The sequence below is a fragment of the Xenia sp. Carnegie-2017 genome, unplaced genomic scaffold (genome assembly GCF_021976095.1).
Source record: "Xenia sp. Carnegie-2017 unplaced genomic scaffold, XeniaSp_v1 HiC_scaffold_23, whole genome shotgun sequence".
In the NCBI taxonomy this organism is placed as follows: Eukaryota; Metazoa; Cnidaria; class Anthozoa; order Malacalcyonacea; family Xeniidae; genus Xenia; species Xenia sp. Carnegie-2017.
The window spans coordinates 2648604-2720361 of record NW_025813486.1 but is presented as its reverse complement, the minus strand read 5'-3'; the positions used below and the strand labels follow the sequence as shown (position 1 = coordinate 2720361).

General features: G+C 34.0%; 4 protein-coding genes, 2 long non-coding RNA genes and 1 pseudogene across 6 annotated transcripts; 5 read left to right on the top strand and 2 right to left on the bottom strand.

Moving 5' to 3' along the window:
- The first annotated feature begins 16551 nt into the window (after positions 1-16551).
- LOC124448031 (sorting nexin-29-like) lies at positions 16552-18109 on the top strand. Its single transcript, XM_046999043.1, has 9 exons — positions 16552-16581; positions 16679-16758; positions 16880-16932; positions 17032-17109; positions 17196-17317; positions 17434-17518; positions 17686-17756; positions 17821-17885; positions 18008-18109. The coding sequence occupies exons 2-9, from the start codon at positions 16687-16689 to the stop codon at positions 18107-18109; spliced, it is 648 nt and encodes a 215-aa protein (XP_046854999.1). The 5' UTR covers positions 16552-16581; positions 16679-16686.
- Positions 18110-18496: 387 nt separating this feature from the next.
- Positions 18497-23301, top strand: LOC124448818 (sorting nexin-29-like). The gene is made up of 13 exons (XM_046999792.1): positions 18497-19152; positions 19239-19389; positions 19499-19538; positions 19845-19908; positions 19999-20127; positions 20200-20282; positions 20354-20417; positions 20484-20523; positions 20858-20974; positions 21138-21287; positions 21833-21907; positions 21996-22201; positions 22926-23301. The coding sequence occupies exons 1-13, from the start codon at positions 18719-18721 to the stop codon at positions 22999-23001; spliced, it is 1629 nt and encodes a 542-aa protein (XP_046855748.1). The 5' UTR covers positions 18497-18718; the 3' UTR covers positions 23002-23301.
- Positions 23302-27652: 4351 nt separating this feature from the next.
- Positions 27653-28752, top strand: LOC124448824 (annotated as a pseudogene).
- A 315-nt stretch (positions 28753-29067) lies between these two features.
- On the top strand, positions 29068-33146 carry LOC124448819 (protein ADP-ribosylarginine hydrolase-like). Its single transcript, XM_046999796.1, has 2 exons — positions 29068-29685; positions 32500-33146. Exons 1-2 carry the CDS (start codon positions 29160-29162, stop codon positions 32955-32957), a joined length of 984 nt encoding a protein of 327 aa, XP_046855752.1. The 5' UTR covers positions 29068-29159; the 3' UTR covers positions 32958-33146.
- A 377-nt stretch (positions 33147-33523) lies between these two features.
- Positions 33524-34349, bottom strand: LOC124448030 (kinesin light chain 4-like; the record flags this gene model as incomplete). The annotated part of the gene is made up of 2 exons (XM_046999042.1): positions 33524-33539; positions 33865-34349. Coding segments are annotated over 2 exons (501 nt in total), but the record flags the coding sequence as incomplete, so codon positions are not given.
- Positions 34350-37085: 2736 nt separating this feature from the next.
- On the bottom strand, positions 37086-42447 carry LOC124448826. Its single transcript, XR_006949268.1, has 3 exons — positions 42407-42447; positions 42246-42327; positions 37086-37387 (listed from the first exon to the last, which is right to left on the bottom strand). It is a non-coding gene; the product is annotated as an uncharacterized LOC124448826 (long non-coding RNA).
- A 2463-nt stretch (positions 42448-44910) lies between these two features.
- LOC124448830 lies at positions 44911-58125 on the top strand. The gene is made up of 3 exons (XR_006949272.1): positions 44911-45035; positions 45426-45428; positions 58114-58125. It is a non-coding gene; the product is annotated as an uncharacterized LOC124448830 (long non-coding RNA).
- The last annotated feature ends 13633 nt before the right edge of the window (positions 58126-71758 follow it).

Here is a 71758-nt window from a genome sequence, read left to right as displayed (position 1 = left end):
ATTACCATGAATGTTTCATATCGCGTTTCAATATCAATTTATAAATGAAATAAAAATAGTCGTTGTTGGTTTTGCATGTTTATGCAAATCCATCATTTTCAAAGAACCATCTCAAATGCCTACATCTTTCTAACATTGCTTGCTTTTAATGACCATATCTTTGATCCATCTTTTATCGCTTTTACATTTCCAAATTTCTGTCTTCTAAAAGCTGTTTGATTGCCATTTCTGTTTAGCTTTATATTTTCCTACTATAGCCATTGAATCCATGTCCATGTCAAAATGCCGCTATTGTTGTAAATAGGAGTCATCATAATGTAAATTATCATGAAATTAGCAATCTTTAAGATAGTGATTTTATCTTTAGGTTATCTTGGGGCTATTACTGCAGCTTTATTTACAACGTATGCTATACAGAAGAAATACCTCCAAGAAGTTGAAATTAGGACTTTTAAGGTTTTACCCAAAGGAAGTTTGGGAATACATTAGAAAGGTTGGTCGTGATGTAGAAGAAAACAAGAGAATCTTGGGGCTACTTTAAAATAGTTGGAGTCTTATCTTGAACTACAGGAATTAACCAATGGAAAAAACAGTAGACATGGTTTCCCGTGACATGCTTTATACCTGAACATGATGCTTTTTTATTAATCTGTAAGTTATGCAGGTAGGGGTGGGTCCAGTGGTCATGATGCACAATGTTGTAGGATAACCTTGATGATGGCAAAAGATTCCTGGATTTCAATTGTGTTCTTGTTCTATGTTTCATAGTACAGAGATAGTGACAGTACAGGAATATTGGCTGCAGCTTGTTGGGGAGTGGTATGTAGTATGAAAGTGTACCTTCAAATTATAGGAACCTGGAATATGGTCGTAGGCTTATGGAGCTGGTAAAAACTACTGAATATATCAAAGAATATGAAAAACTAACAGGATAGTATTTATTTAACCAAATTTATGTTTATAAAATTTTGTCATCCCAATATACTTTATTAAGTTGTGAATATACAATAAAGATTCTACGGGTTATAACATAAAACAAATTACTTTAGAAATAAAGGCTAAAAGAGAAATGCTCAGATTCAGGGCATAGGCAGTTTTAGAGTTCTTTAGGATGATTCCTGGGCTGTAGAGTAAGTTTATTGACTAGATATCAGTGAAGCTATATATAGACAAGGACCATTACATCTTTAGGTTCATTTTACCTCACAAAATGCAAACGCAAACGTTTTGTTTTCAGTACCAAAATACCGTACTCAGGGGAGAGTCGACTTGGCAGTGAAGTTTTGCCCTACGGTCTATGTGTTACAAATGAGCAACATAATTGAAGTCACAATTTTTCTTTCGAATTTATACCAAAGTGTAACTGTAAAGCTTTGTCATATTTCCGAGTTTCATAATACATCACACATAGGTGTTTAAAGACTTAGCGACATCAACCTGATTAGTTCTAACGAATTTTTGCGATTTCAGAGCTTTTTTGTGAAGATCTATAGCTTTCGTAGTTTCCAGTTTTATTAAACACATTACCAAGATTGTTTAAAGATGTAGCGACATCAACATGATTTGGACCTAACGATTGTTTTCGAATTTCCAGAGCTTTTCGTGAAACTCTTTAGCTTTGTCGTAGTTTCCAGTTTTATAAAACACAAACCAAGATTGTTTAAAGACACAGCGACATCAACATGATTTGGACCTAACGATTGTTTTCATTTCCAGAGCTTTTTCGTAAAACTCTATAGCTTTGTCGTAGTTTCCAGTTTTATAATACACTACCAAGATTGTTTAAAGACAAGCGACATCAACATGATTTGGACCTAACGATTGTTTTCGAATTTCCAGAGCTTTTCGTAAAACTCTATAGCTTTGTCGTAGTTTCCAGTTATGTTAACATTACCAAGATTTGTTTAAAGACCAAGCAACATCAACATGATTTGGACCTAACGATTGTTTTGAATTTCCAGAGCTTTTCGTGAAACTCTATAGCTTTGTCGTAGTTTCCAGTTTATATCAAACACAATTCCAAGATTGTTTAAAGACAGCGACATCAACATGATTTGGACCTAACGATTGTTTTGAATTTCCAGAGCTTTTCGTTTAAAACTCTTTAGCTTTGTCGTAGTTTCCAGTTTTATAACACAAACCAAGATTGTTTAAAGACGTAGCGACATCAACATGATTTGGACCTAACGATTGTTTTCGAATTTCCAGAGCTTTTTCGTAAAACTCTATAGCTTTGTCGTAGTTTCCAGTTTTATAATAACACAAACCAAGATTGTTTAAAGACTTAGCGACATCAACATGATTTGGACCTAACGATTGTTTTTGAATTTCCAGAGCTTTTTCGTAAAACTCTATAGCTTTGTCGTAGTTTCCAGTTTCATAAAACACATTACCAAGATTGTTTAAAGACGCAGCGACATCAACATGATTTGGACCTAACGATTGTTTTGAATTTTCAGAGCTTTTCGTGAAACTCTATAGCTTTGTCGTAGTTTCCAGTTTCACAAAACACATACCAAGATTGTTTAAAGACGCAGCGACATCAACATGATTTGGACCTAACGATTGGAATTTCCAGAGCTTTTTCGTAAACTCTATAGCTTTGTCGTAGTTTCCAGTTTTATAACACCACACCAAGATTGTTTAAAGACTAGCGACATCAACATGATTTGGACCTAACGATTGTTTTCGAATTTCCAGATTTTTCGTAAAACTCTATAGCTTTGTCGTAGTTTCCAGTTTCATTAACACATTACCAAGATTGTTTAAAGACGTAGCGACATCAACATGATTTGGACCTAACGATTGTTTTGAATTTCCAGAGCTTTTCGTGAAACTCTATAGCTTTGTCGTAGTTTCCAGTTTCATACACATTACCAAGATTGTTTAAAGACGCAGCGACATCAACATGATTTGGACCTAACGATTGTTTTCGAATTTCCAGAGCTTTTCGTGAAACTCTATAGCTTTGTCGTAGTTTCCAGTTTCATGTAAACACCACCAAGATTGTTTAAAGACCAGCGACATCAACATGATTTGGACCTAACGATTGTTTTTGAATTTCCAGAGCTTTTTCGTAAAACTCTATAGCTTTGTCGTAGTTTCCAGTATCATTATACACATTGCCAAGATTGTTTAAAGACGAAGCGACTTCAACATGATTTGGACCTAACGATTGTTTTCGAATTTCCAGAGCTTTTTCGTAAAACTCTATAGCTTTGTCGTAGTTTCCAGTTTCATGTAACACAATGCCAAGATTGTTTAAAGACGTAGCGACATCAACATGATTTGGACCTAACGATTGTTTTTGAATTTCCAGAGCTTTTTCATGAAACTCTATAGCTTTGTCGTAGTTTCCAGTTTTTTTTAACACAATACCAAGATTGTTTAAAGACGTAGCGACATCAACATGATTTGGACCTAACGATTGTTTTTGAATTTCCAGAGCTTTTTCGTAAAACTCTATAGCTTTGTCGTAGTTTCCAGTTTTATAATACACATTACCAAGATTGTTTAAAGACCTAGCGACATCAACATGATTTGGACCTAACGATTGTTTTCGAATTTCCAGAGCTTTTCGTAAAACTCTATAGCTTTGTCGTAGTTTCCAGTTTCATTATACACATACCAAGATTGTTTAAAGACGCAGCGACATCAACATGATTTGGACCTAACGATTGTTTTGAATTTCCAGAGCTTTTCGTAAACTCTATAGCTTTGTCGTAGTTTCCAGTTTTATGATACACATTACCAAGATTGTTTAAAGACGCAGCGACATCAACATGATTTGGACCTAACGATTGTTTTGAATTTCCAGAGCTTTTCGTGAAACTCTATAGCTTTGTCGTAGTTTCCAGTTTCATAAACACATTACCAAGATTGTTTAAAGACGCAGCGACATCAACATGATTTGGACCTAACAATTGCTTTTTAATTTCCAGAGCTTTTTCATGGTAATTTCTAGCTTTGCAATAATTCCCAGTGTGATGGTTTAAAGCACCGAGAATCTCAAAATACCAAGCTTTGTCATAACTAGATGCTTCTGATTTAAATTTATCCAATAGTTCAAGAGCAAAATCGTATTTTGCAAAATGTCTTAAACTGTCAACAAAATATTGGAAAACTAGTAAAGTATTCATGTTGATTTTTGTCTTGTTGGTCTTTAATAATTGAACAATTTTTTCAAGATGTGGCATTAATTTGATTTCGTCGTCTCTCTCGTTAAACATGTAAAGTGCTTTAGATATTTGATCAACGTTAGTTTCCATTTCATGTTCTTCATTTGAATGTTCAGATTGAAAAACAATAATTGCTTTGTGAACAATGCGATGTAGACTAATGTCATTATTTTCTGAATGCAAGAACAATGAGCAGTCCTTTAAACAAAGACATATATCTTCCTTTGAGTGTTTTGGATCTATTTTTTGAACATAAAAAACAATAATGTCTCGTGGTATAGGATCAAACGATATAACGGAAAAAAAGTTAATAACAATTGCCAATATTGAGGACTCGTCAGCATTTTGTCTGACTGCTAAAAGTGAAGCTTGTAATATACTTCTAGAATATACCGAGTTACATTTAACAAAAGTGGCGTCCATGTCTTCTTGTTCATCTGTAGATATTTTCTTTAAATATTGTCTCCAAGTAAATGAGCAGTTTGCTTTCTTTACACTACTGACATAATAACCAGCAGCAGCCAAAGCCAGCGGTTGACGATCTAATGCGTACGATACTTCATTCAACAATTGAACATCATCATTTTCAATAGTGTAATGCTTCAACAGTTGAAAACATTCCCCATCATTCATTCCACTTCTGATAGAAATATGTTTGTTAAACTCATCGTCTTGTGGTACGGCATCTGTGTTCTGGATAGTTACTATGATTTGTCCATTTATCCACATGGGATCACCAACTTGGGGGAGTAATGAAGAAATTTTACTGAGCTGTACAACGTTGTCTACAATAATCAACCAATTTTGCCAGAATTTTAATCGTGTGGATACTAACGATCGCAAATTCTTCACTTTGTCTGCGATGGAACAATTTTCATCTTCAAATTTTTAATCATATACTTGTCACAGTTTAAACGGTATCCAAGTTCACAGTAAGTTTTTAAAAGAGATTCCTTATTTTTTCCATGGAGAGTCATTACAAACGAAGTTCTATTTTTCCAATCACACGATATTTTTTTACAAACCTGTCTTGCAAGTTGTGATTTACCGCTGCCAGGATTACCAGTGATGTAAAAGTATGTCAGTTGATCATTGTTATCATTCCTTAATTTTTCAAGATCCTTTGTAGTTTTATCTCGTAATTCAGTGCGTTCAACAAAAAAATGATTAGGTTTTGAAGGAAGAACTTGGAACGAATTAAAACAGTTTCGATGATTTTTTATTTCATTGATTTCATCGAGCGAAAATTTCAAATCTTGAAATGATTTTTCAATGATGTTGACTATATCATCAAAATCATCATCTGAGCATTCCCCTTCATACCAATGTGCGTACTTGTTTCTTTCACAACGAAGTGCATGAACAGCATCCTTTGTTTTTTTATCAAGATGCTTTCCAATTGAATTTGAAAAAATTATTGCATCAAATAATATCGTACAGTCCCACTTACTGGTGTCTCCATCTTGATATTTTTGTAGAGTTTTTTGGTCTAATTTTCTTCCTGATTCAAAAGTGTAAAATTTGTTGCCACTTTTGGGTGTATTATCCCATTCTCCATGAGATGATTTGTAATGAAAGTTCCATTGTTTGATGAAAAACGAAGCAAGTTCCTTTTGAACAACATTGATTATTTGCCTAATGTAAAATAAGTTTCTTTTTTCTCTTGATTCTATCTGCAAAAAATTGATGTATCAACAATATTGAAAACAAGTACTTTACTGGACAGTTTACGTGACTTTCCAAAAGACAGACATAGGAATTTAGATTTCTATAATCTTAGATCGTCATTTTTTGACGTCTTATATCTTTAGACTGTTTCTAAGAATATGGTATAATGTTCTAGCTGGTAGCCTTTTCTTGAATATACTATGTAACGCTTATGATAATGCCAATCATAGTCTATAATGCATTTATTTAAACATAACTTAGTAAATGTATTTGTTTGCAACATGCTGTAACACATTATCGTTTTTTTTTGGCTATGAGGATTGAATGGTAATCGTAGAAACTTTTCATCAATTTTTAGAAGACCATAAACTACTAAATTAATAATCTTAGCTATCTTTGATAAATTTTACTTGAAACGAAAGTTTTTAATTTATGTTGATAAAATAGTATTTTTTGGGAATCATTTACGTAAAATCAGTTGTTGAATATTACTTTTCGGTTATGCTAAACTTTTTAAGAGGAGTATTTTAAACACTCTTAAAAACTTTAGCATTTTAATCACAATTTTATTGCATGTACAACTGTAATTTTTAACATAAAAAGAATCAAAAGTCGCACCTGCATGTCAAAGAGCTACGTCATATATCGTTTCTGAGCTTTTAGAAAGGCCTTTCTGTTTTCAAAATGCTATATATAGAGAGAGAAGAATGGTTGTGAGTCACCCCAATGATATGCTCAAACTGAATACGCGAAAATGTTTGAGCGCTATTCGATTTACTCGTTGATTGCGTACCATTTACTTTACATTTCTCTATGGTCTCTACCGCTTTACGATTAACGTTTGGGCCATGAAAAATGTGAAGTTATTAAAATGATTTTGTAAAAAAATTCAAAAGATTTCAACGTCATTCGGTCCCGTAAAGGATGATGTACTGAAGCATGTGTAGATAGATCAACTACTGAAGCATGTGTAGATAGATCAACTACTGAAGCATGTGTAGATAGAAAAACTACTGAAGCATGTGTAGATAGAACAACTACTGAAGCATGTGTAGATAAAAACTACTAAGCATGTGTAGATAGAAAAACTACTGAAGCATGTGTAGATAGATCAACTACTGAAGCATGTAGATAAAAACTACTGAAGCATGTGTAGATAGATCAACTACTGAAGCATGTGTAGATAGAAAAACTACTGAAGCATGTGTAGATAGATCAACTACTGAAGTATGTAGATAGAAAACTACTGAAGCATGTGTAGATAGAACTACTGAAGCATGTGTAGATAGAAAACTACTGAAGCATGTAGATAGATCAACTACTGAAGCATGTGTAGATAGAAAAACTACTGAAGCATGTGTAGATAGAAAACTACTGAAGCATGTGTAGATAGAAAACTACTGAAGCATGTGTAGATAGATCAACTACTGAAGCATGTGTAGATAGAAAACTACTGAAGCATGTGTAGATAGAAAACTACTGAAGCATGTGTAGATAGAAAACTACTGAAGCATGTGTAGATAGATCAACTACTATAGAAATGAGAAGTGTAATTGTTATTAATTTACACCGTTTTGCAGGTGTTGTGACTGCCTAGTGTGTTTCTTTGGCTACTGCAGCTTAGCGGACACCTTGGACACTGACCCAACCCTACCATATAATCATATGCCAAAACGAGCTCTCCCATACAAGCGCTTCGCGTGTCCGCTAAACTGCAGTCTAGCCAAAAAAAGACTGGCGGTCAGCTTAAGCGAAAAAGCTTTGGTGTTGTTCTGACAAGCTTTTTTCACTTGAACGAGTTCCCCCACTAGTTTTTGCCAGTTATATAGCAATGTAAATGTTAAACATTGTCTCAAAGCGTCTTGTGTCATGCTTTGCCGATGCTGTATTTGTTTGCTGTACTTGATGCCCTTGTTGCCTTGATGATTTCGCTTAGCTGAGCAAAGCAATTAAAACAATAAAATTCTTTTTTAGATTCAAACTAAACAATGTCCTGTTTTTATACTGATTTTGTAAGAATTAGACATGAAATTAGCAGGAAACGCAGTAAAATGGTCGAAAAGCAAAAATGACAATAACTCATTCATAGAGATAGACAGGGAATTTGTTAAAAAACTCAGAGATAACTTTTATGTCGATGATCTAGTGTCCGGTGAACAATCCAAGAAGAAAGTAATGAGGTCGTATGAGTCAGCAAGTGAGCAATTGGCTGCGGGAGGATTTAGGCTTAGGAAGTGGCTAAGTAACAATGAGAATGGTTTGAAAGAAATAGAAAATAGAGAAAGAAGAATTTTAGAGGAAAGAAGGGCAGAATTTAATAATTCGAAAGTGGTTGATGAGCAAACTTATGCTAAAGCATCAGTTGGGGAAAATGGTATCAGTGGAAGTTTTGAGAAAGTATTGGGATTGGGATGGGAGTGTAAGTAGGATCGCTTTGTATTTAGCCTCTGGAAATTGGCTGAAAGAGCAAAGGCATTCATTCCAAGTAAACGAAATATACTAAGTATACTTGCAGGATTATTCGATCCTTTAATTATTATAAGTCCAGTTATAGTTTGTGCTATGTTATTGTTTCAGGAGCTGTGTATTGAGAAAGCTGAATACGATAATGAGCTGGAAGGTGACAAGAAAAAACGTTGGGAGAGATGGATAGAAGATTTAGAGAGAGTCAGGGATTTAGTTGTGGCGAGATGTGTGTATGGTAATTTACTTGGTAAGGTAAAGTGTTACTTGCATGGGTACGCAGATGCAAGCCAAAAGGCATACTGTGCGGTCGTATATTTTAAGACAGAGCTAAACGGTGCCTACAACGTAGAGTTGCTTACGTCGAAAACAAGGATAGCGCCAATAAAATTGCAGACATCCCGGACTAGAAGTGATGTCAGCTGGAATATTAGCACAGTTGATGGACACAGTGAAGTTGGCCTTAGAAGGTTACGTTCAATTTGATGGTACATACTATTGGTTGGACAGTATGACTGCATTGTGCTGGATCGGTAATAGGGGAGAATGGAAACAGTTTGTGCGCCATAGAGTTAACGAGATTTTAAGATTGAGCAGGAAGGATGACTGGAAACATTGTCCGGGTGTAGACAACCCAGCGGATTAGGTTTAAGGGGAATTACGACATCACAATTAAAGGAAAGTGAACTTTAGTGGAAGGGACTGAAGTGGCTGTCAGGTCCCCATTGTGATTGGCCAATGCCAAAAGAGGTTAAAACTACAGAGGAAAGTCTTGCGGAAGTCGAGAAGACAGTATTGGCTAACACACAGGTAGTAGATAAAGATTGTGTGATAAAATTTGGCAAATTTAGTTATATAAAGAGACTAATAAGTGTCATAGCTATCATTGGGCGATTTGTAGACAATTTGAAGGCAAGATTTAAACTCAGGACAAAGAGGACTAAGACATTGGAAGTGTCAGATTTAGATCTAGAAGCTAGAGAATCAATTTTATTGCCTAAAGATCATCACTTAACCGAATTAATTATTAAAGATTGCCACAGGAAGGTTCATCATAGTGGGGTAAGGGCGACCTTTGTTCAGCTACAAGGCAAATATTGGGAAACAAAATAGACAGATCGTGAAGAGGGTGTTGGGAATTGCAGGATTTGTAGAAGACCTCAAGGAGAGGCTTATAAAACACCAGTGCAAGCAGATTTAGCAGATTTAATACTTCAGTATTCACCACCCTTTTTTAAAGTAGGAGTAGATTTTGCTGGTCCATTGTTTGCAAAAGAAGGTGGACAGATGGTAAAAGTAAACATCGCACTATTTTCCTGCTGTGTTACAAGAACAATTTGTCTTGATTTAGTTGATAGTTTAAGTGCACTTTGTTTTTTGAATTGTATGCGAAGATTTACTGCTAGAATGTGAGCACCCTCGCTAATTGTTTGGGACAACGCCAAAACATTTAAAGCAAGTGAGAAAGCGTTGAAGGGGATTTATGAAATTAAGGAAGCAAAATCATATTTGGAAGGAAATTGGTTGATATGGGATTTTAATTTGGCGAGGACACCCTGGTGGGGTGGATTTTTTGAAAGAATGGTAGCATTAGTGAAAGGCTGTCTGAAGAAGGTGTTGGGTAGCGCTAAATTGAACGAGGAAGAATTGTTAACAACATTAGTTGAGGTACAAGGTACGTTAAGTTCTAGACCATTGACTTATTTTGTATATGAAGATGAAGTGAATGTAGATGTACTAACTCCTGCACATCTTATGTTTGGAAGAAGATTAACATCTATTCCAGACAAAAGAATTATTCATACTATTAATTACGAAGATTCAGGAGTGGTCAACCTTAGGTTTTAAGTTTTTAGCGAAATTGAGAAAGCATTTTTGGTACAGGTGGAGGAAGGAATACTTAACAAGTATAAGTGAGTGTCATAAGGTTGGCAAAGTAAAGGGTAGTTTGTGTCCGAAAGTAGGTGATGTAGTTCTTGTGTTTGAGGAAAGTTTGAAAAGAGGATTTTGGAATATAGCAAGAATGGAGAGATTGATCAAGGGAAAAGATTATATAGTCTGAGGAGCGCAAGTCAAAGTTGTTAGCAAGGGAAAGCCACTGCACATAAACAGGCCTCTTCAGAAACTGTATCCACTAGAGACGAATGCAAATAAAAGTAAAGAAAAGTCAGCGTCCTACATGTAGAAAATACAATCATGCTACTCTTCCTCCCAATACTTTTGAGCAGGTTTTACTGTTTTTCTTACCATGCAGCTTATGGTTATTAGTTTAAAAGTTGGTATATCAATTTAGATATGATTTCTCATGCATGTTTATCCATACTTCATCTAGATGTTTCTTCAGCTAATTTATTAGGTCCGTAATGTGGATATAAATTTCGCTTTACTTTTGTAAAATTACCTTTGTTGTAGAAGTAAGACTTCATATCTGACGACCTCGTCGTCCTAATTAAGCTTGCTTCAGTTCTTTACATGTCACATACCTAACAAAAGATGAGAGATTTATTAAAAGAACGCGACCACATACATATCAGTTTAAAAATGGTGATCATAATTCATACCTTATTGTTACATCAATCTTTTATCCATGTGAGTTTTGTTTCATAAACACATTTAAATAGTGAACGAAGGTGAAGAGTGAGTCAGGATCTCCTTCAACAAACAGTATTATAAAACATTAATAAAGCCTATTTAGAACATTCTAGTTATATAACTAAGTATACACCACTTACTACAGACAATTGTTATAGAAGTAAAAATACATCAATAAGAACCTCATGCAGAGTACATAATAACATTGAGATTACTCAAATTCCAAATGTTTACTGCTAAATCTTATAAAGTTTACAAGTTTTAACTCAGGAATAGAGAATCGTCTATCTAAAACAGGATGCCAATGATTAAGGCACGATTTTCGAAACTGTGATTGGATTTTTTTCCTTCATTAATGAAAAATTCCATACATGTATATTATTGCAAAAGTCAGTTCTTATTATAAAAATCCTTTGTTATTAAATAAACCATTGTAAATTACAAATACATGGCAAACATCAACTGCACGCAATTATATTTACTTATGATCAATAAAGACACTGTGGATACAACAGTAAAGGTTGCAATGAAAGTAAACCTTAAAACTGTTAAACATGATCAAAAGTATAATTCTAAAAGCTCACTGTGTTGCATGAATGAACATTTCACAAAAATAGATTCGGTTGCGTCTTTCTCTGTGTAAACATATTCTTCCTGTGTTCAACATTTGCTTATATTACAAATGTTCTTACTTTTAAAATGAAAGGTTTGCTTAATACAATTAACAGCATTTTTTTAGAGACACGGCGATTAGTCAAAAGTGGCGTCGGCAAAAAAAGAGGTGATGCTTGATTGGGCTTGCTATCCTCCTACATAAATTTTCACAGACTCCTATTTTCTCTATAGACAAGTATGCTATTTCACCTCTCCCATACCTTTGAACAGGATTTGCTTTCCTTTACCATGCAGCTTATTGTCAATAGTTAGAAAGTTGGTATATCAGTTTAGATATGATTTCTCATGCATGTTTAGTCATACTTAATTGAGATGCTGCTTTAGCTAATTTGTTATGTCGTTAGTGTAGTTCTAAAATATCGCTTATATTTTCTAAAATTACTTTCTTTCAAAAGTAAAACGAGCGTGTGAACAAAATTATGCTTGCTTTAGTTCTTTACACGTCACATACTCAACAAAAGATGAGAGATTTAATATAAATAACGCGACCACATTCATATCAGTTAAAATTGGTGATCATATTTCATTCCTTATTGTTACATCAATCTTTTATTTATATTAACATTAATTTCAATAGTAACATTAATTTTTTATCCATGTAAGTTTTGTTACGTAAACACATTGAAATAAGGAACGAAGATGAAGAGCGAGTCAGGATCTTCTTCAAGATTATAAAACATTAATGACATCTCTGTAGAACATTCAAGTTCTATAGTTAGGTGTACATCACTGACTAAAAACAGTGGTTATTGAAATAAAAATACATGAATAAGAGCCTCATGCAGAGTACATAATAACATTGAAATGAGTCAAATTCCAAAGGACTACTTTAAATAATATAAAGTTTAACAAGTTTTAACTCAGAAATAAAGGATCACCTTTCTAAAATAGGATTTGAACGTGAATGATTAAGACACAATTTTTGAAACTTTAAATCGATTTTTTCATTTCACTAATCAAAAATTCCATACGTGTATATTATTGCAAAAGTCAGTTTATATTATAAAAAGACCTTTGTTATTGAATAACCCATTGTAAATTATCAATACATTTACATTATCAACTGCACGCAATTGTAAATAATTATGATCAATAAAAAAACACTATACATATAACAGTAAAGGATGCAATAAAAGTAAACTTTATCACTGTTAAACTAACATATGATCAAAAATATTTTTTTGAAAGCTCTGTGTTGCATGAATCAACATTTCACAAAAAATAGATTCGGTCACGTTCTTTCTCTGTTCGTAAATACATTCTTCCTGTGTTTAACTTTTGCTTATTTTTCAAATTTTCTTACTTATAAAAAAAATGGCTTGTTGTATACAACTATGAACATAATGCTAGACACACAGAGATTAGTCAAAAGTGGCGTCAGCAAAGAAGGAAGGTGATGCAGATTGAGAAGCCAACGGGCCGCATCTGACCCGCGGGCCGTAGTTTGGACACCCCTGGTGTAGACAAAATTATGCTCGCTTTAGTTCTTTACATGTCACATACCTTACAAAGATAAGAGATTTAATATAAAGAACGCGACCACATACATATCAGTTAAAAACTGGTGATCATAATTCATACCTTATTGTTACATCAATCTTTTATCCATGTAAGTTTTGTTTCATAAAACACATTTAAATAGCGAACGAAGATGAAGAGTGAGTCAGGATCTCCTTCAACAAACACTGTTATAAAACATTAATAACGTCTATGTAGAACATTCTAGTTATATAACTAAGTATACATCAATGACTAAAAACAATTGTTATCGAAATAAAAATACACAAATAAGAACCTCATGCAGAGTAAATAATAACATTGAAATGAGTCAAATTCCAAAGGACTACTGTTAATAATATAAAGTTTAACAAGTTTAAACTCAGGAATAAAGGATGACCTGTCTAAAACAGGATTTGAATACCAATGATTAAGACACAATTTTTGAAATTTAAAATCGATTTTTTTACTTCACTAATCAAAAATTCCATACGTGTTTATTATTGCAAAAGTCAGTTCATATTATAAAAAGACCTTTGTTATTGAATAATCCATTGTAAATTATGAATACATTTTAATTATCAACTGCACGCAATTGTAAATATTTATGATCAATAAAAAACACCATACATATAACAGTAAAGGATGCAATGAAAGTAAACTTTATCACTGTTAAACTAACATATGATCAAAAGTATAGTTTTGAAAGCTCTGTGTTGCATGAATCAACATTTCACAAAAAATAGATTCGGTCGCGTTCTTTCTCTGTGTAAATACATTCTTCCTGTGTTTAACTTCTGCTTATTTTTCATTGTAGAACATTCAAGTTCTATAGTTAGGTGTACATCACTGACTAAAAATAATTGTTATTGAAATAAAAATACATAAGTAAGAGCCTCATGCAGAGTACATAATAACATTGAAATGAGTCAAATTCCAAAGGACTACTGCTAAATAATATAAAGTTTAACAAGTTTTAACTCAGGAATAAAGGAATCGTCTTTCTAAAGTAGGATTTGAATGTGAATGATTAAGACACAATTTTTGAAACTTTAAATCGATTTTTTCACTTCACTAATCAAAAATTCCATACATGTATATTATTGCAAAAGTCAGTTCATATTATAAAAAGACCTTTGTTATTGAATAACCCATTGTAAATTATCAATACATTTTAATTATCAACTGCACGCAATTGTAAATACTTATGATCAATAAAAAAACACTATACATATAATAGTAAAGGATGCAATGAAAGTAAACTTTAACACTGTTAAACTAACATATGGTCATAAGTATAGTTTTGAAAGCTCTGTGTTGCATGAGTTAACATTTCACAAAAAATAGATTCGGTCGCGTTCTTTCTCTGTGTGTAAATACATTCTTCCTGTGTTTAACTTCTGCTTATTTTTCAAATTTCCTTACTTATAAAAGAAATGGTTTGTTGTATACAACTATCAACATTTTGTTAGACACACAGAGTTTAGTCAAAAGTGGCGTCAGCAAAGAAGGGAGGTGATGCATGATTGGACGTGATATTCCCCTTACATAAATTTTAACAGATTCTCATTTTTCCAAAGACAAGTATGCTATTTTACCTTTCCCACCCATACCTTTCATCAGGTTTTGCTTTCCTTTACCATTCAGCTTATTGTCAATAGTTAGAAAGTTGGTATATCAATTTAGATATGATTTCTCATGCATGTTTAGTCATACTTTATCGAGATCCTTTAATAGCGAAATTGTTATGTAAAGTTAGTAATATAGTTTCAGAAACTCGCTTTACTTTCGACAAATTACCTACGTTTTAGAAACAAGACTTCATATATGACGACCGTGTGAACAAAATTATGCTTGCTTTACTTCTTTACATGTCACATACTTAACAAACGGATGAGAGATTTAATGAAAACAACGTGACCACATACATATTAGTTAAAAATGGTGATCATAGTTCATGCCTTATAGTAATATCAATCTTTTATCCATGCACGTTTTAATACATAAACACATTTAAATAACGAAGATGAAGAGTGAGTCAGGATCTCTTTCAACAAACGGTATTATAAAACATTAATGACATCTTTGTAGAGCATCTATGTAGAGACAGTTAATATCAACATTCCTCACGACTCTACTCTGACCTGGACGATTTACATCTACAAACACGTAATTACCGTCAATGACGTCATGTGGTATTTGGTTTAGCAGAATTTTGTTAGTTGTAATACAGCATTGACAATGATTTAACCATACAGCATTGACCATGAACTAACTATACAGCATTGACCATGAACTAACCATACAGCATTGACCATGAACTAACCATACAGCATTGACCTTGAACTAACCATACAGCTATCACCATGAACTAACCATACATTATTGACCATGAACTAACCATACAGCATTGACCATGAACTAACCATACAGCATTGACCTTGAACTAACCATACAGCATTCACGATGAACTAACCATACAGTATTGACCAAGAACTAACCATACAGCATTGACCATGAACTAACTACAGCGATGACCATGAACTAACCATACAGTATTGACCATGAACTAACCATACAGCATTGACCATGAACTAACCATACAGCATTGACCATGAACTAACCATACAGTATTGACCATGAACCAACCATACAGTATTGACCATGAACTAACCATACAGCATTGACCATGAACTAACCATACAGCATTGACCATGAACTAACCATACAGCATTGACCATGAACTAACCATACAGTATTGACCATGAACTAACCATACAGCATTGACCATGAACTAACCATACAGCATTGACCATGAACTAACCATACAGCATTGACCATGAACTAACCATACAGTATTGACCATGAACTAACCATACAGCATTCACCATGAACTAACAATACAGCATTCACCATGAACTAACTATAAAGCAATGTACTCATAGTTTAGTCTGATAAATTTTGTGATTTGTTAACATTTTATTTTTTACTTCTGTGATGTTCAATAAGTGAAATTGGACAAAAGAATTTTAAAAACTTTCGATTTTTACATTTTATCATACGTTTTTTAGAATTTGGAATCTTTGTTCCTGGTTTTTGATATAAGAATTCGATGAAACATTTTTTACTAGCGTTGATTTATCTCAGTAAATAACTTTAAGAAATTACTGCATGTGTCATGTTTTCATGCATTCGTTTGCTGAGGTAATTGGGCCCTGGGGTGTCATTTCGACGCTCAGTGTGTACTCTCTCATCCCCACCCGCCCCAATGTTCCCCCTCTCTTTGTGACGTCCTGCCATTTGCCTCAAATATTTCATTTACATCATTTCCGTTGCCCATATTGGTAAATTTCCTTCATTTGTCTTCTTTTGTAAACTGCTTCAATAATACTGTCGTGTATCGTGGATATTTTTTAAATGTAGAAAACACTTTGTATTTTCTTATAACTTTCTTGATGCTAGCATGGGTGGTGAGAGTTGATATTTGGTGATATCAAGCGATCATAAGGTACTCGTATATACATACTTTGTTAATATCTAATTATTTTTAATTATTTTTCTGATTGTCCGACAAATAAAACTATTTTTTTTACATGTTAGTTCAGTGGAGATTATGTTGAATTTGGCAAGTGTAGATATTACAAAGCAAGCAATTATTGATCGCTTGTTGGATGGAGTAAAGCAAGTTGTAAAATATTTGTACGTAGCTTAAAGTTCGAACTTGGAACTTGTAATTTCGTTTCGTCTTTTATTGTATTGATTTTACTCGAATGATTTGGTCGACTTGAACCTCGTCCTTTCTTTAGTGTCAGGTACGATTTGGTAGTACAACCGAATTGGCTTCTGAGAAGGATAGCAGGTAAACTTGATATTTCTTCGATTGTATTGTATTGTATTCATTTTATTTCATAGTATAATCCTTATTTATCATAATCTTTGTATTTACGATAAATTACAGAATCTCTTGTCTTTGTGAGCAATGGAACATTGTTCTTCAATTTGGCATTAAATCCACAAAAAAGATAAATTCTTTAAGGTATCTTCATCATCCCTCTCTCAATTCAGTCAATTTAAAAGCCATTCTTAAATAATTTGTTTTCATCATTTCTATGTTCATTAAAGGCAGGTGTTAATAAGATCTGAAGGTCAATCTGTGTTCTGGCTATTTATCAAGGAACATCTTAGCTCTAGTGAAATAAAGACATATAATTCTTTACATAATGTAATGACAGATGTTGGTAGAGGTTGGTCAAGTTGTTGGTTTTTAAATGATTCCAGGAATGTTTGTGGGTAAAACCTTTTTGTATGCCATGAATTTGTTCTGACATTTTTCTTTCTATTTTTGATATTTATTTGACAGCTGAAGCATGGCTTAGGTCTAGTTTAAACAAGCAATCACTGGAGAAATATCTTCATAGCTTCATTGGGCATAAACAATTGCTTTTGTAAGTTTGATTTAAGTAACATTTAAGAAAGAAAGATCAATCTTGGCTTGATAAGCTATATGATTATCATAGCCAATGTATAATGCGATATAGTAATGCAATTTTCTTTTAACGGTAAGCTGTTGATGTCAGAATAATTATACGATGTGTAATTGTTTTAATTTCAGTCAGTATTATGAGCAAGATGCATTATTATTGGATGATGAACGATCTAGTATGTTACCAATGATGGCAGCTGGTAAGAATAAACTTGTTTATATTTCTATAATGGATTTTTTATCATTCCTTGTTTCTTCTTTAAGGCTTAAGTTCAATTCTTTTTGCAATTGACATTGACAAAGCTGAGTTTAACTCTATTACTGTACAGGTATGCTGGAATGCTATTGATATTGTTTAAAAATGAATCTTTGCAAATAGAAATGGATAGTAAAAAAGTGGAAGCTATGAATGTACTTTTCTTTAACTACTTGAATTTAATTTAATTTTTAGATTCCGGGAAATATCAGCCAAGCAGTTTCTCGTCCAACATCAATATGGGCTGTACCATCACCAATGTATGCGACGTCAGGAGCTCCTGGTGAAGTTTGTTAAATACAACATTTTAAGAAAATAAAGATTTGATCAGAATTTCATTTTTCTCTCCTGATCAAAAATATCTCTTTTATCCCTAATTATCCCTACCATTCATCTCATATATCGCTAATCTTATCATTCCTTAACCACACATGTCATTTATTCCTTGTAATCCCCCAACCATACGTTCTCCTTAACCTTTATTATCCCATTATTACATGTCTTCATTTATCCCTTAACTATACCTGTTGTTTATTCATCCCTTATCATCCCTTAACCGCGCGTCCTCATTTATTCTTTATCATACTTGAACAATGCGTAGTCATTTATCCCCACGCGTCTTTATTAATTTGTAACTTTTATCTTTCTTTTGTGTTTCAGGAAAGAAAAGAAAAACGTAAAAAGAAAGCAAACATTGCTCAAATTGAAAATGTTGAATTCAAAGAGACGGAAGAAGGAACTTCTACTGTCAGTTCTCATGGTAGTTCTTCCACGACAACGACTGCTCACGATAGTGCCACGAGTTTTACCCGAGCGGCATACGACATATTACAACGTAATACTGATTCTCAGGTACATGCTCGTGGTAACCATGCTTTCACTAAAAGGCCTGACGATTTTCTTGAAATGCCAAAGAACTCTCAGTTGGCTTATTGTTCGAATTCTGAGAATTCAAGTCTTTCTTCCACAATGGCGAAAACCAACGTTGAGAACAAGGAGAATGAAACAGATGAACAAGTGGCTCGATTAACAAAGAAAAGCCAGGAAGTTCTGCATCTTAAAGACGAGTTTAAAACTGCGAATGATTTGAAAAAAAATCATTCTTTGACAACATCTTTGCAATCAGGGCATTACACTGACTCATCGCTCTTGTCGGAGGAAGAAGTGTGTGAGCCTCTTGTTGATATGAACAGCGGTGTATCTCTAATTCCCGTAGTTTGCCCCGATGACGATAAAGGAGTTAGGAGTCTAGCTATGTCAGATGAAAATGAGCGATTTACTGTTGCACCTGAGACGTCGCGACATTTAGTTCATTCAATAAATGATTCGCCCGTTTCAAGGTTAGAAGATACTTCATTATTTTATCGACAAGAATGTCTAACGAGTTCACCATTTTAACTGAGGTGGTAATTTATGTTGTTTTCAGTATTTACACTGATGAAGACGTCGAGAATGATGCAAGTTTAGCAATTGGAGCAACTGTTGCAGCGATATGTGCCACACGTGATGGTAGCATAGAAATTAATGATTACTCAGGATCGTCATTGGTCAGAACCATGGGTGATGGTTGTATGAATGTTAGTTAATTATGAAATGCTTTTATCTTTTTGAGGGAGGGTAGAAAGCCATGTGTAAATATCTTTGTTATATTTAGTTCGTTATATTTGGTATGTTTTCGTTCTTTAGCCATCAGAGGAATATCCATCAGGCAAAGAAATGACTTCAGGTTTGTGTGTTTTTTCTATTCATGTATTTAAATGGTTTTTATTTCTTATATCTTTTGGAAAAATGTTTTGGGAACGGGAGAGGCACTTTTGCCTCAGGTTCTCAAACTATAAATGGCCTATTAGCAGGTAGAGTTAGTTTTAAATATAGAAATATTTAGTGCAATTGGATTTTACTATTTGTATCGTAGTTGCTTTGCTTGTTTGTAGACATCCGTCAAATTTCATCATGTGAACTGAATATTTGTATGTGTGAATAATTATAATTTCATGAATATCAATAAATACGTGGTTTTTTGTTGTTGAAGAGGAATTAAAACAGGCGATTGTATCGATGATGTTAAGAAAAGATGAAGTTGAAGAACGTAACAGGTTGTATTATCGTCCTTCGTTTAATATTAACATTCCATTCGAATATACACTATTTTGCCCTGATTTTTCCTTCGATCATCTTTCCTGTAGATCGTTGCAACAACATTTGGAAAAAGAGATGATGAAGTCAGCTGCTCTTCGTCTTCAATTAGAAGATTTAAAAAGAGTTATGTCGTCGAAAAATGAAGAAAATTGCGTCGCTCTTAACGGCTTAAATAGGTTAGGACATTGAGAACTCTGCATTTCCGTTAATCAAAGATGTCTGTAGACCTGTTCGTTTTTGCTCTTTAGTGAAAATGATTTGCTCAAACACCAACTAAAGAAATACGTGGGTGCTGTTCAATCGTTGAAAAGAAATGACTTTATGGAAGAAGGTTTACTAGAGGGATAGTTTATCTTTAAAATAGATGTAGAAATCTAAGATATTCGATAATCTTTTGTGTAGCTCCAGAAAATGAAAGACTTTCTTCTATCATTCTTTCTCCGGAATCTGACGTCGACGAAGTGAGGTATTTACCGTAAATTTGTAGCAAAAGTGAATCAACGGCGTTGAATTTCGTTCCTTTTTCTTGTAGAAAGGAAGAAAACAAAGATTTTGAGCGGAAGTTGATCCAAGTAAGATTTCCATTAAACCATAATACTTTTACAAAACGAAACATTTGCCTTAAAAGGTCTTCAGGTATCATATGCTACATGAAGATGAGCCGAAATTTATTTGATAGAAAACTCTTTTATACGATGCACACTATGACTTTAAGAAATATCTAATACAAGAAGATATTTTGACTTATGAAAACTGAGGATAAATAACTGAAATGAAATCGTGATATATGTTTAAAAAAACTCGCCATTCTGACTGATTTCGCGTTTCTTGTTCATCTCTGGGGAATTTCATGGCGATGACGTCATGGCGTAAGTTGTGATGAAATGTTGTTTATCATGTTTAAAGGTCGCTGATATGCATGGCGAACTTATTGAACTCAATGAAAGACTACAAAAAATGTTGAACGCTCGTGAATGTCAGCTAAGAATATTAAAAGAAGAGCTTGTCAATCTTAGAGGACCGGTATGTTCAGTAAAGACCCGTGTGTTCATTATAGTACAATAGATGTACAATATTGATCGATATGTACAATATGAACTGTTTGATATGAATATGAAAAGCAGTAAATACTCTTTTCATTTTCTAAATATTTCTTAATAAAACTACGTATCTTCGTATGTTCTAGCTTCCTCAGGACAATAATCATGATGAATGTTTATATTTGACGGAGTTTGGTCCAAATTTCATGTCTGTCAATACTCGTCCTTTAATTAACATTTGGATTCCATCTGTTTTTGTACAAGGAAAGTCTCCAAACATTCACCATTCTTATCAGGTACAATTTTTCCATATATTTATCTCTAAAAAATGTAAATAACTCTTCCGATGTGATGTTGATGGTTATCTGGACTAGGTTAAGGGATAACTAGGAACTATAATTCAAGATTTATGATCTATATTTGGTATTTTCCTCGTTTCAAATACATCACCCTTGAGAAAAGTGTTTGTGGTTATCGTATTTAAAAGATCATGTCGTAGTTTAAATTTACTGCTCAAATATTTCACTTTTCATATGTATATGTTTAGTGGTGTTGAGAAAAAATCACAAAACTACAGATTCATACCGACAAGCCTGTTTCGTGACTGCTCACTCTTCAGGGGATTTTCCTTTAATCACGAAACAGGCTTGTCGGGATGAATCTGTAGTTTTGTGATTTTTTGTCAACACCACTAAACATATTTACGCTCTGCTCTCGGGCATCGAGCACTGTTTTATATGGAGAATCATCAAATATAAACTTCCTATATATATATATATCATCTGCTCAGTGGTCCAGTTATTGTCGTCAATAAAGAATTTAACATTGTTTACTTCTCAAGGTTTATATCCGTATCAAAGACGATGAATGGAATGTTTACAAAAGATACTCGGATTTTTATGCCCTACATAAGAAGGTTTTTAATAAACATCAGTATTTTAATTTTTTTAATCATATTGTTTTGCCGTAATGTACAATCCCTTCCTTTTCCTTTTTATGCACAGACAAGCAAGCAGTTTAAACCTGTTGCACAATTCACGTTTCCCGCGAAGAAAATTATTGGAAATCGTGACGTCAATTTTGTGGAAACACGTCGGAAACAATTGGAAAATTACTTGAGAAAATTGATCAATTATAGTCTGGGTGCTGTTCCAGAGTTAGGTGAAAATCCTTGCAAGAGTTCTTTGTTCAAATACTTTCCATTTTTCATGTGAGTAAACACGTGATCTTTTTCATGTGAGTAAACACGTGATCTTTTTCATGTGAGTAAACACGTGATCTTTTTCATGTGAGTAAACACGTGATCTTTTCATGTGAGTAAACACGTGATCATGTTTGAGTGTAATTTATTGTTCAATATACAGAATATTAAACGATTTTTTAGTGTTAATGTTTGTAAGGCAAGAATAGACAGAAAAAATTGAAAGTCAAAACAAGAACAAAAAGCAATCAAGCGCATGCGCTGATTGGTCTATAGCTGTGTTTTCATTAGCTTGTGCAAACCGATCTGAGCTCAACAAATCAAATCAATCAAAGAGAATTCGCAAATCAATCATGAATACATTTTAGAGGAAAAATTAAAACGTTTGTTTTAAATTTGTCTGTTTTGCATTATTGATATTTTTTAAAAAAGATATTTTTCCTGTTTGCACTGGCTTATGCAAACCTCGGAGACGTTTGTGAGAACTCTTGAGCATGTGCAACACTCTACCTTCGGTTTCGGGCTTGCACTGATCTGCTCTCGAGTTCTCCCAAAGGTCTCCTCGGTTTGCATAAGCCTGTGCAAACACAGTAAAAATCTTTTATTTCGTAATAATACAACACAAAGAACTCAAACTTTGGCTTGTTTTGGAAAGAAAATGAAAATGCTACTACCTATTATTTCATGGATAGTTTATCAATTTTTCTCTAAACTTTCAGCAAATATTTTACAGGCAAACTTCAACGGTATCATCTGTTTCAACGACGACAACAACAAAACAAACTGTTCCTCCTACATATAATGGTTAAAAGGTAAAACTTGTAGGATGTCTGTCAAAAAAAACAGAGCATAGAAATTGTATAAGTTGTATTGTATATATATAACATACGTATAGTTCAGTATATATAAATATAATATGTCTACAAAGTAGAAGAATTTCCTGATGCATCAACTTCAACGATTCTTTATTGTATGTGTTATATACAGATATAATTTGTCAGTATTTGCTACTATATAATAGTACATCATACTGGGTTTTAACAAGTTAAAACATAATATTTAACTTGAAATGAAAACAATCGTATATTAAATACATCACACGAAACCTACTATGCTATTAAATGTTGTGCCATCTCTGCACGATTTGATCAATTTACATATCCCGCGTCACCCAGCTCTTGCTGACGAATGTTTATACGACTTGACACGTGACCGATTTTGATCAATACGTCATATGACTTTTTGCCGATCTTTCCCGCGCTATGTGTAAAGAGATTTCTTGCTGAAACAATCTTTATCGTAAGTATTACGTAAAATATTTCATTTGTAAGTTTCAAAGTATTACAGTGAGTAATATAACCTTTTTATTTCAAAGAAGCGTAACGCGTACAGTCGTTATTGTAAGTATTGCACAAAATTTCTAAGAATAAGATTTACTACTTCCTACATGTATGCATTGTAATATGAAGATGTCTTCAGCTAAAGACGAAACGTTATTGTTGATAAAATTATACACCCATGGCCATATTAAAAGTTTTATGATGGGCAATTATATTTATACTAAGAATTCGCTTTCCGCCTTGCAAATCCATTTCACAATATTTTATAACATCACAACAAGATAAACCTGTTGAATACATGATTCTTTCTTTGAAGCTGTTGCAAAAAGTCGTTTCCAAACTCGAAAAAACGAAAATGACCGTTGAAGAGTTACGTTTTTTTTAAAAAAATTTTACCCTAAAATATCAGCTGCTTCTTCCTCAGTCAAACTTTATACTTCATTCCTCATTTTTTTTTCGAAGCTGTCGTGAAAAGTCTTTCAAGAAGTCAGAAAAGATGTTGACGAAGAAACATGGCATTGCCGTAGTTTTTGTTGTATATGGTGGTTTTTTACCAGAGGTTTGACAATTGCTGGTTTATCAAAGATCTTTACGTTAAATACATGATTATTTTTTGCTAAGCTCTTTGAAAAAGTCGTTCAAGAACTCAAAAAAGACGTTAATGAAATGACGACCGTTACAGAATGGCATTGCGGAAATTTTTATTGCACAAGGTCGGGTTTCTCTAGGCAAATTGTTGCCTCCAATATTAGCTGCTTTTTTGTCCATCGTTTGTATCTTTACTGCTTACTGAAATAACTGCCGAAAGTTTGTGTAAGAACATGTTACATGTTACATGTTCGTTCGCTGAATCCCGGCTATCGGGCTCATATAAATAGTCCCTAAAACTAAAGGTAAGTTTATGAAAGTAATCAACTGCATACATTGCCGTTGACTATAGTCTTTGCATTTTCACACATTTTCACACCAAAGACTACAGTTCACGCATTTTCACACTTTTTCACACCAAAGACTATAGTCTTTCATTTTACACACTTTCACATTTGTCGCATGGATATTGAAAATTCCTTAAAAGGAACAACATATAATGCCGGCTGATAGTTGAATAATAAAATAAAAAAAAATACATTGTAATAATATTTTTCTATCAGGTTCATTCCTTTGATGTGTGCAAAACTAGTTGGTCAACCTTCATTTACCACTGAAGATCTTTGTATAATTTCAATGTCTGTCACTACGCCAAGCCCACAGGTTCATGGAACATTGTTAGCTACGTTGATGCAAGCACAAAGGATTTTCCTCCATTGAAAATGTAATGCACTAGTGAGGTTAGCAAAGTGATTGGGTTTCGACATTTTACAGTAGTTTAATTGCCAAACGTCGTTTTTATGTACACCCTGTAGATTGCTAATTAAAAGAGATCGAATGTTAATGCTAATAAATACAATAAGAAAATGAGATGAAATCAACAATCTAGAGGGTTTATCAAATCATTTTTGACATCGGTGGACCTTCAGAATTTGCATGATTCAGCTGTAGTTGTTCCCCAAGGAGACTTAAATGTTTGGGATTTGCTATTTGCTGTAGCTGAAGTATACGTTTTTATTTATATTGTATTAAATTGCATTTACCGCTCTATGGGGATTAATTACTTCGAAGTGATGAATTATGCAAATTCTAAATTTCACAATGTACAATTGACGACACGCCTGGTAAATGACCAATCAGAACACAACACGTTTACAACACACCTAGTCACTGACCAATCAGAATACAACACGTTCGTGAAACTTGGGCCATAGTCTAAGACTAAGAACGTGCCATTTGAACGTGAAAGTCTGTAGTTGCACGAAGAACAGTTAGCCGAAGTCGAAATTATTCCAAGGTGAAATATCTCTTGGAGTGCTTTGAAAAAATGTTCAGGTAAATGTCTTGTTTCATGTTCTTTTGCATTGAGTAAACATTGAATTGGGACACTGCATGTGATGTTCATTAATGCAAAGTGCAGTGTGGCCTTTACATAAAGTTTCCGTCTTAGTAACTTTTGTTCCCTCTATGCTTGATTTTAGACATAGACATTCTTCCCTTAAACGACAATTAGTCATCAAATCAGATTGAGAAACAACAAACAAATGTTGGTGTATTTACCATGATCGTAGACTCTACAATTAAAGAAAGTGGTTATTGTTCACAGCGGTTGAAGAGAATTGTGGCTGTTGTCGACCAGTTCCACGACGCTCATCTAAACATAAGAACAAAATACAATTCTGTAATTTGGTTGAAATTCTTCTTCCCTTGAACTATATTACTAGTGAATAAAATGTTCAATGTAAGTATGTTATCAATGTTTTCATTCATGGAAGTATAGTAGTGTGAACTGACATTGGTTTCAATTGTCCTATGTAGAAACCTGATCAAGAATGGACAATAGACGTACTTTAATGAAGACCTCTGAACAATGATCAAGAATGAACAGCATACTTTAATGAAGTCCTATAAAGAATACTCAAGAATGAACAATTTACTTTAACGAAGACCTCTGAACAATGATGAACAATGGACAATATACTTTAATGAACTCTTCTGAACAATGATCAAGAATGAACGATATACTTTGATGAAATTGAAAAATACGTGACTTCTAATGCCCTAAAGACCATCTCTACAAAGAATGCAAACGCTAAACACTCTTCTGGGGAAATGCATCCATCAGCCTAACGCCTGTTTTCATGGAAATGTCAATATTATGGCCTTTTCTAAAACATTTTCCTGGGAGTTTTCCTGCTGAGATCAAGACTGGTCAATCAATCGCAATGATGGAAAAACCACGCCGCTATCAAATCTCCTTGCTTAACATCCGATCGTTTCATCTTCACAATTGGCATGAGATTTGTCATTCATCGTAGTCTGTCGTCGAACTGCCAAGGATTTGTCGAAAACCGTAAGTGTAATAATAATAAACCTTTTATTTAGTTAGGCCTGTTAACAGGTCAAATCTCTAATATAATTTGGGCAATAGCCACAACAAATCCTGGTGTTCAGTATATTCCACTGTAAGGCTATTTTTTATTGAAGAAATGCAAATAAATATATTTAAAGAAATTTACATCTGCATTTTCTAAAATAGTCTTGATTAAGAGGTGATAAAAGTGTCCATGAATGGATATGGTTCCACTTTACAATTATTGTTATTTAATATCGGAATTATGAAAATTCCTTGAAAAACAACAATGTTGGATTTTTTAAAAACATTGTTATGTATAGGTACATTTTGTAAAAAGTTTAAGCAAGTTCAAGTCCATCTGTATCATTTATTATCCAAACGTAACCACATTTAGAACAATTCCTAAGTATTATTTTCAACAGGATCATTCTCTGATTCTTCAGATGCATTTGATTTCTGTAGTTCAACAATCTTATTAAAAATTTTCTGTTCAGTTTCACCTTCCTGGCGTAAAAATCCAAAATATATAATGCAAAAAAGCATGCCAACTGTTATCACCAATCCTGTAAAGGAGCTTTGTCGACCACTATCATAGTATAAAGTGTCATTTACTGTATGATTTTTCGCAGCAGACTTTGAAAATGCTCTTGGTTCATCTTTTGAAATTTCTTCACTTGATGATGAAGAGTAATGCTTTTTAGGATAAACGTGTAGTTATATGAGTGGAGAAACAGTTCTGAAAAAGAAAAGTTAGTTGAATGTTGAGTCTGGTAATCTAGCGAGTCCAAAAGATCCACAAGAATTCAAACGATTTCATAAGCAGTACAACAGTTGCACATTTGCAACTTGTCAGCATTTTGCCTACACATATAAAATCTGCATTTAAGGACATATAGCACCCCAATAATTTACCTCTTACAATTACAAATCAACATGTGCTTAGTTGCTTTAAAAAATGACGTTGTTAGCAAATATCTCGATGGCAATTTCCAATGCACTTTCATCGCTTCAAAGAAAGTCGCCATTTTGTTAACTCATTATTGACCGCTTTCGTTTTCATATTTTACATTTCTTCAGTAAATTTTCCCAAGAATCAAAAGCGTTCCCGCGGTGCACGCTGGTATTAGCACGTGTCTTTTTCTTCCTTCTTTCTTTTTTCGACGCCATCTTATTGTGGTCAAGATGCTTAAACCAATTTGTTCGAAGACTTTCACGACTCCTCGTCGTCCTTTTGAGAAAGAACGCTTGGATCAAGAATTGAAGATAATTGGGAGTATGGGTTAAGAAATAAACGCGAAGTATGGTGTTAAGTACACTTTGGCTAAAATTCGCAAAGCTGCTCGAGAGTTGCTGACTCTAGACGAAAAAGTTCCGCGTCGTTTGTTCGAAGGCAACGCATTGCTACGTCGTCTTGTACGTATTAGGGTTTTGGATGAAAGCCGCATGAAGCTCGATTATGTTTTAGGCCTTGGAGTGACGTCTTCAAACTCAAGTTTTCAAATTGGGTCTGGCAAAATCTATCCATCATGCTAGAGTTCTTATTTTCCAGCGTCATATAAGGTTGAATTGAATTTTTGATGAGTTAAAAAGCATTTTAATTGCTGGAACTCTTTTAATCATGATAACCAAAAGCTCATCACATTTCAATTGTCAATTCTTTGATTTCAGGGTTCGTAAACATTTAGTCAACGTTCCTTCCTATATAGTACGTTTGGATTCGCAGAAACACATTGATTTTAGTTCCAAATCACCATATGGTGGTGGTCAACCTGGTCGTGTAAAACGTAAGAACATGAAGAAAGGAGGTCAAGGTGGATCTGGTGGTGAAGATAAAGATGAGGATTAGGACTGGGGTGAGAAACTTCTGTCAATCACAGCTTGAATATTGAGCCATCCATACTCTCATATCTATTGGTACATTAAACAATCCCGTCTCTTCATTTTCTTAGGTTAATAGATTTCTCCTCCGACCCCCTTGCATGCCCAAATTAGGTCATATTTTGTCAGATTTTTCTCTCTTCATTATCACTCATACAGACAGGCTAACTCTCTGTCCAGTTGTTTATGATTTTAAGTTTAAATTTTATGTTCATTTAGGTCTCTCTTCATGTGAAAGCTGTCATGTGGAATATATAATTCTTACCAGACATTGTAAATCAATCAATTAATTTTGAAGCACAATACAATCTTCTGTGGTGATTTTGTTGTGTATAGTATGGGTGAAGAAAGAAATAGTCTTAATGCAATAACAAAATTAAATTTTCGTGACATATTTATAACAATGGGATGTGCCATAACCTAAGGATTTGCCAAGAGCTGAAATTTTGTGAAGTTTGTACAAATTGTTGTATGTGCAATCAAATTGTCAAAATTGGATTAAATCCGTGTCGGATAATCCACGATATAAGAAAGGAACCTTTAAATTTTAAAGAATCTTTGCTAAAACAAATATGTTAATCAGATTGAAGATCATGGAATCGGGCAAAGATTAAGGATTACAAAATAACAGTCCCAGTCTCCCAACGCTCTCGTCTAAATCTAAACAATAGTATGAAACAGTATTGAAACGAAGCAAAGAAAAGTTTTTTACGTTTTTATTAGTTGACTAAGTTGAGGGAAGCTTAGTACTTTCCCCGTGTTTCAAAAAAATTCATTAAACTACGGTGAAGTAAACATATTAAAAATGGCTCTTGAAAATACGGCCGAATTATCCGAGAAATACGAAGCAGTTATGGTTCTCAGGGGAGTGGGGGATGCTCTAGATTATAAGAATGGTATGTGGGATTTCTGTTACAGTGGTACTCAAATTCATGAAGAACTAGAAAAACTCGGAGGACTTGAAAAAATTGACATTAAAGGATGGAGGGTTAGTGACGACACTGTACTACACATTGCTACAGCAGAAGCGTTGGTTTCGGAATGGACAACAACGGAAGAGTTATTGAGCATTATGGCTACAAAGTACAGGAAGACATGTGCTGAGGATATGTGGGAAAGAGCTCCTGGGCAGACCACAACAAAGGCATGTTTCATGTTACAACCTCTTGAGGAAAAAGGTTACATTATACCATTTAATGAACGAGGTGGAGGATGTGGTGCAGCTATGAGATCCATGTGTATAGGTTTGATGTTTCCTTGTGAAGATCAAATTGAAATGTTAATTGAAATTGCTGTTGAAAGTGGAAGGATGACTCATAATCACCCCACAGGTATTCACCTTTCATAATAAAGCAACGATTTCAGATCATGTATCAATTATCAAGTCACTAATGTCTAGTGTTTTGTCTATCAACAAGTGTTGCTTTGTATAAAGTTTGCTAGGTTTTCCTGTTATCTGCATTGCTTTTCATTTTAACAAACCTTTAGAGTAATTTAGCTTTTCAATCCTATTGCTTTTCTTAGATGTTTTATCTTCAACTCTTCTTTCGATTACTTACTTGATCAAGCCATTACCATGAATGTTTCATAACCTTTTATTTAAAGTGGTTATATCACGAATTTTAGCCCCCCTTTTTTATGAGCTTAATTGAAAATTTGGATTATTTGAAGAACTATGACATGTCGCTGGACTTAAACAGATAAATATAAGTTGCTTGATTTTGCCTCCAAAGTCGGGTACTATTTGCGAATTTTTTACGATGCCATATTGATACTTATGACGTAGATAGTTGAACACGTCTGTTTCCGTCAATATAATATTATATTATAGGAGGTGATTTTGTTGTCGTTTTTCTTGTCTTAAAAACAAATAATGACAGTATTTTCAATAAAATATTAAAAAACAAGTTTTCCGGAACGTATGGCCTCAAATCAGTGCTCAGATAATTCGAATTCGATGTCTGAATGCGTATCTGATTCGAGCTCGGAATCCGTGGTTATGTCGAGCATTTAAATGACTTCGCATATGACGATGAACCGCTAGCAGGAGATGGTGATGAAGTGCATACTCCAGATGATCCCGATGGAATTCTCCCTGCGACATTAGAACAACGAAGTGATGGCGTAATTCCACTTGGTGAATGGTAAGTTGTTGTTTTCTCCTGTTTGTAATATACATAAAGTTACTTTATAAACCAGAATGCTCCCACGTTTCAGGTGTAATTGTCAATGCTGTCATACCGATTTGTTAGAAGGCGCATTAGAGTACAGATGCTGTAAGGAAATTGGACCAGCTTTGCAGAAAATCACATTCGATGGCAGCATTGAGAAAATATCATGCATAACACAGCATGCCAAATTTGGGCCTTTAGTTCATGAGGCTGTCCTTGAAAACGTTGGGCCACTATTGAGAGATAGGAATGGACGTGCTTATCACCGCCAAGCATCACAATCATTAAATATGTAAGATTGTAAATTGTATGAGAAACAATGTTATAATCAACATTGTTTCATCAACAATAATTAGTCCAACCTTTTATTTTTCAGGTACTTGAGAGCTGTGGCATACAGATGGTTGATGCGATGGTTTTGTGGGTCTATGGGATGGGAGAATACTCGGCCTTTACCTGCTTGTGTTTACCACTTTATTCGGAAAGCATATCCAAGTGGTAACACAACAGGTTACATACCATCAGAGGGGCGATGATGGAATAGTCTTTAACTTGTGCTGTAGAGACTGTTGACCTTCTTTGCTGAGTTTGGAGTGGTCAGGAAATATGCCTCGATGAAAACCAAATAGGAGATACATGGATGCACTATATAAGTTGACATGCAGTTTAATGGTTTGAAACAAGAGTAAACAATAAAAACAAATTGGTGCAACTACTGAGAGGTTAAGCTGAAAGAATTAAATGAGAGAATATCTTTTCTTCAATGTCAGTCTGGGAAAAAGACAAAAGAAAAAATATATGGAATTAAATCATAGCATAAATGTAAAAATGGAAAATAGCAAGCCGTTCAAATGGCGAATCGTTTGCTTCCCCAGTGCATACTTAAACATGCTCAGCTTCATCACTAGTAGATGGTACTTCCTCATTGAGAGAACATGTTTCCTTCAGCGATGGCTTATGGAGAGTATGTCGAATAATCTACAAAACTTATATCGAATTTACATATGACAAAGAAAAATTAACATAAACAAGCGTAAACTTACTTGTCTTCGCTTTCGATCAGTTATTTCGTCCTGTAATGGTTCAGGAATCCCAGCCACGTCAATGCTTGGGATAGCATCTTTCTTCAACTTTCTTTGAGCTTGACACACTCAAATTAAGGTCAAAACAAGAATCTTCAAAATGCGCAGAACACAGACACCAGGTAGAGGAAGCCTCAAAACCCGGTCTATGTTTACGCACAAAATTTACCCATTTTCTATGTCTTTGCGGCACTGTTTCTTTTTTAGGAAACAGATGCATCGACATTCCTTCGGTTTTTGAATCATTGGTGCAACTAATTTGATTATTTCCGCCAGCAACACAGCGTTTTCCTCCGCGTTTCTTATTAAGATTACTAGTAGAATACGCCATGTTGATAAATGTGTTCAACTTTCTACGTCACAAGTCATTAGCATACCGATCAAAAAGTTCGCAAAAAAAATGCTGAAAATCGTGACTTTGAACGTCCGTAAAATCACTTTCACCAATCCAATTTCAATTATAATTGCAGATTTAAAATCACTGAAACAAGGTCTTTCAATTTAGCTAATAAAAAAGGGGGGCTAAAATTCGTGATATAACCACTTTAATATCAATTGATGAATGAAAAGAAAAGGTTGACCTTAGGTTTGCATAAGTCTATGCAATCCATCATTTTCTAGAACCACATCTCAAATGCCTCCATCCTTCTAACATTGCTCACTTTAAATGACCATATCTTTGATCCATCCCTTTTATCGCTTTTCCACATTTCCAAATTTCTGTGTTCTAAAAACTGTTTGAATTGCCATTGCTGTTTTGCTTTAATATCTTCATTACTACAGCCATTGAATCCATGATCCATATCAAAATGCTGCTATTATGTAAATAGGGTCATCATAATATAAGTGATCTAAAATTAATGATCTTTAAAGATAATGATTTTAATTATAGGTTATCTTGGGGCTGTTACTGCAGCTTTATTTCCAGCCTATGCTATACAGAAGATGGCTCCAAAAAAATGGGGAGCAGGACTTTTAAGTGTTTTACCCAAAGTTTGGGAATACATTGAGAAGGTTGGTCTTGATGTAGAAGAAAACAAGAAATCTTGGGGCTACTTTAAAAATAGTTGGGAGTCATATCTTGAACTACGGGGATTAACGAATGGAACCAGCGAACCAAAGTTTCCAGTGACATATAACATACCTGAACGTGATGCTTTTTATAAATCTGTGAGTTATGCAGGTTGGGGTAGGTCCAGTGGTCATGATGCACCAATGATTGGTTACGATGCTTTGATGATGGCAAAAGATTCCTGGTTTCAATTGTGCTCTTGTTCTATGTTTCATGGTGGAGATAGTGACAGCACAGGAATATTGGCTGCAGCATGGTGGGTGGTTTGTATGGTATGAAAGGTGTACCCCTTGGAAATTATAGGAACCTGGAATATGGTCATAGGCTTATGGAGCTGGGTAAAAAATTACTGAATGTATCAAAGAATATGAACAACTAACAGGATAGTATTTATTTAACAAAATTCTGTCTTCCTAATATACTTTAGTATGTTTGTAAATCATACAAGAAAAATTACTACTAGGTTATAACATAAAAACAAATTACTTTAAAAATAAAGTCTAAAGGAGAATGTCAGATTCAGGGCATGGGCAGTTCTAAAGTCTACTTAGGATGATTCCTGGGCATTAGAGTAAGTTTATTGACTACATATCAGTGAAACTATATATAGACAAGGATCATTACATCTTTAGGTTCATTTTACCTCACAAAATGCAAATTGCAAAGGTTTTATTAACCACCAAAATTACCTTCTGAGGGAGAGGGAAGCAGACTTGGCAGGTGGAAGCCTTGCTCCTACGATCATTGTGTTAAAAATAGGCTTAACACAATTTGAAGGCACAATTTTCTTTGAAACACGTAGCTACCAAACTGTAACTGTAAAGCTTTGTCGTATTTCCGAGTTTCATAATACAACACACCTAGATTTTTTATAAGACTTAGCAACATCAACCTAACTAGTTCCTAACGTTTTTTTTGCGAATTTTCGTAGCTTTTTCGTATAGCTCTATAGCTTTGTCGTAGTTTCCAGTTTCATGTAACACCACACCAAGATTGTTTAAAGACCCAGCGACATCAACATTATCTGGACCTAACGATTGTTTTCGAATTTCCAGAGCTTTTTCATGAAACTCTTTAGCTTTGTCGTAGTTTCCAGTATCATTATACACATTACCAAGATTGTTTAAAGACGTAGCGACATCAACATGATTTGGACCTAACGATTGTTTTCGAATTTCCAGAGCTTTTTCGTAAAACTCTATAGCTTTGTCGTAGTTTCCAGTTTTTTTAAACACATTACCAAGATTGTTTAAAGACGTAGCGACATCAACATGATTAGGACCTAACGATTGTTTATGAATTTCCAGAGCTTTTTCGTTAAACTCTATAGCTTTGTCGTAGTTTCCAGTTATATAATACACACTACCAAGATTGTTTAAAGAGGTAGCGACATGAACATGATTTGGACCTAACGATTGTTTTTGAATTTCCAGAGCTTTTTCATAATACTGTATAGCTTTATCGTAGTTTTCAGTTTTGTTAAACACTAAACCAAGATTGTATAAAGACGTAGCGACATCAACATGATTTAGACCTAACGATTGTTTTCGAATTTCCAGAGCTTTTTCATAAAGCTCTATAGCTTTGTCGTAGTTTCCAGTTTTAAAATACACATTACCAAGATTGTTTAAAGACCCAGCAACATAAACATGATTAGGACCTAACGATTGTTTATGAATTTACAGAGCTTTTTCGTTAAACTCTATAGCTTTGTCGTAGTTTCCAGTTTTAAAATACACATTACCAAGATTGTTTAAAGACCCAGCGACATCAACATGATCTGGACCTAACGATTGTTTTCGAATTTCCAGAGCTTTTTCATGAAATTCTATAGCTTTGTCGTAGTTCCCAGTATCATTAAACACAGTACCAAGATTGTTTAAAGACGTAGCGACATCAACATGATTTGGACCTAACGATTGTTTTTGAATTTCCAGAGCTTTTTCTTGAAACTCTATAGCTTTGTCGTAGTTTCCAGTTTTCTTAAACAATACACCAAGATTGTTTAAAGACCTAGCGACATCAACATGATTTGGACCTAACGATTGTTTTTGAATTTCCAGAGCTTTTTTATGAAATTCTATAGCTTTGTCGTAGTTTCCGGTTTCATGTAACACAATACCAAGATTGTTTAAAGACGCAGCGACATCAACATGATTTGGACCTAACGATTGTTTTTGAATTTCCAGAGCTTTTTCGTAAAGCTCTATCGCTTTGTCGTAGTTTCCAGTATCATAATACACAATACCAAGATTGTTTAAAGACGCAGCGACATCAACATGATTTGGACTTAACGATTGTTTTCGAATTTCCAGAGCTTTTCATAAACTCTATAGCTTTGTCGTAGTTTCCAGTTTCATAATACACATTACCAAGATTGTTTAAAGACGTAGCGACATCAACATGATTTGGACCTAACGATTGTTTTGAATTTCCAGAGCTTTTCATAAACTCTATAGCTTTGTCGTAGTTTCCAGTTTTATTAAACACATTACCAAGATTGTTTAAAGACGCAGCGACATCAACATGATTTGGACCTAACGATTGTTTTGAATTTCCAGAGCTTTTCATAAACTCTATAGCTTTGTCGTAGTTTCCAGTTTCATAATAAACATTACCAAGATTGTTTAAAGACGCAGCGACATCAACATGATTTGGACCTAACGATTGTTTTGAATTTCCAGAGCTTTTCGTAAACTCTATAGCTTTGTCGTAGTTTCCAGTTTTATTAAACACATTACCAAGATTGTTTAAAGACAGCGACATCAACATGATTTGGACCTAACGATTGTTTTCGAATTTCCAGAGCTTTTCGTGATGATTTTAGCTTTGCTATATTCCCCGTGCATGTATAAAATACCGAGGATATTAAAATACCAAGCTTTGTCATAACTAGATTCTTCTGATTTAAATTTATCCAATACTTCAAAAGCAAGATCGTATTTTCCAAAATGACTTAATCTGTCAACAAAATATTGGAAAACTTGTAAAGTGTTCATGTTCATTTTTGTCTTGTTGGTCTTTAATAATTGAACAATTTTTTCAAGATGTGGCATTAATTTGATTTCGTCGTCTCTTTCTTCAAACATGTAAAGTGCTTTACATATTTGATCAACGTTACTTTCCATTTCATGTTCTTCATTTGAATGTTCAGATTGATAAACAATAATTGCTTTGTGAACAATGCGATGTAGACTAATGTCATTATTTTCTGAATGCAAGAACAATGAGCAGTCCTTTAAACAAAGACATATATCTTCCTTTGAGTGTTTGGGATTAGTTTTTTGAACATAAAAAACAATAATGTCTCGTGGTATAGGATCAAACGATATCACGGAAAAAAAGTTAATAACATTTGCCAATATTGAGGATTCTTCAGCATTTTGTCTGATAGCTAAAAGTGAAGCTTGTAACATACTTCTAGGATATACCGAGTTAGATTTAACAAAAGTGGCGTCCATGTTTTCTTGTTCTTCTGAAGATATTTTCTTTAAATATTGTTTCCAAGTGAATGAGCAGTTTGCTTTGTTTACACGACTGACGTAATAACCAGCGGCAGCCAAGGCCAGCGGTTGATGATCTAATGCGTGGGATACTTCATTCAACAAATGATCATCATCATTTTCAATAGTGTAATGCTTCAACAGTTGACAACATTCTTTATCATTCATTCCACTTGTGATAGAAATATGTTTGTTAAACTCATCGTCTTGAGTTACGGCATCTGTGTTCTGGATAGTTACTATGATTTGTCCATTTATCCACATGGGATCACCAACTTGGGGAAGTAATGAAGAAATTTTGCTGAGCTGTGCCACGTTGTCTACAATGATCAACCAATTTTGCCAGAATTTTAATCGTGTGGATACTAACGATCGCAAATTCTTCACTTTGTCTGCGATGGAACAATTTTCATCTTCAAATTTTTTAATCATATACTTGTCACAGTTTAAACGGTATCCAAGTTCACAGTAAGTTTTTAAAAGAGATTCCTCATTTTTTCCATCGAGAGTCATTACAAACGAAGTTCTATTTTTCCAATCACACGATATTTTTTCACAAACCTGTCTTGCAAGTTGCGATTTACCACTGCCAGGATTACCAGTGATGTAAAATATGTCAGTTTATCATTGTTATCATTCCTTAATTTTTCAAGATCTTTTATAATTTTATCTCGTAATTCAGTGCGTTCAACAAAAATGATTAGGTTTTGAAGGAAGAACTTGAAATGAATTAAACTTGTTTCGATTATTTTTATTTCATTGATTCCATCGAGGGAAAATTTTAAATATTGAAATGATTTTTCAATGATACTGACTATTCCATCAAAATCATCATCTGAGTAACTGCTTTCATACCAATGAGCGTCATTGTTTCTTTCACCACGAAGTGCATGAACAGCATCCTTTGTTTTTTTGTCAAGATGCTTTCCAATTGAATTTGAAAAAATTATTGCATCAAATAATATCGTACAGTCCCACTTACTTGTATCTCCATCTTGATATTTTTGACGTGTTTTTTGGTCTACTTTTCTTCCTGATTCAAAAGTGTAAAATTTGTTGCCACTTTTGTGTGTATCATCCCATTCTCCATGTGTTAATTTGTAACGAGAGTTCCATTCTTTGATGAAAAATTGAGCAAGTTCAGTTTGTACCACATTAATTACTCTTCTGATGTAAAATAGATTTCTGTTTTCTCTTGATTCCATCTAAAAAAATAATTGTATCAACAAGACAAGTAAAATCAAGAAATTCCAAAAATTTAATATACAAGATAAATGTATTAGTTATCATAAAAGTCGAGAGTTTTTTACATTTGATGAAATCAAATACATTTGCTCATACATACATTTATTTATTTATTCATTTATTTAATCAACTTCGCCTGCACCATGCTATAAATGCAAATGAACATTAAAAGCAGCCTTAACCCTCTAGAGACCGTTGTTGCTCACAGGCAAAATCACCAAACGTGACGTGTACGAACTTTTAAAAAGGCCTGGCTCCTAAAGGGTTAATCAAAACAAATGGCACAAACATTAAAAACAACACGATATTTACAGGGTAGTTAGCATTTTTATCGTCATAAACAGCAAATAGCTACTCTTTTTAATGATTGTTTAAAATGTTGTAATAGCCTTTTCTTGAATAGACTAAGGTTGATAATGATGCATTGTAGAGTCTAATGAACGTGTTTAAATATGACTTGAAATTTTTTTGTTTTGCAACCATTTGCAACAAATGATAGACGATTTGGATAGCACCCAATCGTATTTTTTGTGGCTACGAAGATTGACAGTTTAATGGTCAAATGTCTTCATCAATTTTAAGACGTTGAACTCCTAATATCAGGCAAAAGTTAATGTAGTCAGTGTACCACTTTCATCGAGTTTTACTTGAAATGTAAGTTTTTTTAATAAATGCTGATGAAATAATGCCTTTTTTGTGAGGGGTTTAGTTATAAATCAGCCGCAGAATTTTTCCTTTTGAGGGTGCTGAAATTTTTTAGAGCAACTATTTTAAATACTCTCAAAGTTTTCATCGTTTTAGCTACAGTTTTATTGCATTTAAAAATACAATTGTACCTCTACTCTGCAGATAAAAGAGCAAGATATATTAATTCTTTCTCAGCTTTTACAAAGGTTTTTCCGTTGCACAGAATGCTAAAAAGCAGAATGTCGCAAGCCATGCAAATTTCACGCTAAGACTTGTAATGAGAGGCAGGGGATTCGGATCGACTTGATAAGGGAGAAAAGATTATTTACATGTGTGTTTGTGAGGACAAAAATCAGTAGTTAACTGCAAGGTCATACTCCTTGCTGTTTCGTGCAAATCAAAAACTTGGACAAATATTGCATGTATAAACAAGCATCATTTTTCTGACGATTTCAAGAAACATAAAATGAAATTTTGTTTTTCAACTTTATAAAATCTTGAACTTGATCAACAGGGATTTTACCAGTGTGTTGAAGTTATGTTTAAGAACAAAAAGAGACACGACATAATGAGGATAAAGGCCTAATAAGAAGAAAATGTAAATATAAATGAAGGTTGTCTAACATTTGTCTAAAAAAGAGCTGGCATTCAGTGGACATGATGAATCAAGCTTTAGTTTGAATCAACACAATTATAGAAATTTTCCAAACTCATTTGTAAAATTGTTTTCTGTTTTTGACTAGCATGCAAGCAACCACTTTGGCACAAAAGAACTGATGCAGCTTCTGTTTTCATTATTGTATTACCTGGATTCCTGAATAAGTTGAGTGTCTTTATTGATGAAGCTATTAGATTAATGAGAAAACCGGGGATTCTCAGTTTCTTTTTAATTAATGCGATGATATTTTGCCTAACAAATTTTTTTTCCTTAGCATGACAAATTTGTAAGGAAGTGCCTGGTATCATAAGCTTTGCACAAAGCCGTCTATAACAAGTTCTCAATGATGTCAGATATTGTGTTTTTAGTATAAAGTCTAAAAGATTGTTTGCAATAAATGGTATTTTTCAGGCACTTCAAAAAGGTATATTTCTAAAGTAGTAGAATTATACTAAAAGTCAAAGACTCGAAGCGCCTTGTGTCATGCCTTGCCAATGCTGCATTTGTTTGCTGTACTAGATGCCCTTGTTGCCTTGACGATTTCGTTAAGCTGAGCAAAGCAATTAAATCAATGAAATTCTTTGTTAGATTCAAACTAAACAATGTCCTGTTTCTATGCTGATTTTGTAAGAATTAGCCATGAAATTAGCAGGAAACGCAGTAAAATGGTCGAAAAGCAAAAATGACAATAACTCATTCATAGAGATAGACAGGGAATTTGTTAAAAAACTCAGAGATAGCTTTTATGTCGATGATCTAGTGTCCGGTGAACAATGCAAGAAGAAAGTAATGAGGTTGTATGAGTCAGCAAGTGAGCGATTGGCTGCGGGAGGATTTAGGCTTAGGAAGTGGCTAAGTAACGATGAGAATGTTTTGAAAGAAATAGAAAAGAGAGAAAGAAGAATTTTAGAGGAAAGAAGGGCAGAATTTAATAATTCGACAGTGGTTGATGAGCAAACTTACGCCAAGGCATCAGTTGGAGAAAATAGTATCAGTGGAAATTTTGAGAAAGTACTAGGATTGGAATGGGAGTGTAAGTTGGATCGCTTTGTATTTAGCCTCTGGAAATTGGCTGAAAGAGCAAAGGCAATCATTCCAAGTAAACGAAATATACTAAGTATACTTGCAGGATTATTCGATCCCTTAGTTATTATAAGTCCAGTTATAGTTTGTGCTATGTTATTGTTTCAGGAGCTGTGTATTGAGAAAGCTAAATGGGATAATGAGCTGGAAGGTGACAAGAAAAAACGTTAGGAGAGATGGATAGAAGATTTAGAGAGAGTCAGGGATTTAGTTGTGGCGAGATGTGTCTATGGTAATTTACTTGGTAAGGTAAAGTGTTACTTGCATGGGTACGCAGATGCCAGCCAAAAGGCATACTGTGCGGTCGTATATTTTAAGACAGAGCTAAACGGTGCCCACCACGTAGAGTTGCTTACATCGAAAACAAGGATAGCGCCAATAAAGTTGCAGACATTTCCCGGACTAGAAGTGATGTCAGCTGGAATATTAGCACAGTTGATGGACACAGTGAAGTTGGCCTTAGAAGGTTACGTTCAATTTAATGCTCATAATTATTGGTTGGACAGTATGACTGCATTGTGCTAGATCGGTAATAGGGGAGAATGGAAACAGTTTGTGTGCCATAGAGTTAACGAGATTTTAAGATTGAGCAGGAAGGATGACTGGAAACATTGTCCGGGTGTAGACAACCCAGCGGACTTAGGTTCAAGTGGAGTTACGTCATCACAATTAAAGGAAAGTGAACTTTGGTGGAAGAGCCTGAAGTGGTTGTCAGGTCCGCATTGTGATTGGCCAATGCCAAAAGAGGTTAAAACTACAGAGAAAAGTCTTGCGGAAGTCGAGAAGACAGTATTGGCAAACACACAGGTGGTAGATAAAGATTGTGTGATAAAATTTGGCAAATTTAGTAATATAAAGACACTAATAAGAGTCATAGCTATCATTGGGCAATTTGTAGACAATTTGAAGGCAAGAGTTAAACTCGGGACAAAGAGGACTAAAACATTGGAAGTGTCAGATTTAGAGCTAGAAGCTAGAGAACCAATTTTATTGCCTAAGGATCATCACTTAACCGAATTAATTATTAAAGATTGCCACAGGAAGGCTCATCATAGTGGGGTAAGAGCGACCTTTGTTCAGCTACGAGGCAAATAATGGGAAACAAAGTAGAGAGATCGTGAAGAAGGTGTTAGGAAATTGCAGGATTTGTAGAAGACATCAAGGAGAGGCTTATAAAACACGAGTGCAAGCAGATTTAGCAGATTTCAGGGTTCAGTATTCACCACCCTTTTCTAAAGTAGGAGTAGATTTTTCTGGTCCATTGTTTGCAAAAGAAGGTGGACAGATAGTAAAAGTATACATCGCATTATTTTCCTGCTGTGTTACAAGAACAAATTGTCTTGATTTAGTTGATAGTTTAAGTGCACGTTGTTTTTTGAATTGTATGCGAAAATTTACTGTTAGAATGGGAGCACCCTCGCTAATAGTTTGGGACAACGCCAAAACATTTAAACCAACTGAGAAAGAGTTGAAGGGGATTTATGAAATTAAGGAAGCAAAATCATATTTGGAAGGAAATCGGTTGATATGGAAGTTTAATTTGGCGAGGACACCCTGGTGGGGTGGATTTTCTGAAAGAATGGTAGCATTGGTGAAAGGCTGTCTGAAGAAGATGTTGGGTAGCGCTAAATTGAACGAGGAAGAATTGTTAACAACATTAGTTCAGGTACAAGGTACGTTAAACTCTAGACCATTGACTTATGTGTATGAAGATGAAGTGGATGTAGATGTACTGACTCCTGCACATGTTATGTTTGGAAGAAGATTAACATCTATTCCTGACAAAAGAATTATGCATACTATTAATGACGAAGATGCAGGAGTGGTCAAGCGTAGGTTTAGGTATTTAGCGAGATTGAGAAAGCATTTTTTGTCCAGGTGGAGGAAGGAATATTTAACAAGTGTAAGTAAGTGTCAAAAGGTTGGCAAAGTAAAGTGTAGTTGGTGTCCAAATGTAGGTGATGTAGTTCTTGTGTTTGAGGAAAGTTTGAAAAGTGGATTTTGGAAAATAGCAAGAATTGAGAGATTGATCAAGGGAAAAGATAATATAGTCTGAGGAGCGCAAGTCAAAGTTGTTAGCAAGGGAAAGCCACTGCACATAAGCAGGCCTCTTCAGAAACTGTATCCACTAGAGATGAATGCAAAGGTAAGTAAAGAAAAGTCAGCGTCCTACATGTGGAAAATACAATCATGCTATTCTCCCAATACTTTTGAACAGGTTTTACTGTTTTCTTACCATGCAGCTTATGGTCAATAGTTAAAAAGTTGGTATATCAATTTAGATATGATTTCTCATGCATGTTTATCCATACTTCATCTAGATATTTCCTTAGCTAATTTATTAGGTCCGTAATGTGGATATAAATCTCGCTTTACTGTTATAAAATTACCTTTGTTGTAGAAGTAAGACTTCATATCTGACGACCTTTACGTCCAAATTAAGCTTGCTTCAGTTCTTTACATGTCACATACCTAACAAAGGATGAGAGATTTATTAAAAAGAACGCGACCACATACATATCAGTTTAAAAATGGTGACCATAATTCATACCTTATTGTTACATCGATCTTTTATCCATGTGAGTTTTGTTACATAAACAAATTTAAATAGTGAACGAAAATGAAGAGTGAGTCAGGATCTCCTTCAACAAACAGTATTATAAAACATTAATGACATCTACGTAGAACAATCTAGTTATATAACTAAGTATACATCACTGACTAAAAACAATTGTTATAGAAGTAAAAATACATCAATAAGAACCTCATGCAGAGTACATAATAACATTGAGATTAGTCAAATTCCAAAGGACTACTGCTAAATCTTATAAAGTTTTAGAAGTTTTAACTGAGGAATAGAGAATCGTCTATCTAAAACAAGATGCCAATGATTAAGGCACGATTTTCGGAACTGTGAATGGATTTTTTTCCTTCATTAATGAAAAATTCCATACATGTATATTATTGCAAAAGTCAGTTCTTATTATAAAAATCCTTTGTTATTAAATAACCCATTTTAAATTACGAATACATGGCAAACATCAACTGCACGCAATTATAATTACTTATGATCAATAAAGAAACTGTGGATACAACAGTAAAGGTTGCAATGAAAGTAAACCTTAAAACTGTTAAACATGATCAAAAGTATATTTTTAAAAGCTCACTGTGTTGCATGAATCAACATTTCCCAAAAATAGATTCGGTTGCGTCTTTCTCTGTGTAAATACATTCTTCCTGTGTTCAACATTTGCTTATATTACAAATGTTCTTACTTTTAAAATGAAAGGTTTGCTTAATACAATTAACAGCATTTTGTTAGACACACAGCGATTAGTCAGAAGTGGCGTCGGCAAAAAATGGAGGTGATGCATGACTGGACATGCTATCCCCCTACATAAATTTTCACAGATTCCCCTTTTTTCCATAGACAAGTATAGTTTATATAGAAAAATTCAGCGTCCTACTTGTAGGAAATGTTCTCATTTTTTTCTACCTCCCCCATACTTTTGAACAGATTTTATTGTCCTTTACCATGCAGCTAATTGTCAATAGTTAGAAAGTTGGTGTATCAACTTAAATATGATTTCTATTGAATGTTTAGTCATACATTATCGAGATGCTTCAGTAGCAAAGTTGTTATGTCGGTAATGTAGACACTAAGTTTTAGGCTCATAAAGACGTATAGCAGAGGCAGAGGTCTCAAGTGTTGTAGTACGTGATGTACCAACAGTTTCGGTGGAAGATGAACCACATTCACATAATGAAAAAGGTATATGACACATGCAGTCAAGATGATCTCAACCAAACAATTTAAATTTGTTTAGTTATTTGATAACTTGAATTTTAACATATGGAAAAGACACAGAAATGAAAGATTTCTGCTTTCAAACACCTTCTTCACCTTCAAATGTCACAAGTAGAAAAAAAATCAAAGGAGAATGCTGAGTAAAGCAGCAAGTAATTGCAAGGCTTAATACAAAAGTTAGAAAATTTGCCAAAAAGGACACATCAACCAATCAGTCAATTTATGCTGAATTGAAAAATTTACCAAATCAACTGTCTAATTTTATAGAATTGCAACTGAAGTTACATTCAACAAAAAAACATGGAAGAAGGTACTCACCAGAAATGAAGTTCTTAGCAGTTTCATTGTATCATGCTAGTGGCAAAGTGTATAGCCTCCTCTCCAAGCTGTTTATTCTGCCAACAAAGTCTTCAATTGGACGGTTTGGAATTTCACGAATTCCAATAGCATCTGGTATTCCTCAGGCAACCTTAAATCTGTTGAAAGAAAAAGTGTGTTACATGAATGATATGGAAAAGCTGTGCACTCTTTGTGTTGATAAGATATCATTAAAAACACACCTTTACAACAACATCACAGACGATAAGATTGTTGGAGTAGAGGACTTTGGTGGATATCGAACAAACAAAATGGCAACATCAGGTCTTGTATTCATGCTGCGAAGCATCGCTGGAGGTTGAAAGCAACCTTTGGGGTATGTACTTGTTAACGAATCTTGTCCAGTTGATGTTTTGCAAGATTTGATCAAAGAAGTCATTCGCAGCTTCATTTGATTGGGTTGAACATTTGTGTGGTAATATCAGATATGGGGTCCAACTTCTACAGTATGTCACAAGAATTGAATGTCACCAACGAGAAGCCATGGTTTGTTCACAATGGAAGAAAAATATTTCTAATGTTTGATCCTCCACATCTGCTCAAGTGCACAAGAAATAACCTCATGAACAGCACCTTTCAATTTGGAAAATATTCGGCTTGCTGGAAGGACATTAAAAATTTTTATGAGAGAGATAAATCTCTATCAATTAGAGCAGCTCCTTAATGATACTTAACATTTTAAAAGGTTTGGTTGACATTCTTCACGAATAGAACCGAATAACATTAGACGATTGTCAAAGTAAATATTAGTTGAAACTGGTGTCATAACAAATTATATTTGTAAATTTAATGAGTGTTTATTAATCACATGTTAGTTCTGAATGCACATTTCACTGACGACGTCTTTGTTATTTTAGGTTTCAAGTTTGTTCCCGACTCCATAACAGGTAACAAGCAGACACTAACAGGGCATCGAATTTTGGAGGCGTTTAAGTTCGGGTATGCTTATCGTCCGTTCATTGGTGATCGAGAATTTTATCCTATTGTTGAAAAAGTACCTTTAAGACAATAGAAAAACATTATTTTGTGTAGGTAGTGATAAACGAACGAAAGAGAAAATAATACAGTTTTATTAACCCCAGAAATCATGAAAGTAACAGTCGATAAAGTAAAAACTCCTTATATCATATAAAATATAACCATGTTTACTTTCTTAGTATAATATGAAACATACTCCGAATAAAAAGTTCATGTTTAACTCAATATGTGAGGAAAAACAAGTCAATTCTATGTAGACTCTGATGATGAATTTATAATAAATTCGAAATATTACTGTTAAAATAAAAAATTGTCCTGTTTTTCTTGTCTTGAGTTTTTTTCTCTCAAATATTGAATTAAACATGAACTTTTCATTCGGATTATGTTTCATGACAATATTCCAGAGTCTGTTTTTATTGGCTTGAAGGATCTGGGACACAAAATGAAAGAATCACGATGATTCTCTGTCGTTCAAGGAATTTATAGAACTAAATCGGGATACCTATTGGCAAAATATGTTCCAAGAAAAGGTGCTGTTGCTGTTGTTTTGCCGTAACAATAACGTTGATTAATTAAGGAGGGATGAGTGAATAAAGGAGAGATAGTTAAAGAAGCCCAAATCTTATAGAATCTTTTGCGTGATGTCTTTGATTGAGACTGTGAGACTCGATGCATTCTGTAATAATAATATAAATATCAATTTCTACATAGTAATATTAATATTTAGTTTTTTCACGAAATTTGTTTTATAAATGTCATTTTATAGTATTTTTTAGTTAACGTGTTGACCTCAAGAAAAACATACATTGAACTGCTCTAAATAATAATAACATATATTTGCTTGTAATTTTTCAAATAGCATCCTTCGTGTTCTAGTTGATTTGTTTTCTTAGTGATGCTTCACAATGTTAGATACAAAAATGTCGACAAAAAAAGTAGACAAGTAGACAAAAACTTACATAAGTGGCATTTGTTCACCAGTGGGCTATAAATGGAACATAAATGCTACTGTAAATATTGTGTTGACAGTCGGCGGTAGGCAGGGACAATGGGTGCAACATTTTATTAATAATCTTGAAGAGATATATCAAGAAACCAAAGATGAATTCCTAAAGGTTATCATTATGCATTTTCACACTAAAGATATCGATATCAAACATGCTTTGGAAAAGAGTCGAATAAGCGATTTGTATTGCTCCACATGACGTCTAAATTTCATAAATCAATTGGTTACACTATGCTATGACTGTGGTGACAAATCCAAATGATATTGTATTTGGGTGTGATTTACACTTGTCAATAATCAAATCTTCAGTAAGGTATCAATAATCAAAATAAAATAAAATCTTGCAATTTAAGCCACCAGAAGGAAAACCTCGCCCTTTTTTACAGGGAAACTTTTATTGTATGACGTGTAATTTTGTTACTTTGCAAAAAGACTACATTGATACTCAAAACAATGAATTTAAAAGATCAAACATGGAAAATAATTTTTTCCATTAAAAATCTATTAATCTTCTGGGTTAAAAAGAGACTCATATCATTACTCTAGAGCAGTGGTCTCCAAACTTTACAGCCAGAGGGCCACATGAACTTTCATCCGGCATGTTGAGGGCCGAAGAATATAAAAAATTTCCACGTTATCCTTCAGCTTTTTTAATTTCGCAATGTGCTTGAAACGGAAGTAGTAAGTTGGGAGAAAAATTGACGTAAGCCACTCTTGCTGGTTGGCTTGTGACATAACGTGAACTTTCTGCACAAAGTTTATTTTGTTTAATTATATTATTATTCTTTTTAAGTGCCCCTGCGGGCCGGATTGAGAGGCCCAACGGGCCGCATCTGGCCAGCGGGCCGTAGTTTGGAGACCCCTGCTCTAGAGTATTATCTCCTTTTAGAATTGGTGGCATGGACGTGGAACGATTTAGGCCTTCCTAGGGTGGCAAAGACTGGGACCTAGTAGATAAAATTTTGGCAGACGGCTTGAAAATCGAACGCTTGAAGGTGCTTACATTTTTTCATTTTTATCACACAAAAAAAGGAATGTGGAAAGATTCGGAACAAAATTTGCCATGAAAATTTATTGTCGCATGGAGATTGAAAATTCTTTAAAGGGACAACATATAATGCCGGCTGTAATTTGAATAATAAAATTAAAAAAATACTGACGCAAAAGATGCGCACTTAAGAACTGGGTACAAGTAGGGGACACATTTTTCGCTGAGTGGCGCTTCTGTATGTATCTATTCTGTGGTATGACTAAAGAAAATGAGTTTGACCGAGATTTTAAAGTGATATGCGATCCTTTTTTCTTCTTTATTGGCGCAAATGACGCAAAGCCTCTCCTATAAATTTGTCAACACTACCAGCTGAATTGAATAGCCGTTTTTATTTTCAGCTGTCATCGTAGACATTTATAAAGCGTTTAATCTTTTGTCTGATACAAATTAATTGTCAAATAGAATTTTTTCAAACGACAGTGTGTATTGTATATTGATTGAAAGAGAATTGACATAAACCAGATGAATTCGCTAGAAAGAGGAAGAAATTTAGATAGACCTAAGCTGTGACTATTTTTATCTTCTTTATAAACGTAATTAAAATTATAAACTTCGCATGTCTAAGTAAATCCTACTTTAAATCCTAAGCTAAAATTTTTTACCTTTGATACAGATCTTATATTACATTGATGATATTTATATAAGTTTAAATTATTTGAAGTCACTAATGTTTTCATTGACATAACAGCATTTGTTAAATTAAGCAGATTTAATTACAACTTAGCTGAAATTCGTACTGATGCTTAAAAATTCGTGCGAAGCATTTCAATTGCATTTTAAGTTTGAATAAGTTATTTTTTCAATAAGTATGATTCGTCACAATTTCGTGTTTTCTTACAAAGCAAGTTCGCTTTTGTTGTGTCTTCACATTATACAAAATCATATTGGTATTTTACTTAAACATTTGAAAATGATCATGACATATGATATCATTAAGTTTTCAGACAGAAAATAGGGTCCACTGCTAGGTTTGACTTCACCTTGCTACGAAGAATAAAGCTAATGCTAATTACGTATGCCAATGTTGCTATCGAGAACTCCTTTCCAAAACATTGTAACTATTTGTATTTTTCGTTTGAAGCCACAGTTGATGGCTATCAGTTCAGCTGTCTGATCCAGCAGAGTAATTACTAGGTTACTAGGTCAAAGTTAAACTCGACGTCAACCGCGGTAAGCTGCTGTCAAGCAATGTGACAGAATCATTGGATTTGTTGTTTTGCAAAGTGCATGGAGTGTTATGCAAATTCCTGTAATCATTAGCAAAAATGATCACAAATTTGAGAATTTGCTAAACTTCTTAATTTATGACCAAATTATAAAACATTTACATTCGCTATTTACAAATGTCTATATCAAGAGAACGGTAACCAATGCTCAGCACAGCAGCTTCTTGGCCATAGTTTTATGTCTACAAATACCATGTCGCACGGCTTAAGCAATAACATCACTTCAGATAAGCTTGACGCTGAGAAAGATCACGGTAGAAATGAAAATGGCTGTGATGATGAAAATGAGTCTCCTGATTTGATGCCTATTTCTTTCGGGTACGCTGCGAGAATTTCAAGATTTCGAAATGAATTTGAGGTGTTGCAAATGCTTGGAGAAAGGAGGGTTTGCTTCTTGAACGTTTTTTTTTTTTATGTTACCTTTCCTTTTTATATGTTGCCATGAGGCAGAATTTTTTTTAACCTTTTCAGTATCCTTGGATCTTCTAAATTCTTTTATGAGATAAACATAAAGATAAAATTCAAAAGCAAAAAAACCCCGTTTTCGGTCCATGCTTCCCGATACCTTCTTAAGCATAAGGCACTAGAACGCCGCATGTTAACGTTTCGGTAGGAGATTTCGGCCCCTCCACGCTATCCTACTTGGAAGATGCAATAGCAAGCTTCCGCCCATCAGACACCGAGATCACCTGCGATAGGCTTTGCTCGGGGTACGCAGGGAGAGTGTGGGCTCCTAAGCCACTGCATACTATATCGCACCCAGCTTCCACTGCTAGTTGACATCTACTATATGAAGTTTTAGCTTTATATATATATACCAAAATTTAAACGCGTACGAAAGTTGTGGGATAATTGTTATCGTTACTGAGCATGCCCAGATGATTTCTTTGATAATTTGCGACTAAGTCAGTTAATTGACACAAATGTAGTGCAAGTACATATAATTGGTCGCTGTCATGACTACGAACAATTACTCGAGTGGACTGCGCATTCGCTCGAGCGCATGCGCAGATGATTTCCCTATTAGATTGTTACTAAGCATGCTATCTACTTCAAAATCGTTTCTAGTAGATGCAATTTGTCGTTGCCATGACCATGAACTTGGACAGCTAATCAATACGACCTCGCATGCTCAAGCAAACTGCGCATGCGCAGATGATTTATTAAAACATTTATGTCGAAACGAGCTAATTACTCCTTAATCGATACTAGTACGTACAGTTTAGTCGTTCTCCTTTAATTTGTGACCGAGCGAGCTCTGAAATTGGTGCTTGTATACGCACTTGGCAAATTTCAATAATGTATTTTTGGCATGCTCTTTGTCTTTTTAAGTTGTTTTGACAAATGCCTATCAAATCAGCACATGCCACTCGTACTATTAGTGACAAACAATTACATTAATGACATATATAAGTAGATTATATTTTGAAAAGAAACTTTCAACAATGGAAAAAAATGCATGACAGAGTTTCCAATTACAGTTTCACATAATTCCCATATGTTCACGACGATGAAAGCTCTAGGAAAATGTGGTTCCAGTACAAAACAGAATACCGAATCTCCTGAAGATATGTTCAAGAGAAATCAATCTGATATACTCGTTTGAATTAGTAGTGATATGAATTATGTGACTTACTAAGCGTCATTATAACGACAGATTTGAAAGTGAAGAGGAAGTAATTGCCACAGGAGATTTGCAAAAGATTTAAAGTAAACTCAGCAAACTTTGTATATACAGATGTATTGTGAGAAGAGTACTCTAAGGAATGTTATTGACAAGGGATAGTACAAGGACCAACAGATTATGTGGCGACTTCCTCACGAGATTGTGGAAGGATTAGTTCACGTTCATTCTCTGGTAGAAACTTTCGATTATTTTATGTGTTAACTGCATGCATGTGTAACTAAACATGACAAAAATGTGAGCAATTCACGTTTAGGACAATGAATATATATATAAAGACTTACTATTTGCTAGTTTTCATTAATTTTTTTCAATAAAATAGGGTATGATTCAAATAAACGCGTTTAGACATTTTTGGTTTTCTTTTGTTAAATTTTTAAGGTTCTTTTTTAAAAAGTTAAATAGTATGAAGGAAAAAGAGTTTGGTCTTTGGATGCATTGAAAAGCTTGTTTTGGACTTCTAAGTTCCAATTCATTCAATAGCATTTTCATGTAGAAAGTTATCGTTCTTGGAATATGTAGTTGCAAATTATATTGATAGCCATGCTTAAAAACTTTCACTTAAGGCTTCCACTTGACAATATGAAGAACATGAAGAAAAACAAGCATGAAATTGACGAAGACTTTTTCGCTACTCTCTTTTACTCTTTTATTGTCATATACTTTGTATAGATGTCTATATCCAGAAAACAGTAACCAATGCTTAGCACAGCAGATTCTTGGACATGATTTTATCTCTCCACATCCCATGTCGCACGGTTTAAGCGTTAACATCACTTCAGATAAGTTTGATGGTGAAGAAGATCAAAGGAGAAATGAAAATGTTTGTGTTGATTGAGATGAGTCTACTGATTTGACGCCTATTCCTTTCGTCTACGCTGTAAGAAATTCAAGAGTTCGGAATGAATTCGAGGTGTGGGAAATGCATGAGAAAAGGAGAGTTTGTTTCAGTTGTCCAGATAACTTTTTATTATATACATCGTTCATTTAGACGGTGAAACATTGCTGGTCGGCCTTCGTTTACAATTGAAGACCTTTGTATAATTTCAATGCTGTTACTATGTTAATCCCACAGATGATTAAATTTTTGTAAATATCGTTGATGCAAGCACAAAAGCTTTTTATGCGCAAGTATAGAATTTTATTTACTGCTCTATGGGGATTAATTACTTCTAATTGATGAATCATGCAAATTCTAAAACTTGGCTGATTTCAAAGATGAGCAGTTTTTAAGACACTTTGTAGGGAACAATGTACCATTGACGACACACCACCTAGTAACTAACCACTCAGAACACACCACGTTTACGACACACCTAGTATCTGACCAATCAGTACACACCACGTTTACGACACACCTAGTCAATGACCAATCAGAACACAATAGTTTGTGAAACTTCAGCTATGCTCTAAGACTACGAAAGAACATGCCATTTGAACGTGAAAGTGAACGTGAACGCAAAAGTCGCACCAAGAATAATGGACAAAGTCGAAATTAGTCGTTTGTGAAATATCTCTTGGAGTTCTTTGAAACCATTTTAAGGTAAATGTGTTGTTTCTTGTTCTGAGTATAAGTGTACTACACTGAGTACGGATTGAATTGAGACAAGCATGTGATGTTCGTTTAAGCAAAGTGCGGTATGGCCTTTCCTTAAAGTGTTCGTCCTTGTAACTTTTCTTCTGTGTTTGATTTTAGATATGAACATTCTTCTGTTAAAGGACAAATGGCCATCAGTTGAGATTAAGAAACAACAAACTAATGTTGGTGTATTCACTCGGCAATTAAAGAAAATGGTTGTTGTTCACAGCGATGGAAGAGAATTGTGGCTGTTGTAGAACATTTTCTCGAGAATGAACAATATACATTGATGGTGACCTTTGAACAATGATCAAGAATGAACAAGATACTTTAATGAAGCCCTCTGAACAATGATCAAGAATGAACAAGATACTTTAATGAAGACCTCTGAACAATGATCAAGAATGAACAGAATACTTTCATGAAGTCCTCTGAGCAATGATCAAGAATGAACAATATACCAATATACTTTAATCAAGTCTTCTGAACAATGATCAAGAATGAACAATATACTTTGATGAACTTCTGAGCAATGATCAAGAATGGACAATACACTTCAATGGAGTCCTCTGAACAATGATCAAGAATGAACAATATACTTCCATGAAGTCCTCTGAACAATGATCAAGAAATGAACAACAAACTTTGATGAGATTGAAAAACTCGTGTCTTCTATTCTCCTAAAGGCTATTTCTACCAAGTATGCAAACACTAAACACTATTGATGAGTGGTGCATCCATCAACCTAACGCCTGTTTCCATGGAAGAGTCAATATTATAACCTTTTCAAAAACATTATTCGTGGACATTTTCCTGCTAAGATCATGACTGGTCAAACAATCGCAATGATGAATAAAACCACGCCACTATCGAACGCCCAAATTTTAACATTATTTAATTCAAAATTCTTCGTGAAAAAACATGGAATTTCTTTTACGTGAAAATACAAAACCTAAAAATCCTAATTTTCCGACTGCCTGTCGATATTTCCGATATAATGCCGTAGGTGACACGCACAGTTGCAAGAAATGGCCAATCTTGCTTCTGTGCTTGCCGTCGTCGACATTAAAGCGGGAATGTTTGTCAGGTAGCCTGAGAATTGGATACGATGGTTTCACCATCAATGTTCTGAAATTTTCAAAAAATTGCTTTGGGCCTTTTTTGTGGCTGTCCTTGCTCAGCATCCGATCACTTATCTTCATAGTTGGCAAATGATTCGTCGTTAGTCGTAGTCTTTCGTCAAACTGCCGAGGATTCGTCGAAAACCGTGAGTGTAATAATAATAAACCTTTTACTTAGTTAGGCCTGTTAACAGGTGAAATCTCCAATATATTTTAGACAGTAGCCACAACAAATCCTGGTGTTCAGTATATTCCACATGAGGCTATTTTTTAATGCAGGAATGCAATTTCAAGAAACATCTAAAGAAATTAACATCTGCATTTTCAAAATAGTCTTCATTAAGAGGTGCTAAAAATGTTCTTTCAGTTGAAATAATCTAATTGTGTTTTTTGGTGCTGTATTAATTATATTAAAAATTTGTATATTAGTAATCATGTAGTTGTATCAAATTTGTTAAGTCAGTGACTGACGTGCAATTATGTTTGTTCTATATGTTTTACCTTCGAAAAAACCTCTGTGTGAATATACTGATTTAGGGGAGCTACGCATGATCGCAGCGGTTGTTGCCTCGCAGAAGAATAGACAGTACCATTTAGCTTAGAATCGGAAATGCAAGTGAAGTTTGGCCAAAGGAAGGCAACTTCAACTTGGGGTTAGTGGGTACAAATGGTACCTTAGCGTAGAGGATGCAAATAGCATCTGTAAGAAGACCTTTGAAGACTGGATCTAGCGAGCAAGACCTATTGAAGACAAAGGAAAGATGATGGTTTTGCTGAAAAGACAATATATCTCTCCCCTAGTACGGTAAAAGCATGCAGTCGTTGTAGTTGGCCAATTTCATGAACGGCTTTCTACAGTGACTATTAAGGCACTCCTGGATCCCCTATAATGCATGAGTAGTTCAACCCACCCCGGTTGGAGGTCACCCGTAGGTGCAAAATGCACTAGGTTAGGTTAAGTTAAGGGCATGATGGGTTACCTCCTTCAAGGGGCATTCCTTTTCAGGGCGGAATTCCGGTGTCATGCGCAGGCAGGAAGTTTAGATAGCTTAGGCATGCGCTGTAGTTGCGGCGGGTAGTTGCTACGCTCAGGTAACGAACGTGAGGTTTGTACCTTTCAAGGATGAACCTCACTATCAAGATAAATGAGTGAATTTTAAATGTTTGGAAGAAAACTTTCAATCTTTTCTCTCATTCCTAAATCGACAAATATATACTTAAAAAGTATTTAATTTGTTAAGACATTTACAGTATAGGGGCGGCGTGGCAGTTACTGTAAATGTGTAAAAGGATATGTTGTTTTCTTATGAAGAAAACTTCACTCCTGGGAATTTCGATGCGGCAAGCCACAGCGAAAGTGAGCATAAAAATAAATTAGTACACCAGGTCTAAGTATGCGGTATGCCTTCATAATAACCTAAAAGAAAACACGGTTTTAATTAAAGTACATTGTTTTGCTTTTTTTATAATGGTTACTATGAAGACAAACCGCAGACGTTGTCACATATTTAACTTAAAAGTTACACGAAGGTTTCCATGTTCACCAGTCGCGTTTCTATGAAAGTCATGTATGTGATAATTGTCAAAGTAAAACATAATTTAAATAAAGCGCAGCCGGTTGTTTGGTTAAACTATCACCACTTCTTTGATAACCAAACTTTTAACGTGTGCTTCTTCAAGTGGTTTCAAAAAACAATGAATTTCGTCTGATCGTAAAACTAACTTGAAGTATTACATAAACTAATCCATGTCATACAGCCAGCGCTTGCTCCAATTTTAGGCGTTAGTGGCACCGGGCGCGCAAAGCACTGAATTAAAAGGTGCAAAATAGGGGCGCTTAAGTGGCGCTAGGTGCGACTGACTTGGATGTGGATTGGATAAGAAAAACACACGTTTAATGAAATTCCCATCATTTACACAATTTTCTCGTTCAAAGTAGAAAATTGTCCGGTTCGGTGATCGATTTACGTGTAGTTAAACTGAAATATGGCAGCTTCGATTCGTTATTTGTACGTTAAAATATAATGGCGAAAATAAAAATCTTCAAAAAAAAACAAAAATACCTTAAAAAACTAACAAATTGTTAGGCTTGAAATGGTATGTGAAAATTTTGCGGTTTTTTTTGTTCTTGGCTTTTTGAATCGTTGCAAAGTAAGTAAAGTTTATTGTTTGTAAGGGCCCCTGGGATGCGGACTTCGGCTAAAATCCCTAGCGGTTTTTTCCTGTTCAGTATTCTCCAAGTTCTTACTACTTCGTGCTCGGTCTTGGTTTATACCGTTCAGGTTTTTCCATTAGGGATTTTATATTTCGGTTAGGTCTTCAAAAAAAACAATGTTCTTGGTGTGGGACTAAGCTTGTACTACGTTATCATATCCAACAATGTACCTAAGGCCCTGTTTACACCATACCGGATTGCTATCGTAGCAGGTTGAATATTCTTTGTATTAAAAGGCAGTGAAATTGTTCAACGTCAGAAACACAAGCAAATAGACTAAATCTATCAGCTTAATAAGTTTTCACTCCGAACAGTTAACCCTTTAATGCAAATGAAGATGTTGTGAGGAGTGAATCCGCTATAGTGTAAACGCAGCCGAAAGAAATACAATTTGAAGCTTATAAACACTTAGCTAAGCGAGCCTAAAATCTATCAGCTAAAATTTACAGCCATCTTCACTTTCGTTAAAAAACTAGCGTCATGTTTAAGCTATTCCGCTTTTTGAACAGCTTGCGTGATTTTAGTTACAGTATTTGGCATATTTGTTTTTAACACATAATGTAAATGTGAAAGTTTTATTTGCGTGTAGTCGGGGGCTCAAAGTTGGACATTTAAGCATTTTAACGTTGAACCGGCAGTATAGAAAGGCTGGTTATTTTTGTTTGTGACGTTAAATAGTGAAGTGTAGTGCGAAGAAAGCATCAATGTTTTGAACGACATTAAGAAGCTCTTCACCTGTTTTTTTACTACTCCGATTAAGAAATAACTTAGCAACTTTGAGCCTCATAACTCTACAAAGATCATTTTGGAACTATAAAACATCCATAATATGTTCATAGCCAAAATTTTCTGAACTATACGAGGAAAACAGCCTAGATCCGGTATTTTCAAAGAGTGGTACAATTTAGTCTTTGGGTTCGATTCTCAATGCACTGTTTTTTGTATAAAAATAAGTAACATCTTTAATCTTTTTTATGTTAAAGAATTGAACGTTGAATATCTACATTAGTATAATAGAGGAAAGCGTATTCAGGCAATATATATAAAATAATTTCATTTCAAAGATATAATTTTCTTGACAAATACACGTAGTCTGATTAGAAAACTAATATCTTCAAAATTCATTTACTCAGAAGAAGTCTTTAACAGAGTGAAAATTTGTATTCTTGGCAAATGTCTCATGAATTTCTTTCTTTACAAATCTGATGAAAGTGGCTTTAGTGTACGAAAAGAATTAAAACCTATATATTTTTTGTAAACATGAGATAAAAATATCAAAAAAAGCTTCATTAAATTTTTTGTTTTTCAAAGAATCTATAGATATGACTATTGATGCTTGCCTTCAATTTTTGATTATGTTCATAATACCCATTTACAGTCCTTCTTTGGATATATACAATCCAGGCTTAGAGCTTCATCTACCAAAGTCGTAATGTACTTCACGTGATGTAAGTAATGACTTCGCGTGACGTAAGTAATGACTTCACGTGATGTAAGTAATGACTTCACGTGATGTAAGTATTGACTTTGAAAACTTACGTATATCAATGCATACTTTAATATAAGTGCTTCCATAAGAAATATCTCCTGAAAATGCACGTCCTTCACCCTTTATTAATTTCTTTTTTTTAATTGAGTTTTGTCGCGTTTCTTTAGTGTCGTGTTAGCGTTAGTATTCGTACAAAGTATTCCATTGTGAACTGCAAATTTTCTTGTTTTAACATGAGCAATGTGAAAAATACATCAAATATTATCAGACAATATAAATCACATAATGTTTGATAATATGAATGTCATTATTTATTAATTTCAGAAAATCTGTACGTATACAACCAGTGGCGTAGCTAGGAAAAATAGTCACTCCCGCCAATCCATCTCGCTCCTCCGGCGCGACCCCACTAGGGGGTCCGGGGTCATGCTCCCCCGGAAAATTTTGAAATCCAGAGCCTTGGAAACAGCATTTCCTGCGATTTCAAGGGCGAATTATTTGTTGTACAATAATTTATAAAAACCCGTTTTTGTTAGCTGCATTCTTAATGTGGCAATCGTTGAAACTGCAACTAGTTAAAAAGGTACTAAAGGTGGCTCAGAGAAACGTTACGCAGGAGACAATTGTCCCCTAAAACATAATTTACTCATCACTTCCCCTGCATAAACAGAAGAAATTTGTATTAGCGCAAAAAATAATATAGTATACGACACTTCTAAAGTTTATAGAGAGAGATTTTCTTAGCATTCTACTTGTTAGTTTAAACTTGTTTAGATTGGGGCAAGTTGACAGGGATGGCTCTATTCCTTAAAGTTAAGCTTAATTTTCTCAATGAAGTACCATGTATTATACGAACAAATATCAAAACACATACTATACTCATCATTTATAAAGAAAGGCCAGCCTCCTGGTTTTTCTACAAATTTTCAACCACCTCGTTATGCAACACCTCTGATTCCTCTTTCTTTTCAATGATATCTTTGTGAATAGATATTCTACACAAAGAGCTAAGCCGACCTTGACCCATTCTATTTCTTAAATAGTTTTTACCCTTTTTAAGCAAGAAAACGACCTCTCTACTGAAGCACTTGCCACTGCCAACACACCATTCAATTTTAACAAATTTACCACTTGACCTAAACTCGACTGGAGATTAAATTTGAAGATGTATTTAAGAACCTCATTACTGCACTCTTTGTGAAAGTCCTTGTCGTTGTAAATGAAGGAAAGTTGACTCTCCAAAGTTTGGATGTCAAAAGATAGGACTATACTTATCTTTGAGAAGATTGATCTTCTCTTGTGGAACTATGCCCTTCCATGTAGTAAATAGTTTAGGATTTACAAGGTCTAAAAACTCGAACTGATTAATATCTTGAAATCGTTCACTTAACATGCCTTTAATGGAATCAATAATCTCAAAATAAAGCTGTTTGTAATTGTATCTACTATCTGCTCTGGTTGCTGGTGGGCCTACTTTTCTAGTGCAGTTTGGTAAAACTCGGTGAAAGCTTGATCTGTGCGAAGTGACACAATAAACTGCTTGAAATTGTCAATCTTGCTTATGCCATAGTTAAAATGGGTTTCCTATTTTGAAGAATGGAATACAAAATTGTGGACTGTTCTAAAATCCTGTAAAAAACACACACTAGAAAACAAAAGAGAAAGCTATCAAGATAATGCAGTAAGCCACTTATTTTACTTAATGACTCATCATCCCACCCAGCTGGTTGTTCAAGTACCCCTCAAAATATCTAAAAGTTTTCATAGTTTTTGTGCAATACATTGATTAATCTAGAGCGATAATACCATCTTGTTTCACCAGGGCAGGAAACTCAAGGTTGAATGTTATGAAGTGTGTGTTTGAATGAAGATTTCTTTATTGACATTTTGCAATCGTCTCAGGTCCTGATTTTTCAGGTCCTGAGACGATTTAAATGTCAATAAAAAGCTATCTTCATTAATTAAAGTTGTTAGATGAGAAAGCTTTTCTTTTTGGGGCATTGCTTGTAAATGTGCTGAATGTAGCTATATTAATAAAAAAGATTTTAACAGGAGAAATTGATGAGGCTGACTGACTCATTATGAGCTGCACAATGAACAAAATGAGCAAAAGGATACTCTTGTCGAACCAATGCTTGAACACCATTGATATGGCCAGACATGACAGAAGCACCATCATATGTTTGTAAAACCAGTTTTTCTTTTATATTAGAATACTCACCAAGTTTATCTTTGACAACTTGTGATATTGCTGTGGCATTTATGTTCATACTTACATCCACAAATCCTAATTGCCTCTCCATAATTTCACTTGCTTTGTCAAACCGAGCAATAACACTTAGCTGCTCTTTGGTGGAGACATCAGATGCTTCATCAACCTGAATACTCATAAATGTGCAATCATTTATTTCCTTTCTGATTTCATCTTCAATAATTGAATCAAGACAGCTGATAAGACCATTTTGAATTTCTGGGAGACTCCAGTAAATCTTCTGGCCACCACATTAATAAGATCTGCTAGTCTACTGTGCAGTCGACGCTCAAATACAGAATCAAACTTAGCAAAACATTCGAGCAACTCTCTATAATTACCTTTGTTCAAGCTACCTTCGGACTCATTGTGACCTCTAAATGGCAACTCTTGCTTTGACAAATACAGCACGGCCTCAGTAACAGTTTTAAAATTTCTCGATTTTGTCTTACCTCCTCATTGTGACGCTGAATCTCATTTCTTCTAGCGAGGGACATAAGACAATCAATTCGTTCACTAGCTCCATACGTTTTCCATGTCTTAAATGCAGTCAAATGCGATTTAGATTTTTCATGCTTCTTAGCATCAGACATAATACTCCGCATATCGTTGTTGCCATTCTTAGTCCACGATGGCGATGTTTTGGGAAAACATTAGACATGGCCAACAAAACACTTTCTGCAAGGCTGTACTGCCACACAGCCAGTCCTTCGCCTCATACCAATCTCTCTGAAATGCTCTTCCTTTATTTTGGATAGTTAAATCAGGAGTAGGCCGTTCATGAACGATAACATTCTGTTCGACCGACGATCGAGCAGAGAACGGTTTAGCTAATAAGCTATTTACTAAATCAACATCAGTTGAGCAAATCGCAGTCGCACTTGAAGCCATTGTATCATACACAAATACAAAATAGCAATTTGAGAGTAAACACAATGGAAAATGAATACCGACAATGACACGTAATTTGATAATCACTAATCGCTGTACTCGTATTAAAAGGTCGAATAATTACAACCTCCGCCAATTTAAAATAGCGGGAGTTCGACTATAAAAACAGCAGATTTGAGCATGCGTCAAGTCCCTTAGCCAAACAGAATTCAACACTTCTTATATAGAATTATATTGTATGTTCCGCCCTCTGAAGATGGGCGGAATACGTGGAAAATCGCGCGAGTATGCAATGTGCGAGAAAAGGCGGTTGCTAGGTTACATAACAAATCTTGAGATTTTGCTGTATTACGATTACGAACCACCTAATAAAAGCGTAAATATGAACAAATAAAACATAATATTACAAATTGTTCGTGAAATAATGTATATCTTATGTCCAAATAGAATATTTATTATTTTTTTGGGAAATTTCTACTCCGGCCGGGCGGGAGTAGCGGGACCGCTAGCTACGCCACTGATTTCTGTGAATCTTATTCCCGATTTGACAATTTTTTCAAAAATGCGTTTGAACATTATTTTAATTTTCAAAGTTCATGAGTAGTGAAACGTACTTGTCGTTATGTTTAGAATCTTTATTCTTACCATAGAATTCTGTTTATTTGGTTAGTCAAGCACTGAGCTGAGTTATCATTAATAAGTGAAATAAGTAATTATGTATCATAACTATGATAATTATTCAATCGTATTTTGTATTCATGAACATAACTTGAATCTAAGAATCGGGGTATGTCTCACCTAATGTGCTATGCATTAGTACGTGACCAGCTAAGAAATCTTTTAAATCGGAATGGCCACAAAAATTTGGAATTTTATTATTGCGTCCGAGCAGACTCATTAAAAATTTATATAAGTTTAAATGAGCTTCCTTTATAACGTTACGTACAACTATACTAACTATTCTAAACGTATAACTATAGTAAACATATAACTCTCAATTATTTTTGGTATTAAAGAGAGCCCCACTTGACGCATTTCACGTCATTATTGAATAAACGAATCTAAGTACAAGCTAAGAAACAATTTTGGCTGCTATTTCTTATTTTGGTTGAATATTAGGTTTGCATTTTTTCAGATTGGCCAAATTCTTGGTACAACATTAATATTGATTCAGGTGATAATACGTAACGATACGTCCTTTGGTAAAACTATTCTTAACGTCATCATTAATGAATCTACACTCATGTCGAGATCGGGGAAAGACAGTGTGTTGCTTCTAGGCGTGCAAAACCCACCCGTATTTCGTAAAGAAGGCGATAATTCCAAGCCTGTCAGTTTTTTAATCAGGGTAAAAAGTGCAGAAAATACCGAAGAACTTTTCACGAAAAGGAAGCCGTAGTAAATTTGTGCTGATTACATAAATATGTGGTTGATCATGTCATCAAGTTCAGTCGAGAAGTACTTGACAGAGTAGTGGTGATGATTTTGTCGATTCTTAATGGAGGGATGATTAGAAAAGAAATATTTGTAGCTACCTGGTAGCCACTTGGTGAAGTTTTCTAGAATACTAAGGGTTTTTAAAAGAGTGATAATATTTTACTGTAAGACTAAATGGCAACATCTCAAAAATGGAACCCTGAGTTGAACAAACAGAGCTTACAAAGTCTGGACGATCACGAATATGGAACTTTTGCTCACTTATATACTTCATATATATATATATATATTGCTGAACTCTTGAAAAGCTTTTGTAGCTCTGTTTTTATATACCTTTATTAAAACCTGTGGTAAATATCCATTCTTTCACACTGTGCTAGAGAATTTATTTTGTGACAGTTGTTGTGACTCGCGTTGCTGCTGAAAAAATTATTTATAACATTCAATGAAAACTTCTACATGATACACGTAATTTACATATAAAGGACGCTTTATGGTTGGTTGATAATAATCTATCATGAGATTAAGTTCACAATGATAGGGTGACATTATTACACAAATTACTACACTTTCCTTATTTCATTATAAAGACGTGGCTTGGCAAACACTTACATTACACTTATACATACGGCAATGTCATTTTGGCTACATAGAAAATGTTGAAAATGATCTATTTTAACTTTACTTTTTGTTATTGTAAATGTATTTACTAAGTTATCTTCGTTGGCAATTAATTAAGTTCATTGTTGCGCGCTACCTGCACTTTGCTTCTAATAAAATGATTTTTAATTTTTATGTGTTTAAACGTTGTTTTTTTTTTTGAAAAGCTTGGTTCTTCCTGATATTAATGCTCCCTGGTTGTGTGCTTTGATTTTCGCGCCACTGTTCTTTTCCACTATGCTTAAATCACTGCACCCAAGCTAAAGTTGTACACTCTGTTTTACATGCAGAAAGTAAAACCATTTGCTTTTTCCTATTCTTTGAGGATATCAGAGATCCTTCTTTTTGATATTTGAAAACCATTTCTAACACTACCCAATGTAAATGTTTACTCGTTATCTTCTTGTGAAATATTTGGTAAGTTGCCTTTGCTTGCAGAGTAACTTAAGCTCATTAAGCCGCGTTGTATTTCGCTTCTATTAAAATGATATTTGATTTCCATGTGTGTTTAGACCTTTTTGTGAAAAGTTGCGTCCTTTAAATTGCTAATTTTATCGGTCCCTTGTTTTTTTGCATTGATTTTTGAGCTTCTGTTTCCTTCCACTATGCCTAAATTGCAACATACTTGTTATAAAAATTTGCACTCTGCTTCACAAATAGAAAGTAAAGCCATTTAATTAGTTTCAACAAGGCTCCATCTACAAACATAAAGTATACGTAAGGGTCTGGGTGTGATTGCCTAAACCTTTCCACGGTCAAGTAATTATTTGATGTTTCATTCCAGTTTCAGCCGCTTTGTTTGAGACCACACAGGGGCTTACAAGGTATTTAATTTGTGAACAAACTTTTCTCCGTTCTTAATCCTATAATTTAAATAACCCTTAACTTGCTCAAAATAAACATCCCTGTCAACTAAATATGCCGATAGCAGTATAGATATCTTGACAGAAGTTCCACTCGTGTCGGAACCTTTAATGATCGTGTCCCTCACTTTTATGAAGCAATTTCTAAGAAGACACGCCTTCCAGAAAGATACTTCCACTAGATCGCAATACAAAATATAGATGTTTTTACAAATATATTGATTTGCACTAAAAAAGCTTGGAACCTTATCTTATTCGAAAGATGATAACTCTTTGTAAACATTGATAACTTATGGTAATCACCAAGACTAACTCGGTTGATCCGCCTCTAAATGAGAATTGGCTACGTTATTTAATCTATAACGTTAATCAACTGCACGTTTACTGGTAATAGCAGTTATGCTATGCTGGCTGGCTTGTTTTTGACTTTAGATGGGTAACTTCCTGTGTTCTCAACTTGATCGTAAACATTTTCCCTCCATTTTTTTAGTTTCTTGCTCTGAATTGCAACAGGTTTATAGTACAAAATGATGGACATAATTCATTATCCGTTTTAATTTTGTCAATGACAAATTTATCGACTCCATCAAAAATTTTACCTTACTCGCTCTATTTTCGTGGTTTCTTAGTGATATACTAGGTAAGCTGGACTCCTCTTATCACATTCCGCAAAAATTCCTCTTTTACCTCTTGGCTCGAGTTTTCTGGGATTCTGTATGTGTTAGCAAAAACACATTGCACCGAACCATGCATTTTAGTAAGAATAGACTTAAATCTCGTTAGAGCCTCACTTGCAATTATTTCAATTCTATTATTGCTACACCTGTTTGCAATATATACAGATGCCATTACTGCACAAGTTGACAACAACTTTGGTACTTTTAATTCTACTGTTAACCATCTGGTCATATTGAATAAATTTGACCAGTCTCTCTCTTCCCATTTTGGTAAGGCGAATAACTCTCAATAAACAATATCTCTTGCATGATTAGACTATTACTTAAAAGAAATTTGAACTCATATCCTGCAAATTCTCCTAAATTATCACTTTTGATAAATTTTAGTTTTCCTTTGGTAGCAATTTCAGCAAGAAATTCAATAAGCATTTCTTGACATCACATATTCGAACAAAAGAATATTTAGCTACATAACCCACGGTTGTTAATTGTCCCATTTCACAACTAAATCTGGGCTAGAACTCAAAAGGCCAAAACAAGCTGCTATGAAATGAAAACATTGACACAATACAAAAATTACGAAATAATCCGATAAGACCTTCACAAATCAGCCCAAAAAATTAGACGAATCTGATTTTAATACATTACATTCACTTAATTATTTTCCTGTTCTTTTCCAAGTTAATCTTGATGATAAGCATTCAAAAGAAGTTGAGAAGAGGCATTAACTTTCAGAAATCTTTTCTTAATGTTAAGACATATCAAAATGTAGATCCAGGTGGTAATGATGCTTCAATGTTTTCAAATAATACATGTCTCGGTATTGTTGCAAAAAGATCAAAATGATTTGATTTCATAAGACATAAAACAAAAACAAAAAAAAAAATTTTCTGTGATGTATTTCAGAGTAAATTACACACAATAAAAATTCTCTTCTTTGCATATCCTACGTGTCCCGTTGAAATATTTGACATTTTAATGCTTTTATCTCAGGTAACTTAAATATTAGGGTATGGTATTTTGAAAAATGAGGCAGAGAATATTTGATTACAAATACATTTATTTATTGTTTTCTTGAAAATTTCTAAGATCCCATTTTAAACTTGTACGAAATTTTTATCATCAACAAAACCTCACAAAAAGAAGCAAACATACTTGTAAGTGCTCTTCCTCAATGTAAGAGAGAAGGAAAAAAATAGAAAAAGAGTTATTACAAATCGACGCAACTTATCATGTAACTTAATGAAGTTTTAGTAAGTTCATCAAAAATATTACGGCGAAACAAATTTTGCACTTTGTTTTATTTGACTATTTTTTAGCCTGTGTTCAGGCATTATACCATTTAACTTAATATAGATAGAATACCACTTCCAAGAAGTTAGGTAGCTATGTGTGTAACACACCGTCGTTGACGCTAGGTTGTTACTACTCAGCGACATTTTTGCCAGGTTACCAAGTGTAGTCGTTATAACACATTGAACTAAAATACATACACATACTCCTAAAGCTATTAATTGAAGCGAAAAGCCCAAATCTTAGACAAAATAGGCGAGATTTTACCCCAGACACGCGTGCTTAGTGTTTTGAGACTCTCGCACGGAGTAATAATTGACTTCACAAGCGTGTCTGGTGTAAAATCTCGCGTTTCTGGGGTAAAATTACGGCTTCAAAAAATTAATAAGGTTTTGTACTACAAGTAGCACTCCATGTATTTTAGTTAAATGTTATAACACCATCTGCAATCATGTTGCTATGTCGTTATGTTGTGGAGGTGTAAGGACCTAACGACGAAGATTACAAAGGTTTGATTAAATTATAAGTGTTCTTTCTTAAAAAAATGGGAAAAAAAGTCTTTAAACTCTTTACTTAGGCATAATGAAATGAAAATATCTCATGTTTTGATCTAGGATAGTAAATGTAGTCTATTGTAAACAGATTCTGTGAAAATCATTGACGTTTTAGCATTTCGTAAATATTTACTCTAATAAAGCAAGGATGTTATTTACAAACGAAGTAATTCATACACAAATTAATAAATAAAAGATGTTTACTGCATGTGTTTGCACAGGCTTATGCAACCCGGGGATACCTTTGGGAGAACTCAAGAGCAGATCAGTGTAAGCCCTAGACCGAATGTCTAGGATTGCACATGCTCAAAAATTTTTACCCCAGACACACTTGCAAAAGCCAGTGCAAACACGAAAAACATCTTTTATTTTTTTAAAAAAATAACAATAATGCGAAACAAAAAACCGTTATAATATTCTTTTAACGTGTAGTCATGATTAATTTGCAAATTCTGTTTGATTTATTGATTGATTTGATTGGTTGAGCTTAGATCGTTTTCGCAAACTCATGCAAACACAGGCCTAAACCCATCGGACTTTCTGGTCCCCGAAGTCTAACAGAGTTCATAACTGATAAAAAAAGAAAATAAAGAGATATTGCAAAACATAGAAGTCTTCACTCCAAAATATTCTAAGTTACATGTTTATATATAAAGTATCCTGTTATGTTGGGTGCCATTGTAAAATATTCTTGTGCAAAATTATTCATTTAAATTAGTATCAAAAATTTGATAAAAAAACTTACATAAGTACAATATCAAAACGTTTTGGACCATCAGACACACTATTTGACTTTCATGAGTCGAGAAAAATTTTTATTTAGACCGGTCCTCATTTCTTTATTTAATATAAATAAGTTCTTAACCCGTTAACTTGCGAACTTTCCCCATTGGTTTCCCATTCAATCATTTCATTTTATTGCATTATTGTAAAACTACCCCATAACTTGTTGATACTGGCAAAAAATAAAGAGTAAATAGTTCACTCATACTCTTCGTTTAAAACGTGGGAATCTTTATCGCATTTTTAAAATAACTGTCTTTTTAATTATTGAGAAATATGTTTCTGGTGCTCTCTAGGTATGGCTTTAGCTAAATCTTAACGGTCAGTTAAAAACGAATTTAAAAATGAAGTCTTAAGATAGACAGCACGCCATTACAAGACATCAATTTACACTGCAGTGTAAATTTGGAGATGCTCCTTATTAATGTGCAAAAAAATTTCAATGGAGCATCATAAGCTACAGCATACAGCTCTAAATAGCTATAATGAATGTAAACAATCGTAACAAAACTGATAATTTAAGGATTATCATATTCCTCAAAGGAAAAGTTGGCCAATGGACTGCCCATTTTTCAGGTAATGTCGAATCTTTCTACGGGCAATCATAAAATAGGTTATGTTTAATTATGTCCTCGTGGAACGAGTTGTGTTTTTATGGTTAATTTACGTCCGAAGCTGTGTTTATACTTAAGGAATTTGTCAATATTGTTTCAGTATTTGAAAAACATATTAACTGTTTCGATTAATCATTGAGGATCCTTCAAATAATTCAGTTTATTATCTTTGTAAATAAATGTAAATAATGTAGAAACAAACCTGAACATTGTATACCAGCATCTTCATCATGTGTACAATTATGTGATCCCCATCTTCTATGTGAACAACTCGAAATATTATTTTCATTTCCTACACAACGAACTTCGTCTAACCATATTCTTCCACTGCCATGTGGAACATTACCTCCTAGTAAAGCCCTGACAGCATAGTCATAACCAAGTTGTCGACAAACAACTTTAGCATCGTTTAAATCCCAGCCATCATCACAAATTGTTCCCCATTCTCCATTGTAAAATACATCCACACGACCTCTGCCAATAGAACTTTCTGGTCCCCGAAGTCTAACAGAGTTGATAACTGGTAAAAAAAGAAAATAAAGAGATATTGCAAAACATAGAAGTCTTCACTTTAAAATATTCTAAGTTACATGTTTATATATAAAGTATCCTGTTATGTTGGGTGCCATTGTAAAATATTCTTGGGCGAAATTAATCATTTAAATTAGTAACAAAAATTTGATAAAAAAACTTACATAAGAACAATATCTAAACGTTTTGGACAATCAGACACACTATTTGACTTTCATGAGTCGAAAAAAATTTTTATTTAGACCGGTCCTCATTTCTTTATGTAATATAAATAAGTTCTTAACCCGTTAACTTGGGAATTTTCCCCATTGGTTTCCCATTCAATCATTTCATTTTATTGCATTATTGCAAAACTACCCCATAACTTGTTGATACTGGCAAAAAATAAAGAGAAATAGTTCACTAATACTCTTCGTTTAAAACATGGGAATCTTTATAGCATTTTTAAAATAACTGTCTTTTTAATTATTGAGAAATATGTTTCTGGTGCTCTCTAGGTATGGCTTTAGCTAAATCTTAACGGTCAGTTAAAAACGAATTTAAAAATGAATTCTTAAGATAGACAGCACGCCATTACAAGACATAAAATTACACTGCAGTGTAAATTTGGAGATGCTCCTAATTAATGTGCAAAAAAATTTTAATGGAGCATCATAAGCTACAGCATACAGCTTTAAATAGCTATAATGAATGTAAACAATCGTAACAAAACTGATAATTTGAGGATTATCATATTCCTCATAGGAAAAGTTTGCCAAGGGACAGCCCATTTTCTCTGGTAATATCGAATCTCTGGGCAATCAAAAAATTGGTTATGTTTAATTATGTACTCGTGGAACGAGTTGTGTTTATTAGGTTAATTTACGTCCGAAGCTGTGTCTATACTTAAGGCATTTGTCAATATCTATTTCAGTATTATAAAATAATATTAAATGTTTCAATTAATCATTGAAGATCCCTCAAATAATTCAGTTTATCATCTTTATATTAAAATGTAAATAATGTACATACAAACCTGAACATTGTACACCAGCATCTTCATAATGTTTACAATTATGCAATCCCCATCCTCTATGTGAACAACTCGAAATATTATTTTCATTTCCTACACAAAAAACATCATCCAACCATATTCTTCCACTGCCATAAGGAACAAAACCTCCCCTTAAAGCCCTGCCAGCATAGTCATAACCAAGTTGTCGACAAACAACTATAGCATCGTTTATATCCCAGATATCATCACAAATTGTTCCCCATTCTCCATTGTAAAATACTTCTACACGACCTTTGCCAATAGAACTTTTGGTCCCCGAAGTCTAACAGAGTTATAACTGATAAAAAGAGAAAATAAAGAGATATTGCAAAACATAAAATTCTGAACTCCGAAATATTCTAAGTTACATGTATACATATAAAGTATCCTAATATGTTAGATGCCATTGTAAAATCTTCTAAGGCCAAATTAATGAAATAAATTAGTAACAAAAAATTGATAAAAAAACGTACATGAGTACAATATCAAAATGTTTTGGACAAATTGACACTATTTGACTTTCATGAGTCGAAATAATTTTTTTTTTAGATCAGTCCTCATTTCTTTTTGTAATATAAATATCTTATTAACACTTTAACTTGCGAATGTTCCCATTAGTTTTCCATTCAATCATTTGATTTTATTGCCATATGGCAACACGCCCCATAACTTGTTGAAACAAGGAAAAAAATAAAAAGTAAATTGTTCACATAGAGTCTTCGCTTACAACGTGGAAAACTATATCGTATTTTTAAAATATCTTTTTTTTTAATTATTCAGAAATACGTTTCTGGTGCTCTCTAGGCATGGCTTTAGCTGAACCTTAACGGTCAGCTAAAAACAAATTAAAAATGGATTCTTAAGATAGACAATACGATATTAAAAGACATAAAATTACACTGCAGTGTTAATTTGGAGATGCTTCTTTAAAATATGCAAAAAATATTTTAATGGACCTTTATAAGCTACAGCCTATAGCTTTAAAACGCTCTAATGAATGTAAAAAATCATAAAAAACAGATCATTTAAGGAATATTACATTCCTCCACGGAAAATGTGGTCAATGGACTGCCCTTTTTCTCGAGTATTATCGAATCTTTCTATGGGCAATTATAAAATAGGTTATGTTTAATTATGTCCTCGTGGAACGAGTTGTGTTTATATGGTTAATTTACGTCCGAAGCTGTGTTTATACTTAAGGAATTTGTCAACATTGTTTCAGTATTTGAAAATCATATTAAATGTTTCGATTAATCATTGAGGATCCTTCAAATAATTCAGTTTATTATCTTTGTAAATAAATGTAAATAATGTAGAAACAAACCTGAACATTGTATACCAGCATCTTCATTATGTGTACAATTATGTGATCCCCATCCACTATGTGAACAACTCGAAATATTATTTTCATTTCCTATACAACGAACTTCGTCTAACCATATTCTTCCACTGCCATGTGGAAAATTACCTCCTAGTAAAGCCCTGACAGCATAGTCATAACCAAGTTGTAGACAAACAACTTTAGCATCGTTTAAATCCCAGCCATCATCACAAATTGTTCCCCATTCTCCATTGTAAAATACATCCAAACGACCTCTGCCAATAGAACTTTCTGGTCCCCGAAGTCTAACAGAGTTGATAACTATTAAAAAAAGAAAATAAAAAGATATCGCAAAACATAGAAGTCTTCACTGCATAATATTCTAAGTTACATGTTTATATATAAAGTATCCTGTTATGTTGGGTGTTATTGTAAAATATTGTTGTGCGAAATTAATCATTTAAATTAGAAACAAAAATTTGATTAAAAAACTTACATAAGTACAATATCAAAACGTTTTGGACCATTAGACACACTGTTTGACTTTCATGAGTCGAAAAAAGTTTTTATTTAGACCTGTCCTCATTTCTTTATGTAATATAAATAAGTTCTTAACCCGTTAAATTGCGAACTTTCCCAATTGGTTTCCCATTCAATCATTTCATTTTATTGCAATATGGCAAAACTACCCCATAACTTGTTGATACAGGCAAAAAATAAAGAGTAAATAGTTCACTCATACTCTTCGTTTAAAACGTGGGAATCTTTATCGCATTTTAAAATAACTGTCTTTTAATTATTGAGAAATATGTTTCTGGTGCTCTCTAGGTATGGCTTTAGCTAAATCTTAACGGTCAGTTAAAACGAATTTAAAATGAATTCTTAAGATAGACAGCACGCCATTACAAGACATAAAATTACACTGCAGTGTAAATTTGGAGATGCTCCTTATTAATGTGCAAAAATTTTAATGGAGCATCATAAGCTACAGCATACAGCTTTAAATAGGTATAATGAACGTAAACAATCGTAACAAAACTGATAATTTAAGGATTATCATATTCCTCCAAGGAAAAGTATGCCAATGGACTGCCAATTTTCTCTGGTATTGTCGAATTTTTCTATGGGCAATCATAAAATTGGTTATGTTTAATTATGTACTCGTGGAACGAGTTGTGTTTATATGGTAAATTTACGTTCGAAGCTGTGTTTATACTTAAGGTATTTGTCAATATCTATTTCAGTATTATAAAATCATATTAAATGTTTCAATTAATTATTGAAGATCTCTCAAATAATTCAGTTTATCATCTTTGTATAAAAATGTAAATAATGTACATACAAACCTGAACATTGTACACCAGCATCTTCATGATGTCTACAATTATGCAATCCCCATCCTTTATGTAAACAACTCGAAATATTATTTTCATTTCCTACACAAGAAACATCTTCCAACCATATTCTTCCACTGCCATGTGGAACATTACCTCGTAGTAATGCCCTGAAATAATAGTGATAATCAAGTTGTCGACACACAACTTTAGCATCGTTTATATCCCAGCCCTGATCACAAATTGTTCCCCATTCTCCATTGTAAAATACTTCTACACGACCTTTGCCAATAGAACTTTCTGGTCCCCGAAGTCTAACAGAGTTGAAATCTGATAAAAAAAAGAAAATCAAGAGATAATACAAAACATAGAAGTGTCAACTCCGATATATTCTAAGTTACATGTATACATATAAAGTATCCTAATATGTTAGATGCCGTTGTAAAATCTTTTTAGGCGAAATTAATAAATTAAATTTGTAACAAAAAATTGATAAAAATTATTACATGAGTACAAAATCAAAACGTTTTAGACAAGTAGACACTATTTGACTTTCAGGAGTCTAAATAATTTTTTATTTGGATCAGTCCTAATATCTTTTTGTAATATCAATATCTTATTAACACTTTAACTTGCGAACGTTCCCATTAGTTTTCCATTCAATCATTTGATTTTATTGCCATATGGCAACACTGCCCCATAACTTGTTAAAACAAGCAAAAAAATAAAAGTAAATTGTTCACATAGACTCATCGCTTACAACGTGGAAAACCATATCGTATTTTTAAAATAACTGTTTTTTAATTATTCAGAAATACGTTTCTGGTGCTCTCTAAGCATGGCTTTAGCTGAAACTTAACGGTCAGTTAAAAACAAATTAAAAATGAATTCTTAAGATAGACAGCACGACATTAAAAGACATAAAATTGTAATGCAGTGTTAATTTGGAAATGCTCCTTTTTAATATGCAAAAAAATTCTAATGGAGCTACATACGCTAAAGCCTGCAGCTTTAAAAAGCCCTGATTAATGTAAAAATCGTAACAAAACAAATAATATATGGATTATCACATTCCTCCACGGAAAATTTGGTCAATAGGTGGTCCTTTTTCTCTGGTATTACTTAA

Excerpts from the sequence above, each read along its gene's own strand:
- LOC124448819 (XM_046999796.1), top strand. The coding sequence starts at position 29,160 with ATGGCTCTTGAAAATACGGCCGAATTATCCGAGAAATACGAAGCAGTT. Across the intron at positions 29,686-32,499 it reads GACTCATAATCACCCCACAG|GTTATCTTGGGGCTGTTACT; the intron begins GTATTCACCTTT and ends TTTTAATTATAG.
- LOC124448818 (XM_046999792.1), top strand. The coding sequence starts at position 18,719 with ATGCCAAAGAACTCTCAGTTGGCTTATTGTTCGAATTCTGAGAATTCA. Across the intron at positions 19,539-19,844 it reads AGGCAAAGAAATGACTTCAG|AGGAATTAAAACAGGCGATT; the intron begins GTTTGTGTGTTT and ends TTGTTGTTGAAG. Across the intron at positions 20,283-20,353 it reads AAATGACTTTATGGAAGAAG|CTCCAGAAAATGAAAGACTT; the intron begins GTTTACTAGAGG and ends TCTTTTGTGTAG.
- LOC124448031 (XM_046999043.1), top strand. The coding sequence starts at position 16,687 with ATGTTGAATTTGGCAAGTGTAGATATTACAAAGCAAGCAATTATTGAT. Across the intron at positions 16,933-17,031 it reads GCTTCTGAGAAGGATAGCAG|AATCTCTTGTCTTTGTGAGC; the intron begins GTAAACTTGATA and ends GATAAATTACAG. Across the intron at positions 17,519-17,685 it reads GGGCATAAACAATTGCTTTT|TCAGTATTATGAGCAAGATG; the intron begins GTAAGTTTGATT and ends TTTTAATTTCAG.